Source organism: Cimex lectularius, unplaced genomic scaffold (genome assembly GCF_000648675.2).
Source record: "Cimex lectularius strain Harlan isolate CLEC.00 unplaced genomic scaffold, Clec_2.1 scaffold8, whole genome shotgun sequence".
In the NCBI taxonomy this organism is placed as follows: Eukaryota; Metazoa; Arthropoda; class Insecta; order Hemiptera; family Cimicidae; genus Cimex; species Cimex lectularius.
In genome coordinates this window covers 3,748,273-3,820,361 of record NW_019392656.1, presented here as the reverse complement: position 1 = coordinate 3,820,361, position 72,089 = coordinate 3,748,273, and the positions used below count along the sequence as shown (strand labels likewise).

Below are 72,089 nucleotides of genomic sequence, written 5' to 3'. Positions count from 1 at the left end.
GCAGATGCTAAGATCTTGCTTTCGTACCAGTCCTCACACGAGGAGGACTCAGGTGGTGCGTCCTGGGTCGACGAACCCTGCCAAAACATTCTCATAGAGCAGAGTTCTAAAAATAAACAAGGCTAGGCTCACTTTCTCCACCGGTCTGAACTAGTGTTGCGTAACGCCTTGAACACAACACGGCCCATGTTTAAAAAACCGGTTTTGGTTTTATATTTCGCGTATCCATTTTGACCAGATGCTCCAGGTAGAAGAGCAAATAAGAAACAAAAGACCAGATATTTTACATGGAATTGCACTGATCTCCAAATTATTTTGAGCAATTTATTCTAGATAATAGCCTTTTAAAAACATTATAATAGATCAGCATGATTTCACTAGTGAAAAATTACTAAAAACGTATTCTTTTCCAGGAATACATTTTAAGCGGGCCAAATTAATTAATCATTTCCATAGCACTTAATTTGGTCTTATCTTAGCAAATAGAAAATTATTTGTTAAATTAAAATCTCATCACTGTTTTCCTTTTATTGCCTGAGGTGCCCCCAAGGTTCACATTTTGGTCCCTTTCTATTCGACATGAACGACATTGCTTCTTTTCTTAAAGATACTTTCTTCTATTTGCTGATTATTCAAGGTGACTGGCGATAAGTGTCAAAAATGTCAGGTGATTCTACTCACCATATACAACAAAAAACTTCTTATAAACCCCTGTCCAAATCTCAAAGCTAAAAAAGTAATTTAAGGTTTTGGGTTTTTTTTTCGACTTAGGTCCACTAAATTACTTATAAACTTCAGAATTACTGACTGTAGAAAAATCTGGATTGTGCCACCTGAAATAACGTTAAATTTTCTGTAAGAAAACTTATTTCTTTTGGACAGGGGTTTATAGGAAGTTTTTTGTTGCATATGGTGAGTAGAAACACCTTCTGAAATTTTCGACATATATCGCCAGTCACCTTGAATAATCAGCAAATAGAAGAAAGTATCTTTAAGAAAAGAAGCAATGTCGTTCATGTCGAATAGAAAGGGACCAAAATGTGAACCTTGGAGGCACCTCAGGCAATAAAAGGAAAACAGTGATGAGATTTTAATTTAACAAATAATTTTCTATTTGCTAAGATAGGACCAAATTAAAAGACTACTATGGAAATGATTAATTAATTTATTATTAATCAAAATCTTCAAGCCTCAAGTATCCTTCTGTATGTGTCACAAAATAATCATATTTATTCTTTGGTTACAGCTTCATAGTTATGTATTTAAATAATTCCATCCGCGTATTTTTTTGCTATACAGTGTGTCCTGGAAACGGAAGACATCCAACATGTCAAGTTGTACTAAAAAGTCCAGTCTGTTTCTTAATTGTACTCGAGATATTTCAGTTTTCAGGTTATTTCAAACTTTCACAACTTTATTTCATAATGTCCCTCGTTAATCCTACTGTAAATTTGATTATATCAAAGGAAAGAGCATTAAAAAATCCTAAGAGGATTTATTTGTTGTTTTGTTATACCTTTTGTTGCTCTTTTTCCGCTTAGTTCTTGTCTAAAGTTGAAGTAAGATTGTATTTGTTACGTAAATACCGACAGATATGGCTCTTAGAAAAAAGTTGACCCTGCTAATGAGCTTTGAAAATTTACTTAAACTCTCAATCGTCTGTTTGTAAAATAAATAAATTTGATTTTCGGTTACAAATGGTTTAAAAAACTGAAGACATTAATATTTTGAAAAATAAGCAAAAAACACACTTTGGTACGAGGTTGAACATAAGAAAAATGAAACAGCTTCTAAAAATTAAACTAATTGTTGAGAATCAAGCCCAAGAAGTTGGACATTTTGAACATTTAATTTAATTTGTGTTTTTTAGTGACCAAATGTTCAATAATTTGTTGAAGTCGTGAGGAGCGACTTGCAAGCACGGTTGAACTTTTTCCAAATCGAATTGAGATTATTTTTTTCAAATCAAATGAAGCTTTTTCCAATTAAGATCTAGCTGTTTTCAAAATTGAACTTTTCCCATATTAAACTGGACCTTTTCCTTCCCGAACTTGTCTCAAATCAAATTGAAATTTTCTTTGGCGAAACTTAAGTTTTTCCTATCTAAACTGAAATTTTTAATAGCGAATTTAACTTTTTCTTCTCCAAACTGTACTTTTCCAAATAAATTGAAAAATTTTCAAATCGTATTTAATGTTTTCCTAATAAAATTTAACCTTTTCCTTACCAAACTGTACTCTTCCCAAATCAAATGAAACTTCTTCAAATCATATTTAATTTTTTGTTGATCAAATTGAACTTTTTCCTACCCAAACTGAACTTTTCTTAACTAGACTGAACCTTAACCGAATCAAATTGAGCTTTTTCTAAACCAAATTGTGTTTTTTTTTTTCAAATAAACTAGAGCGTTTCCCAAATCTGATTGACGTGTTTCCAAAATTGAATTTTTCCTAAATTAAATTGTACTTTTCCGATCCAAACGAAACTTTTTTCAAACGCTTTGAAATTTTTCGAAATCAAATTGTGCTTTTTTCAAATCGAATGGAGCTTTTTTTCAAATCAGATTGAGGTGTTTCCAAAATGGAATTTTTTCTAAATTAGATTGTACTTTTTCCTACCCAAAAGGAACTTTTTTCAAACGCATTGAACTTTATCGAAATCAAATTGTGCTTTTTTCAAATCAGATTGAGGTGTTTCCAAAATTGAATTTTTCCTAAATTAAATTGCACTTTTCCTGTCCAAACGGAACTTTTTTTTCAAACGCATTGAACTTCTTCGAAATCAAATGGAACTTTTTTAAATCAGATTGAGGTGTTTTCAAGATGGAATTTTTTCTAAATTAGATTGTACTTTTTCCTACCCAAATGGAACTTTTTCCAAACGCATTGAAATTTTTCGAAATCAAATGGAGCTTTTTTAAATCAGATTGTGGTGGTTCCAAGATGGAATTTTTTCTAAATTAGATTGTACTTTTTCCTACCCAAATGGAACTTTTTTTCAAACGCATTGAACTCTTTCGAAATCAAAGTGTGCTTTTTTCAAATCCAAAGGAGCTTTTTCCAAATCAGCTTCAGGTGTTTCCAAAATTGAATTTTTCCTCATTTAAATTGTACTTGTTCCTACGCAAATGGAACTTTTTTCAAACGCATTGAACTTTTTCGAAATCAAAGTGTGCTTTTTTCAAATCAAACTGAACTTTTTCCTAGCCAAATTGAACATTTTTCAAATTTGTTAAGTCATGAGGTGCGGTGAAGAATGCAGTAGTTTAGAAAAATCATGGTCATCTTCAGGGCCTGAATGATTTATAAAACTTATGCTGATTGGGGAAAAAAAATAAAACAGATGTAAATATAAATTTTGAACCAAGTATTTGAGTGTGTAATACGATTACTTTTTTATATAATATTTAGGAACAATTTTTCAACTAAATTCAATAACTTGAACTAAACAATATTAACAGCCTGATCCATGTCAAAAAGACGAGAAAGACCAATCTATCGAACCTATTTCGTGATTTACAGCATCGTAATTAGCTTTTCGATAATTATATAGGTCAGTAGTATCTAAATACTGATAACATTTACCATGATCTCTGAGGAAAAGTGAAACATTCAGCGCGGGATGTAATACATCAATGGTATATATTATGTAATGATTTAGTTGTCTAGAAATACAGTTAAAATTATTACTTACTAATTCCAGTATTACTACTCATACCGTTCTGGAGGAATTGTGCTGAGAAAATCCAAATAAAGAGGGTAAATTCATTTAGGCAACTGTCAGTGATTGAACCACCGGAATAGATATTAAAATCTCCACGACAACCAAAAATTAAATATGTTTATTTTTTGTTGTTGAAGTTTCAAAATTAAAAAAAGAGTATTAAAATAAATTCATCAGAACCTGGGGGTATGTAAAAAAACCCAAAAGTGATCCAAATTCCAATAATTTCTACCGAAATCAAAATATCCCCAATAAAGTCATTGTCAGAAAGAAACTGGAATATTTTAATATTATTTATTAGACAATAGTTGTATTCATATATAATTTTTTAATACATTTCAGCTTTTTATATTAATTTTAATTATTCAATTAATTATCCATCGGTATCATATGTAAAGGAGTTAACTCCCTGTAAATACATATTTATAATATTTGATATATTTTATTTTTATCGTTATTGTTGTCCATTTTTTTTCTTTTTATGGATGAAAATTTTGTTTAGGCTTTATTATTTGAAGGTGGTGTTTTAAAAAGAAAAATCACGATTTTTTTGCATTTCAGCGATGCTGTGCCATCAATCATATCTGGCTGAGAAAGGTTGTTTGTTTCAATAAAAAAATACTTACTGTACTTATTTATATTTATAAAACTGTATAAAAATTAAAATATTCCTCCACCACTACTACTATTTATGTATTATTCGACTTTTTCAAATCTATTAAATAAATTTTGTTAGATATCCATTAATCGAATATTGATTTACCTGGTCAATCATAATCAAAAATCACTTAAATTCAGCTGCTATTTCTTGTACATTGTGGGGCTTAAATGATGTAATCACTGATTTAAATGCATCTTTTACGACTTCAGAACTTTTACCTGAAGGTGGAAGAGTTCATCATGGTTTCTATAACTCATTCACAAATTCATTGCCTAGCACGTGCGTGGAAAGTCCAATCAAAATTTGGCGGTTGAGATTGAAATTATTGCAGATGTAAATGGTGAACCAATTTCAAATTTAGATATTGAAAAACGCGTTAATGTCCAAGTGAAGTCTGTGCATCACAAGAACGATGACTCCTTTTTTTCTATTGTTGAGCCTGCTTACTAAAGTCTTGATAATTAACTGACTTCTCAAAGCATATTCAACAATGATTAGTATTGCTACGCGTATAGTGGTAATTAATATCGTAAATACTACGGTTAGCTCTGGTAATAATTAATTTTCTTCATAAAAACAACAATAACTAATAGTGTTTCGATTTATAATTGTAGTTAATTTTTTTTTGTAAAATTATAGAAGATAGAAGTTAGTAGTTAGTTAGAAATGCTTTAATGTAATTTTGCCTAAAATCTTCTCTTAATTATTAAAGTAAAAACTTATTTTTAATAATGTGGTTAGTAATGACCGAGTTATCGTCGTACGGAAACGCCCTCAAGGTCGGAGCCAGGTATGTTTGTTTACATCCACGGACGGGAACGGTGCTGGTGGAGTGGCTTGGGAATTTGTGGGAGAGGGGACTATTATCTGTTTGGCTGAGAAACGTCAACGCGTCAGTCGAGTGGTGCCCCCCTGAGTATAAGTACGGAGAAAACGTGTCGTTTGGTCAGTGATGAACAACTACTTGAAAATCGCCGTCAGGTGTTATTCTTCGGCGCGTGCTCCCGTCGGTGCCGTGCCTACCATCCACGAGCACATCTGGGCCTCCTTGGGCGAGCACGGAGGCAGGACGGCCATCTCGTGCCCCGAGAGCGGTAAGAGTCTGACTTACGGGAGGTTGAGGCAGTTGTCGGGCAACATAGCAGCATGGTTATACGCCAATACGCCCAAAGGCCGGCAGTTCGTGACTATTTTGCCAAATTCGATCGAAATGGCCATATCGGCGTTAGGGGCGTTTGAAGCCGGGGTGCCCCTATCACCACTCAACCCGCAGAGCACAGCGACGGAGATTGCCGGTATGTTCGCGAAGATCGACCCGAGATGGCTTGTCACCACCTCTTCGAAGATCCACGAAGTTTTGGAAGCGATGAAAGCTGCCAACAGGACGACGAAAGACACGGGTATCATCGCTATCGACGAAGAGATCATTTTCAACGGAGTACGTTTTCTGGACGAAACCGTTTTGCAATCCGGCAACGGTGAACGTTACGAAGACCAGCCAGCTCTGATGATGGTCGGCGCAGGGAGAGTCGAGGTCGTGAGCGCGAGTAACATCTTGGCCAACTGTCACCAAGTCTCCGGTCCCGAATTGAACCCCCTAGAACCGGGTGACAAAATCGCCGCTTCTTTACCGATGTTCCACAATTACGGGCTTACTCAGACCCTCCTGAGAGGATTAGCGAGCGGGGCGGAAGTCGTCACACTAAATAGTAGCAGCCCCTCCGATCTAGTCTCTTCACTGAACAAGAGCAAAGTCCGCGTTTTGCCGACGATATCGCCCATGATGGACGCCCTGGCCGGTCTCGGACGAGATGCTCTTAACGAAGTAAAATATATAACAGTCGGTGGTCGGCCCGACGTCGCCTCCAACAAGTTGAAATCCGTTTTCAACGGCGAACTCCTGCATAATTACGGTCCGATCGAAGGGCCGATTCTGTTCCAGCAGAGGCGAGGGGTCGCCGGCAGGCCTGGCAGCGTAGGGGAACCCTTGCCGAACACCGAAGCCAAGGTGCTAGCACCCGGGGGCGCCCAGCTCCCCGAGATGACAGAAGGAGAGATATGGGTCAAAGGGCCCCAGATCGGAAAAAGCTTAGAATGGATCCGGACCGGCGATCTGGGATACATGGACCTCGACGGCTGGTTTTACGTGACGGTCGAAGGGAACGTTTCCGTCGACGGGCTCAAAGTCGTCCCCTCGGAGCTCGAAGAGGTCCTCATCAAGCACAGCTCCGTCAGAGAGACAGTCGTTTTCCAGAGCGATGGCAAGTTAATCGCCGCCATCGTACCGACAGACTACTACAACCCGCCTCCTCTCAAGGAGCTCTCAAACCATCTCGAATCCCACCTGGCTCCTCACAAACGCATCTCCGACGTCGTCATAATGTCCTCTCTTCCCAAAAACGAAAGCGGCTACTTCGACAGGATCAACTTAGAACAAAACTACAACGCACGCCACCACGAATTTGTCGCCGTTCAATCCCTCTAACTCTTCGACAAAATTATTTGTATATAATGTAAAAAGAAAATATGTACATAACTAATTGCACTGAAGACTGATTTTAGTAGTCTAATCACACAATAGCATTATATTTTTTATATTCATAATAAAATGATATGATACATGAAGGTTGTTAATAACTTTCCCTCATGAACCTACAAACTTTCTTTCATTTCCAATGGAGTGATTTAATGAGAACAATAAACCCGTTTTTGGTCGTATCGATGATCTCGTATAATTTACAATTCTCGTTCACGCCACTATGGGGTTATTATTAGCAGAATGGATAAACCCCCTGCAATCATATTTGCATTGCAATACCACATTGGACGGGGGGTGTCTTCAGCAACGATCGAGTGCACGTGATACATGGCAAATATCTAAAATTGCTTAATTTCTCCAGGATCCGCTTAACATCTGCATAGATTGACCGAACCGTAGATCCTTTTCTTCATTATTAAAGGCATTCACGAAGTGAAAACAGTATGGCATTTTAACTGCCCTTAAAATCATAACAAATCCCGTATAGTGCAATGTGCGCTGTGATTTCTGTAAAAACCAACAAGACCAGTAAATTTTTGAGATTTCAACTTGCCGCAGTGTGATGACTTGTTTTTCTACGTTATGCCATCTTCACTGGTTCGTCAGGGATATACGCAGAGTGAGACAGAACAACAACCCACCACTAAATATGGCCAAACGCCGAGATGCGTCTAAATTTGTGCATCATTTACTTTTACACACATTTGATGCATTTTTTTCATTTGTTCTATTAAAAAGTAATAAACCTTGATTTATTCCATGCGAGATATCTCCTTGATGTCTGCAGTACGATGAAAGTGTATTTTCTCTTTTCGATCATCCTGATATTCTTTATCACACTTCTAACGTTAAAATTCACACTGCAGACCTCAAGTAGAATCCCCCAAAAAATTAACATCCTTGATATTCGGTCAGGGTTACAAGCAGGGAGAGGCAACTAGAGAAACCTAGCACTGAAGATAGTAAAATGACGAAAATGTAGTTAAAAGTTCAAGATGCATAGTTTGTAAGGTTTATTAAGGCTTTTTGGCATTTTTAATTTTTGGTCTGGGCCAAAAGCAGAGTGAGGCATTTACCTAAAACTAGGAATAAAGATCGCGAAAGGCCGAAACGCGCCTGACAGACCGGAACAGCAAGGATAGTCAGAAGAAAACGCTCGGAAACCACATTACTACATGTCCGCCTAAAGGAAATTTCAGAAGAAATAAATGCTTAAACCGAAAATAGCTTGAACCGGTTTTCTTGGAGATTTCCTATAGTATCAGGGTAATAAGCAGGGTGAGTCAACTAGACAAACTCTATATTAAAGATAGTACAGGTAGAGGCGTGGGTGGCCGTAACAGTTTAAGCATTGACGCGGCGCTCACCGCTGTAAGGTAAAGATACCGGGTTCGAATCCAGCTGCTGTGCATTCGAACCCGATATTTACAAATGGGCTTTTTTTTCAAAAACACCGACACCCCGGGGGTTGATATGACCTTTGGAGTTGCGAACCCCCTTAAAAAATAAATTTCACATTGAAACGGGTTTTAAATGTCTAATCTCGTCCTCATAAGCAGGTGATTTAAATCATTGGGATTTTCACACGCTTAATTGAGACCTGGCGTAATATTTTTGGCCCAGTTTTCCGGGGTAATTTGGCCTGTAAGGAAAATTCCAAATGAGTTTCCATTCCGACCGTTAATTCTAGCACAACAACACAATTCAAACCGGTAGAAGGTGAGAGCAAACAGTCAAGACCAATTAAAACAAATTCGAATATATTTTCACTAGACATTTATTTCAAATTAAACATCTTCCATCAAAAGCTAATCATTCTTCAGAAATCCAGTACATCAACGAAAACCTTCCCAAAAAGAATGCTCCAGGATATATCCTTATAACCTCTGAAATCCTTTAATCACTCTCTAAAAATCTTTTTCCAAACATAATTATGCAATGCTGTCCTAAGAACTAAGCACTTTTTTTTACAATGGACATTTTCCATTGTAAAAATTATCTCAATTATCTCTTAATTATCTAAACCTAACCTAACCACCATCCCATCGCCCGTTAATCCTCTTACCTATACTAGGAAAAATCCTCGAGAAGCTCCTTCTTTAAAGAATCCTTCCTATCCTAGAAGAACAAAAAACTTCACTTCGCCTATTTCCTTCACATTCCGATCTACGGACTGATTAAGACTGACTGACTGACTGACGTCTTCAGCCAGCCAGGGAACATCTTTAACAGACTACTATCTTGTTAGGGCAGGAGTCTCACGGGTTAGTATTCTTGGTCTCTTCCTTTATTCAACATGTACTATCCTTCCCGACAGATCCATTTACAATTTTGCTGATGATACTGCTATTCTATCATCCAATGAAGATCCCGTTCTCTCGCATAGCTCTTACATGCTTGCCTAATCAAGGTAGAACCTTGGCTGAAAAAATAAACGTAGACAAAAGCCAAAACTTAACTTTTACCTACATTATACACCTCTTCATAGAATTGATCATGTCCACTACCTCTGGTAGACAGATCCGAGATCCATGTCCATAGGAATCACCCAATCCACAATGTCCTTAAAATTCCTTTTGTGAAGGATATCCTAAAATTCCCACATAAAATTCCACAACTTTCTTTCATTCCACCTCAATCCCTTTTAAATCTAAGTTGAGCTATCCCAATAATCTCCCAAGGAGATTAAGCGGCAGTGGCATCGCGACACGTGGGGCAGTCATAGCACATAGACCCTACCACTAGGAGATTCTTCTTCACATTTCGTTTTAGTTTATTTACAAATTTGTACGCGCCAAAAATTTTACTTGTTATAAAGTTATAAATCCGAACTTAAGCTAAACTTCAAACATTTTTACTTTATTTGTAGTTCGGTGGTTTTCGGCATGGTCCGTACCAACAAACAGTAGTACAACACTTTCTTGACCAATTGGTTCATGTACGGAATCGCATTTTTTCCACAAAAAACAATCATGCAGAAAAATGGACTTATAATCATGACTTGGCACGAATCGGCAAAACAGAGCGGAGGGGGTCCCAGGCGCGCATTCCAGTCAAGGACAGTGTCGTTCCGCTTCGCACATTAAGTTTCAAGGTTAAAGTTTCAAGCCAATTTTAGCTCCACGCAGCAAAAATAAAATCAGGACATTTCTTGCTTTCTTGGAGGTGCAAGGGTCGAAAAACGAATTTGTTCTCATTCATATTGTACAATAATTATACCGAGTGGTAAATGCATAAATAATTTTATTAAAATTACAAATTTAATAGGTTTCTTACAAAGGGAACAAAGTAAAAATTGGATTACAACATAGATTTTTTTTTTAATTGTAAAACATTTTAACCGAATAGACAGAGAAACATTGCGAAACGAAGACAATTCAGTTTCGATATAGGAAAACAACGATAAACAAAGATAAGTACTGGTAACTGAAATAGCGATGAATAACGCATGTCTAGATGGCAGGTGATTCAGCATTGAGTGAATTATGATACTTTCTAGTGTGTGTTTTTAGTTTAGTTGTTTCCGATCATTTGGACCGACAATTATCGCTGTTTCGGCTCGCCAGATGAGTTTAGTCCTTCGCCCGTCTTCAGTGCTAGGTTTGACTAAGTGCTTCACCCTGCTTATAACCCAGGCCCGCTATTGAAGATAATGGTCACAGGTACAGATTAAAGTATCGGAACCTGTAGTTTGGCCGTTTCCGATCATCCTCCTAACCCTGAACCACTAATGAATATAATGGTCCAAGGATAGATGTTAAATTAATGGGCCTGTATTTCGGTCGTTTCTAATTATACTTATCTTTCCTCGCCGTTTCGTTTTTCCATTCTTCGTTTTGTATGTGCTCACTCTGCTTATCCCCTTAACCCGTTGAAGATAATGACTAATGCAATTTAGCGGTTTCCAATCATCCTGTTCTGTCTTCCCTCAATACTTTGGTCTATCAGATTTTGGTTATCGGTGTGTGTTAGTATCAGTGCCTCAATTTGCTTATATACCAGTCTTACTGTTGAAGATATTGCTTTGGATACAGATTGAAGAGTTATGGACGGATTAAGCATTCATTGCTATGGTCCGTCCGTTTGTTTCTTCTCGCCATCTTCAATGCATTTTCCATACCACGCTTACATGTACCTCGGCCCACTGTTGAAATAATGTTTCAAGGTTAAAGTTATGACGCTGTTTAAACATTTCTTTATTTGTAGGATTTCTACTTGAAGTTTTGGCTTTTTCCGGTCATCCTAAAAGGTCAGGGTTATAAAACCTACACAAAATCACGACTAAGATGACATAATGCTGAAACAAGTCTGATAAATCAAAATTGTGAATATAAAACATCACAAATTCATTATTATCAAATTGAAAACCTCAAGAAGACGTCTCACAAGCTATCAATTGTAGTATGCTTCACCCAGCTTATACCTATGACCTTGAATTGATTATAATTCTTCCAGGACAAGTAATGGACGGTTGAAATGTTTATTTTTTATAGGATTTTTTCTTGAGGTCAGGAATGGGATGAAAGTATATTGTGGGCGTTTCCGATCATCCCAATGTATTAGGATTATAAGCAGGGAGAGGCACCGAGGCAAGACCACGACTGACGATTGCAAAATGCTGAAACAACTAACTGCATACATAATAAAAGTTCTAAAAAAGTTGAACAAACAAAGAGTGATTTTGTAAAATCAATTGATCGTTGATTTTAAATGCATATCGGAATTTGGATCTTCAAAGGTGCGTTTGTTGTCTTCTCTCACCCTGCATAAATCCCTGTCAAACCACTGAAGATGGCGAGACAGATAAGAGAACGGAAGTACAGGTTCATCACACCGTAGACCTCAAGGAGAAGCACCATTACTTTTGATCATTTTAACTTGTTTATAAAATAAGTATTTTAAAAAATTATCTTTTCGTTCGATTCCTTTTTAGATACAGATTTTTTTTTAAATTTTATGAAGTAACAACTTTCTCTTCCGTCAATACTAAGGTCTTTAATCCGGCCGACCTTCGTCTACCAGTTCTTTTCTTGTTTCAATTACCTATTGCCGGGACCTTATCTTCCTTGACTTCGTCTTATTCTTTTCACAACTACCGTTATAATTGATAATTGGCAAAATAATAAAAATAATTTTGACGCCAAGCTTGCGAGGTTGACCTGTATAGGTTACAAAAAAAACTGTCTGCTTGTAGGCATGTAAAACGGTGTCTTGTAGCTGAGAATTACAAGAAAATTATTGAAAACTTACAATTACAAAGAATATTAAATATTTTTTCCAATTTTTTTTATCCCTTTAGTTGACTTGTAATTCGAAGATGTATCCTAATTTTAATGATCGGCTTCTCCCTCGAGTTTTCCGTTAGCCCTAGACGGCATTTTTAGGATCTAATAAGAGAAAATTGAGATAGTCTAATCAATTGCAATTATCCTTATCGTCAGCCGGCTTTTACAAGAGTAATAGCCGATCCTTTTGGATGGTATCAAATCACGAACGATGTAGTGAATCACGGGTTTAGTATTTTCACCCGTGATAAAACCATATGCAACTGGAGGAAGAAAACGAAAGCCTATCTCGGAAAAAGAGACAATTATGGCTGAAGTGATTGAGCAGCGGCGTATTGAGCTGAAGGTCGTTGGTTCGAATCCCCCTCGTGACACTAACTTTTTCATTTCAACCAAAACCTTACATAAAAAAATTAATTAATTGAAAGAAATAATTTGGTCAATCAGACCACTAAATATAATGGGTAGGGTTTATCTTATGAAAAAAGGTAAAAATCTGAAAATTGCAATTTTTTCAAAATTGGTGCCGCTTTAGAATGGGTGTAGTCTCACCATCAAAATTATAACGCACTTCTCATATAATTAGAAATGAGTTACTTGGTACAAAGGTAGGTTCTTTATATTGAAAAAATGGTGAAAATCTGAAAATTGCAATTTTCTCAGAATTAGTGCCGCTTTTACCATCAAAATTATAAGGCACTTCCTGTATAAGTAGAAATATTTGGTACAAAGGTAGGTTTTATATTGACAAATGTTGAAAATCTGAAAATTGCAATTTTCTCTTCTTACAGGAGAAAATCTACTACATGCATAATCTATCTTGTGCCTCGACGGCAAGACGACACGTCCACGATGATGACGCGAAGAAAAAAGTATCATATCCCAACTAAAACCTAATCGCTAAAAAAGACCCGAGATTCAAAATAAATTATACTAGCAATGTAATGATATCTACATAGTGGCCAAGTCCGTCCTTTTTTGTTTTTTGTTCAAAACCTGATAGAACTCAAAAGGAAAGATATCAGTTCCAGGACTCTCAAAAAAGCCAGCCTATCAAATTATATCTACGTGACCAACCTCACTCCTACTTTTATGAACAACCCTTATTTTATTTTTATTGCTTAACACTTGACCAGTTTCTGAATGAGCAATGAGGGGGCGTTTTCCTTTTCTTATGAGTTTTTTACCTTCCGGTCACCTACCTCTCTCATGTCCAACGCATGGACCAGATGTTTTAACTCTCATTCAGAAAGCCAAGTGTTAAGCAATCTACTTGAACTCAGGTGATAATAAATGCTTAAAACGACTGACGTTTCACATGAAAATAATTTATTTTTTGATAAGCGAACAAATTAATTAAAAGACATCTTATCAAAAGACCAACATTTCTCTCAAATTGACGCGAATACAGAATGTCATTAAATGCGTTTTGATTTATAAGTGGAACAATATCAACGCTGACGTCACTAATCTATCATACCTTTTACTAAATATGCACTTAAAATATAAACTATGGTGTTGCAAAATTACTAATGTAAAAAAACATGTTTGAGATTCAACATAAAATTCCAGCGTAAAAGTGTATCTTATCTCTACCCATTTTTTGCTAGTAATTTTCAAAGTGGCATCCTTTCAAATGAATTACTATTAAGATAGAGGAGGCTAGGGATATAAGCAGGACGTGGTGAGACGCTGACGTCTTACATCTTTGCAACTTTTGACTGCGTCAAACGACAACTAGGAATACACGCATTCTTAAATTAAATTGTACTTTTTTCCTAACGGGATCGCACTTTTCCAATTCAAATAGGAGTTTTTACAAACAAAACTGAATATTTTCCACATCATTGGACATTTTCTAAAACAAACCAGATCGAACTTTCCCAAATTAAAAAAAACAAAAAACTTTTGTTTCCAAATTAAACTTTTCGTGAATTCGAGTGAATTTTTTCTAAATCTAATTGAATTTATCCAACCTAAATTTGACATTTTACAGACAGTATTGACCTTTTTTCAAATAAAATGATACTTTTTTTTTCTATACCAGATCGAATTTTTTTAAAATCAAATTTACTTTTTTCGATCGATACCAAACTCCCAAATGAAAAGCATATTTTTAAATTAAACATTTTCCCAATCAAATTGAGCTCTTCCTAATAAAATGAACTTTTTTCACATATCAGATTGAATTCTTTTTCCAAAGCAGATTTTTCAAATCATACTGGCCTTTTCCTAATAAAATATGTTGTTTTTTTTTCAAATCAACAAGATAAATTTCACAAATGAAATAGGACTATTTCAAATTGAACTTTCTCTAAGCAAAACTGTGCTTTTTCTAACGACACTGGGATTTTTCAAATCAAATTGAATTTTTTCCAAATCAAACTGAACATTTTCAAAACCAGATAGAACTTTGTCAAAACCAAATTGATTTTTTTAATACAATAAAACTTTCCTAATCAAATTAAGCTTTATCAAAATCAAGTTGAGCTTTTTCTAACCAAACTGAACTATTTCATACCAGATTGAACTTTCTTTTGTCAAAACAAATTGAACTTTTACCAAATCAAACTGAGCTTTTCCTAACCAAACTAAACTTTTTCAAACCAGTTTGAACATTCTTTTCTCAAATTAAGTTGAACGTTTTTCAAATCCAAACTGAATTTTTTCCAAATCAAGTTGAGCTTTTACTAACCAAACTGAACTTTTTCCTACCAGCTTGAACTTTCTTTTCTCAAATCAAATGGAACTTTTATCAAATCAGTTTACTTTTTTTAATCCAAATGAACTTTTTCCAAATAAAATTGAATTTTTCCAAATCAAATGGAGCATTTTCAAAACCAGGTACAAGTTTGCCCAAATCAAATTGATCTTCGTTTAATAAAAACAAAACTTTACTACGCTTTTTCTGACGAAACTGTAGTTCTTCAAAATCAAATTGAACTTTTACCAAATCAAGTTGAGCTTTTACTAACCAAACTGAACTTTTTCCTACCAGCTTGAACTTTTTTTTGTCAAATCAAATTGGGCTTTTATCAAATCAGTTTAAACTTTTTTCTAATCTAATTGAACAATGTAACTTACTTTTTCCAAATCCGGGTTCAACTAAGAACATTTTTTAAGCTAAAACGTGTAAAAATTCAAACTATACTAGACATTACTTTTTCCAAATAAAAGTTTTAACTTTGAAATTAACAAAAATAAATAAATAAAAGGTTCAATGTTGAAATATCAACATTTTGATAACAAAATTTCAATTTGATCGTGAAAATGTTGAATTAGACTTGTTATGAATTGCTTTCTAACTAAGCAAAAAACATTTGTAAAATTTATTTTTATTTGTGCATTTTGCGTCCAAGCGGAAAATGTTGAATTCGAAATGGAAAAAGTTGAATTAGAGAACGAAAACTAATTTCAATTAATTATTCTTTTTATGTAAGGTCTTGGTCATCTCTTAAAAATTCAAAAATCCAATTCAAAATTAAAAAGGTAACATCTTCCAGTTAACAGAGTAATTAAAGCCTGGCCAAATTTCTATATGATCAAGCCCGTAATAACTACTATAATATAAAACCTGTGTAATGATCAAAGCAATTTTTCATCTGATGGGAATAAAGCCGTTTCTTCTAAAAATAATTTCCGACTCCTTCCTCCAAGGACGTTGAAAAAGAAGGAATAATCGGCCAAACTTGTTTACAGTTTAGCAGAGAGTGACCTTCTGCACTTTTCAGATGTTTATATGCGTTAAATCTGTAAATATTGGTGTAATTTTAATATTGGCAGAATCATAAGGAGATGTGGAAAGTAAGAGCATAATAAAGTTTTTTTTTTAAAAGACATTTGATTTAGTTATTATCTCAAAAGGTGATCAATCATTCTCCCAATAGACTCAAAATTAAATTGTATGCTTAAAAAAAGATAATTTCTTTTGGTTTTATGCTAAACTGGGCTGGATTAAAAGCTCTCAGTGTTTCCCTGATTATAGTAATGTCAGGATTGTGATCTGCTATTATGGATGTGTAGCCATTCAAAAGAGATTACATGCTAATCGAATAATCCCTTGCATGTAGCCTCGCGGTGCAAACCGATTTTCGTCACGAAATTTGTTCAAAATATGGTAGAAAAAGTTCTTATTTTTTAACAAATTGCTAAACTTCAAATAAAATTATAGTCGAAAATCAACTGCGCGCAGTCAATTTCAGGCCTTAACCGTACGACTAGAGTTTTATTCTAAAAAAATCATATCAAGCTTGTATCTCCTAGATTCAAGACTTACTTTAGCATAAATAAATCTATTTTTCAGCCTATTTTATAGCTTTTCTGATGATTAATTCTTCGTGTCAGCAACGGTTTTTAAATGTAGAAATGCAGGCCGACAATTTTAGCGATAAATTTTGCATTTTTCTGAATAATCCTTAGGAAAAAACTCAATTTGTCTTCAAAATGACGCTATTCTTCGACAAGTGAACATATTTAAATATATTTGTTATTGAAAAATTAACGAGGAATTCGGCATATAAAAAAGAATGACAGCACTAATTCCAATCTTCGTAGAGGTCATTAGACAGGTGAAAAAAAGTAGACTAAATGCTGGATTCACTGAGCTTTCGGCAACTTATAGTGCCATCATCAGGGCCTATTTTATTACAAATTCACAATAAATACACAGTAACATACAATTAACAATTAATGTAATAAAATGATATACATACTTTCTCAAGAATGAAGAAAACAACATGGAAAAACTATTGTAAAAGCGTTTTGGGTTTAAGAGCACATGGCCAGCATACTACATTTTTGACGGCGAAAAGAGACATCTGCATAAAATTAAAAATAATTATTGACAGACAATATTTATATTTGACAATGAAAATAATTTATATTAAAGTAAAACACTACCTAACTAAAAATCAATGTGACTAGAGGTCCAACTTTTTTTTTCTGACTAGCAATTTCTAACATTTGTGATCACAGAGAATATATTTAAAACTAAAATTACAGCTACTTATAGAAACTATGTACAAAGGATTAAAATTAATGAGATCTTTCTATTTTTATTACAATCCCTCTCATTAAAAAAATCTGATTTTAGACTGAAATAACGAAAATGTTAATATCTCAGGAAAGAGTCAAGATAGAATCCTCGTTCTGGTGGCATTTTACTACGTTTTATTTATTGAATCCATCTTGGCATTATTGACATTTAACCCTGTAACAATCTGTATATACAATGTGGGAAGTCTATAGGCCGACGAACATCTGAGGTCATGGCCAGTTCTCTGCGTGTTTGTACTTTTTTCTTGGTCATTTATGCGTTTTGTACCAACCTGCTGCCATTTGAGCGTCTCGATCAGATACTGACTCTCTGCTTTTATATGAAAACTAAGTCTATATCCTAAAGCCTCTCATTTGTATATCAGGTTGTCAACTATAGTATAAACACAGAACAAAATATGTATATACATCACCACCATATACAAACATAAACGTCACATTCGCTCCCCTCTAGAGTACTCGATATTCCCCGGGGCGGTCGAACCCACTCCATTCACGATAATAACTTACTTTTACCCTGACGTCACACATTCCTCGTGGCGGGGTTGAACATCCCCCTCCCTTTCACGCTAATAAATTACATTCAGTTCAATAAATTAACGTAAACTGAGATACAACATATAATAATATGTTGAGATGGATTTTCATAAAAGGAAAAGTTTCGATAGTATTTAATATATTTTAATTTACACAAAACAGATCTTTTCGTTTTCGATATTCTCTAATACCTAGGCATTTGTTGAAATTAAAAATTCTCACGAATCTTGCAACTTTGGATTTATTATGGTCCTTTTCCCCTTCTGTTTATCTAATGCAAACACTTTAAATATTGATATAACACTTAAGACGTCATGTTGAAACCAATTGACCCTCTTAAATATTCTCTTTTCTCTTTAATATGTAGACTACTTTGCAACTATAATTTTTCATGTAAAAAAATTTTTGTTTAAACTACAAAAATTTGATAACACACTGATTTTAAATCTGACGATACATCGTCTCATTATTTTGTCAATGAATAATCGATAAATATATCAATACAGTTGTTTCAGTTGAGCAATTAATAATAAAGAAATATTATCAGAAGGCAAAACAGGTCAAGGAAATAGAAAATATTAAAAGTTATATTGTTAAAAGTATTTATTTGTACAATAAATTAACACTTTTATTGGTGCATTTTTATCTGTTGACCTAGGACCACTTCTAATTCTAAAAATATAAATCAACTGCGTTTCAATTCAACAACTCCGAAAACAAACAAAAATAGGTTGTATTTGTCAATTTGCCTGTTGATCTATGTTCTTATAAGAGATATATTTATCACATCTTCACCTCCCATGTCCTTTTGACGACGATAAAATTGAATCTTAATTACGTTTTGCATCGATTGTCAAACAGCCCTGCATAAAACGGTGGTTCGATGTAGAATTATGATGATACTCTTGCCGTTTGGTTTTTTTTTTATTACAATCTGAAATTTTGAAATTTTTAATTACAACGTGTAATTTGCCGATACATAGACGTATGTACAATTATCTAAATAATAATCAATATTTCACCCACTTGAATGAAACTTCACTACGTACTCTTTTTTTTTCTCATGAAGTTTTCTATTTTCATTTTACTGTCGAGCGTGATCGGCCGACCAGGGCCAGGTCCCCGCCGCGCGCCCGCACCACTCATTCAGCTCCATCATCTTCTCATCTTCTAAATTTTCATGGTTGAAGATAATCAAAAAGAAACGTTTATCGACTTTAGATGTCCATAGATTATGTTGAAAGCTGATGGATTGTTGCTTATTAGGACAGATTCTAAGTTTATTAGTTTGGAAATGTTTGGGACTTTGCTCAGATTTTTTTAGCAGTTTGTCTCTTTCATTTTCATATTCTGGACATTCAAAAATTATGTGGGAAGGATTTGAAGGGCAATCGCAAGTGGGACAGTTCGGAGACGATGCCAAACCGATTCTCTTCTTGTAGCTACCCCATAGGCCATGATTTGTCTTTAGTCTAAAAATAGTAGAATAAAACTCCTTTGACATTCCTTCTGGGCTATCGCCTTCCGAAAACCATGGTTTTTTTCTTGAGCTCAGGGAACAGTGGTGATGGGGAGTTTATTGTGGCAATTAGACAATTTTTGAGGAATTAATTTTTGAAAGGAATGGAATTTTAAAGTCATTGACTAGAGTAGCATTTCAGACATAATGTTGAGCTTTGATCTGAGGACTTTTGATCAAAAGGATTGGAAAAGTTGAAAATGGGAAGTTTTACCAGTTTCCCAGTTCTATTCCTAATCGGCTGTAGTAGAGTTTTGCAGATTGTAAGGTTGTTTATCCTCGATATCTTGAATTATCGCCTTGTAAGTTTGTACAGACTGTTCAGGTTTTGTCGTTTCAGCCTTGTACCCTGATACCAAGGGTGAGTCTAGGTGGAACTCAAGGTAACAGAAAGCAGTGGGATTTGAGAATAGGAACATTTTTGTAGTATATTGTTAGAAGAGATTTGCTTCGTAGTCGAAATATTACATGGATGCACTTGCTTTCATTTTCCATTATCTGGAAACTGTCTTCACTAGTCTGCTATAAAATGATATGTCTCTGAAAATCCTCCTAAGCAACCCGGATCGGGGTCAGAGGACAGTATATATGTCATCGGCAAGCAATAATATTACATACATATTCTTTTTATGTAAGGTCTTGGTTGAGATGAAAAGATAGTGTCACGAGTGGGATTCGAACCCACGACCTTCGGCTCAATACGTCGGTGATCTAACCACTTGAGCTAACATGACTTCAACACACTTCTACCAACAACCTTTCGCAATTTTATTCTTTTTGCCATTTTTCAAATGTCGTGTAATCAAGATTCGATTCTCAGCGACTTATGAAAATGGCCACGGTGAGCTGTTGGTGAAGTGTTTACTTCTTTAACATATTACATTAATCCATTTATGTTTAGTGGTGTAATTGACCATATTAATTATTTCAATTAATTATTCTTATGTAAGGTGTTGGTTAAGAAGTAAAATCTAGTGTCACGAGCGGGATTCGAACCCACGCTTTCGGCTCAATACGCCGCTGCTCTAATCACTTGAGCCATCTCGACTTCGATCCACTCGGACATCAACTCTCCAACTCGTGACATTAGCTTTTTCATTCCAACCAAGAGGTTACGTAAAAAGAAAAATTAATTGAAATAATTAATATGGTCAATTACACCACTAAACATAAATGGAATATTATGTACATAATAAAACATTAAAAATAGTCTATTAAGTTTCGTGGTTCGATTGACCAAATAAATTCTTTTCAGTTAAATAATTTTTAATTAGGGTTTTAGTTGAGATTTTAAAAAAGTGGTAGAGCAGCGGCGTATTTAGCCGAAGGTCGTGGGTTCGAATCGCGCTGGTGACAATGACTTTTTTATCTCAACCAAAACCTTAATTAAAGATTAATTAATTGAAATTAAAAATCACTTATACATTTTTGTTTTTAAAAATTGTTTATACCAACATTTTATTATTTACTAAATTGTGTGAGAGAAAGTCGTGGGTTCGAATCCCGCTCGTGACACTAGCTTTTCCATTTCAACCAAGACCTTGCATAAAAAGAATAATTAATTGAAATACTTAATATGGTCAATTAGACCACTAAACATAAATCGATTATCATGTTGTGCATAATAAAACATTAAAAATAATTTATACATTTTTGTTTTAAAAAAAGTGGAAATTGTTCCAATTTTCGTTTTTAAAAAGTGTTTTTACCAAAATTTTAGTATTTAGTAAATTGTGTGAGAGAAACACTAGCTTTTTCATCTCAACCAAGACCTTACATAAAAAGAATAGTTAATTGAAAGAAGTCACTTGGTCAATTAGACCACTAAACATAAATCGATTATCATGTTGTGCATAATAAAACATTAAAAATAATTTATACATTTTGGTATTGAAAAAGTGGAAATTGTCCCAATTTTCGTTTTTAAAAAGTGTTTACCAATATTTTAGTATTTTAATTAAATTGTTTATATGAAATAAATTGTGTGAAAGAAACATTTTTGTCGCTAAATATGAAAAAATTTTCTTCCACGTTAAATCAAGTTATTAAAGACGTTCTAAGTACAAGTAAATAACAATTTATAACATAATTATGAGATGTGGTTATGAAATAAACTTTTAATCCTATTAGCTCCTTCATTCTTTTCTAATCTAACGTACGATATAAACCGAACCTTGTAGGAATTATTTTAAAAAACCTTAGACTATCTGCACGTTGCCTGCAGTGAAATTGGACGTTCGGGGGACAAATTGGCAATAAATTGGACCGTGTTTTCCTGTTGTGCAACGGCAGAGATCGATATTTATCGGCAGAGACTTCGTGCGAACACTTAATTGCCTCGGACCATGGCCGAAGTCTTACAAAACGTCAGGCAACAGCTTAGGACGCATATCAAAAGCTTTGTCAAACTGAATTGGTTTCCTGGGGGAAATTAATTTCCTTTTGTCCAGTGTAAAATGGGGCGCTTTATCACTTCAAAGACATGTTGAAAATTCCTATGGTCAATTTTTTGATAATGGATTGACTCCTATCGATAATTTCCTTCTGATGGTATCACAAACTAATATCACAACAGAAAACACAATATATCATACAATTCCTCATTGAAAAGATCAGGAAGTCAAAACATCTGAATACAAAAGTTAAAAAAGCGAGAATACACGGATCCAAGTGGTCAATCAGTGCAGCATTCTTAAGAGTCTAAAAAATTTGAATTTGACAAAAATTTGCAGGTTTTGTTCATTTGGCATTTGTAAAGAATCTTGCACCATGAAAGATCTAAAATTTCATTGTTTAAAATTCCGAATTTACCTAAGTTAAACATAAAACATTTTTGTGTGGCGTTTAGTGAACGTTAGTTAATGATTATTTGGAAATCGTGAGACCAGACCGCATCTCACGATTTCCAAATAATCAAAAACATTTTTTTAAGCTACTTATTGATCGGCCTTAATTGAAGCTTCAAAAGCTCCACACAAGCCTCCACCTAGCAAAACTTTGTGCCGGATATCCGACCAGAAGTTGATTCTTGTGGTCTGTTAAAAGTTGGTCCGAAATCCGAAAGATAACTTATATTAACTTTCTAGAGTTTTACCAAAAACCAATTGTAACTTTATTAATTAATTAATCTTTATGTAAGGTATTGGTTGAGATAAAAATGTCAGTGTCACGAGCGGGGTTCGAATCCCGCTCGTGACACTGACTTTTTTATCTCAACCAATACCTTACATAAAGATTAATTAATTGAAAAAAGTTAATTGGTCAATCGGACCACGGACCCTAATGGATTTATTAATTAAGCTCGTTTTAATCATTTCATGGCGTATTAATCGCCCTGTTTATATCCCTGACGTGGGAGGTTTCCATCTATGGAGTTGTGACAAAAAAATAGGGTTTTATAATATCATGTTTGTAAGGTAGGAAAGTGTTTTTTTTGCCCCAAAATCAATTTTTTATTTTTTTATTTTCTCGCCTCGATCAGCTTCCTTTTCTTGTGAGGAGGTATGTAACCTTGTAATAAGAAGGATACATTTTTATTAGTTAAAAAAAATTGGTGAAAATCAGCAATGAGTGTTGTTATTACGAGCGTGTATTTAGTGCCGGGGATTAAGCGATAACGCGATCGCTTGGACCGTGCCAGAGGTCGCCGAAGAGAACAGTGCGGTAAACACCTACGAGTGGGCAAAACGAATAGAGATCCTTCGGAAAACGGCTCGTCCGGATTTTTTTTTCCTTCGTGGATATTTCCATTTTTGGAGTTTCCACCGGGCGCCTTCCTCACCAGACCACGGCGACGAGCGAGGACTGTCTGTTCGCGGTTTTCGGACAGGATATAGAGGCGGCCCCAATTCTCCGGAGATTCTCTCTTTATTTGGAGCGGGTTTCGGCAGGACTGGTGCCCAGGAGGACTCGGCGGATGGTTGTGGCTGGACCTATGATTCCCAAGTAAAATTGTTGGTTTACGGGAAAGACCGCATGAAGAAGTGATTTTTGTTTGTTTTAATTTTAGCGATTTTCTATTGTTAATTTAGATGATTAAGTTTTAATTCTTTTAAGTTAGTCCAGATCTGGTTTATTGTTTATTTTATAGCTGGTTAAGGAAACAAAGTACTTATTTTAATTTCACTCTGCTTAGAAATAATAAATCGCCCCATTGTTAAGAGGATTCTCATTTCTTTTTTTTTGTGTTTTATTTCCCTCCTTATATACTATAATCATATATAATTATTATAACCTCCTTTTCTTTGTTTGGCTTGATTACTTTGCATGACCAGGTACCTCGTAAATATATGAATAATCATTTAAGCAGAGGTGCGAGAGAATGCGATAAGGAGAAGGTAAGGTTGCTGATCAGGACCCGCCGTGTTAGGCTGGCTTTATCCTGGTCCAAGCTTAGTGGCCTTGCCTGGAGTGCACCCCCCCAACCATGGCGAGTGTCCGCCATGGAATAAAGTAAATCATTTATTTTTTTTTTAGAAAATACTACTTTCCTCTCATATATTGATAGTTTTGTTTATTTATTTATTTTTCTCAAATTTATTTAGTGTACAAACAAGAATATATTTTTTAGTTAAAGGAGTTCCCCATTTCTCTGGACGCATAAAATGGGGTGGCGCCCAACTCACCAATATTTCTTTGGTTTTTAATATTTTTTTATTTTTTTTTTATTTTTTTAATATATTTTGTTTATTGCCCCTCCACTCTTACCCCCCCGCACTCCCGACGAGCTACCGGGATAAATTTTGCTCTGACCCGAAACAACTTTTGGGTGTAACAGAGTTTCTCACCAATTTTGAATAATCTTAGGAAAATCAGGATGTGATTAATTAAAATCATTAAGTATAAAACCTTTTTTTAGGACAAGGATATTTGTTTCCAATCATTTTGGTCTGCCTATCTTCGCAGTTTTGATCTGTCGGGCTCATTTCGCCTTTTATTTTGGCATTTATAAACGAACTTTCCCCAATAAACTTGTTTTGCGTCAAAGTTATTTTCCTCGGGATATTAATAACAAATTAACCAATCTCGGCTATCTGTCTAACAAGAAGATTAAATTTTAGGGCTTAAGTTGAAATTCGTCAGACCTTCACTTCGAAGATTAGCGGACCCAATCAATTTTTTTTCTCAATGGTTAATTTTTTTAACGGACTTATAATTTTAAAAAAATTTAAAAATAATTAAAAGTCATTAAATTCACTAATTTCGTGGTTCGCTTGACCAATTAATATATTACAATTAATTATGATTTTTAGTTGAGATAAAAAAGTCGATGGCACGAGCGGGATTCGAACCCACGATCTTCGGCTTGATACGCCGCTGCTCTACCACTTGAGCTATCGTGACCTCGATCCACTCGGGTTCGAATCCCGCTCGTGCCATTGACTTTTTTATCTCAATTAAAAACCTTAATTAATTGAAATAATTAAAACTTTAATGTCCTCACACAGATATGGAAAGATATTAATGTTAAGGTTTTTGCATGGTTTAATCGTGAAAAATGTAATGATTGATGCATTAGAAAAAATTTGGGTAGATGAGCAAGTTAATCAAATAATTTTTTATCTTTACTGGAACCAAACAATATGAATTAAAATTGAAGAAATATTCAGAAAGTCAATCCAGTCTGTAACTTCTAACAGGAGGTCAGAAGTTTTCTTTTCTTTTTTTATTTTGTTCGCTATTTTCAATTCCATCCACATCCTCATGGGACTTAATCCATACCAGACTCTTGTTCTACCATTAAACAGGTCAGTGATGAAGTCAGTATTATCACCTTACAATGATCATGACTGAACTTTTATTATATTTGCACACAACCGAATGCTTTATTTGCTTTTCTCTTGCATATTTAAGGACTTTGAATTTCCGCTGTGTATATTGAAAACTTATCTGCCTACAGCTATTTGGAATCATCTTCTCGGTTTCAATCGACTAAAAATAACATTTTAATCGTTCAAAAATAAAAAGTAAATAAAAACTGAACATAAATCTTACATAACAAAGAACTAAAGAAATAGATAGAAGTGTTTGACCTCTTTGAATATACGTAAAGGAAAGGGAGATAAGATAATATGACCCTACACGTAGAACTTTTGATTTTTTTTTTTTTTGAATAGGCATTTTTTTCTGGGAGATTATTTACTTTTTATAGTCCGTTGGTAACCTTTCTTTTGTTAAATTTATTATTGTCTTGGAGCAAAACAAATTATTTTAATTTTTACAAGGATAAAAGGATTTTTCTTGATTATTTTTAATTTATGCTGTAAATAATTATTTTTAAAAATATTAAAAAAAGAAGAAAACCATTGCCATTCGACCATTTTATTTATAACCCATGACTTTTCTCTTAAGAAAATGAAGCGCAAATCTTTTAATGTTTTTGTAAATTTTAATTTTCCATGCAAGACATTTTATGGATATTTATTTAGAAATCGTGAGATGCTGTCTGGTGTGATGTAGGTTTCAGAAAAACATTTTCTTTATCGTGCCAACGTTTCGATCTTTATTGAGATCATCTTCAGGGCCTGGGATTTACAAACATTGTTTACATATAACAATTACATTTTGGATGTGGAAAAGTGAATTTATACAATGTAAAATCCCAGGCCCTGAAGATGATCTCAATAAAGATCGAAACGTTGACACGATAAAGAAAATGTTTTTCTGAAACCTACATCACACTAGACCGCATCTCACGATTTCTAAATAAATATCGATTAACGGTCACTAATCACCACACATTTTATGGATAATTTACCATCGTTTTAAAAATAATTACTTTAATCATTTACATACAGACTTCATGATCAGTATATACAAAAACTACCACTTCTAATTTTAAATTATCAGTATTACGAACGAAATCTTGTATAATATTTATCAACCTGGATGCACTTTTGTAAAAGAATAATTCTGTTCTTGCAATTATTTCCTTTTTTAGATCAAATTTTGTTGATAAATCGACAAAACTACCCGGAAAATTGCTAACAACAATGAGTTTGTTTTGTATCTACTCGGCCTGGTTTTGATTTAGCACAAATTAAAAAAATTTCGCGGAGTTCATCGGTCATGAGACGATATTATAAAGATTATTTTTTTTATTATTAATTTAATTTCTTTTATGGGGGAGAGAAATGTTTTTGTAATGATCACGCAGCTAAAAGACTGGTGAATTGTTTACCAACTCGTTTAACTACATATTTGACAGCTATATCATTTATTTTTATAAACAGGAAGCAAATAAGTCTAGTTGAATAAGATTAAAATAAAAAAATAACTACTGAAAATAATCGCATTTTAGATAACTCCATCAGAAGAAAATAATGCCTTTTCTTTTAAATCTTTCAATTAATTTTGACCAAACTTTTCACGTTTGATCGATGAATTGCGTTACTGATTACCGATTCATTTTACATTTATTACATACACATACATGAGCACAGTGTTAAACCTACCACTTCCCGCAGTCCATAGACAATTCCAGCTTTTGTACTTAACTTACCGGCAGGCTTTGAAAATCACCACCAGATCTGGTCTTATCGTCGAGCCGTCGAGGTTGGGCTCTTGGAGCGTCCAACACCTAGGTCATTTCAGCACCCAAAGCAATCAGCAATCAAGAGCATAGCTCGGTAAGATGTAAGTAGAACAAGGCAGTCGACCGGTTTCCCAGCTCGAGTACTGTTCCTACTGTCATCCCTGCCTTCCCTAAGACTTCCCCGAAGCGTATTCCTATGGGTCGCTTCCGGATCTGAAGTTTTTGTATATACTACTGTCTGGGGAAACACAACAACTTGATGATTCCTTGGGTGCCAGGAACAGGAATTTTGGGTAACGAAAAAGCAGACACGCTGACCAGAGGATCCTTCATCACGGAATGGATCCAAATAAAACAAAAGGAGAAGTGTATAAACTCTATGGGCGCTAGACACAGTAAATTTAAGCTAAAACAACCCTCACCAAGACTGGCAAACTCACTGCTGAAGTTGGAAAGGGCCAGACTCAGAGGAGTGATAGAACTATTAACCGGTCACTGGCATCTGAGAAAACATCTACATAACCCGGGCATATAACGATGATCCCATTTGCACATCTTTAGCCATATCATCCACCCAAATCCATGAAGTGCAAATTGACTGTTGCTGCTACAATTTCATTCCCTATGTTTTATCTGTATGCTAGGTTATGTTTCCATTGTGCCGTTGCTTCGCATTCGCTGTTGGTTGTAGAAGAAACAACCACCCATATCATCTTCGAATGCGAAGCAATGGCACAATGGAAACATAACCTAGCATACAGATAAAACCTAGGGAATGAAATTGTAGCAACAGTCAATTGCCTAAGGAGAAGTGGATAAACTCTAGGGACGCTAGACACAGTAAATTTAAGCTAAAACAATCCTCACCAAGACTGTCAAACTCACTCAGCAAAAGTCAATGGCCTAACACTTCTGAGAAGAAGGATTGAGTCACTTGTACTGAACTTGGGAACTAGGAAGGTACAATAAGCCGGGAGGATGCAGTGCCTGGGGAGCACAAACCCCGCTTCCTACTATCTCCATCACCATCACCATCACCACCATATACTACTGTACTTACACCTAAGGATTGCACCCAAAAGCGGATGCCCCGGTTTGGCAAGGAACCCCACTGAAGTTTGGGCGGCTGCACTCCCAGTCTTATTCTAAACGCGCAGACCGTTGGCAGTAAAGATTATCGAGCTTCTGCAGGCGCGTTTTTGGCCGAAGAATAGGCCAGGCAACCATAAAGCAAGGTTAAGCACAGCAGCTAGTCAAATACTTTCAGGATGGGTCTCCCTGTCCGCTTCCCACCTGAAGAGATTGAGAACTTTAATCGTGTGCTTTTCTTCCCTTCACCTGACGTCTCTACATACTCATCGCAGTGCTCCTGGGCCCTCTTCAGCCTGCAAAAGCGAACGAACACGATTTTCGAAGCAGAGAAGGCGAATCCGGTTGCCTAGGCTCTTCCAGCCAAATAATTCGTCGCTAACTGCATCAAACCTCCGACCTCTGCTAGGCCTTTACCCAAAAGGAAAAAGCAGATGTCAACGTACAATAATCAGTCGGGGGCTCGGTCAGCAAGACAGTTCACTGCTATCGAAAAAAAGAATGATCATAACTGACTCCATTCTCTTGAACAAAGTCCCTGGAGAGCTCGGACCCCAGGAAGCCTCGTGGAAGCGAGGTAATGTATCTCTGAATCCGTTGTCCCGACATTTCCGAAGTATCTCAGATCTCCACCACATTCTCAGGGTCAAAAAACACGGCCATATAAATTGCGCTGATTTAAAATTTCTATTGATTTTATCATCCAATACTTGATTTTGAACTATTTAATTTTAATGGTAATTCGAAGGAATTTTGTAGAACGAATCTGATATCCAACTGTAACAACTTTTTTTTCTATGAACTAAGAAATTAGAGCTACATTTTTATTCAATAAGTAGTTAATGAATTAAATTAATTATTGTCTTATTGTTTTAATATTTTTTTATTTATAAAATAAATAAATATTTTACGTTATGATTCAAACAGACTCACGTACATTTACTTAATATATTCTACAACTTACTCGATTCATGTAAGCAGTTCCATTTGGCTTCAAAATCTACGACAAAATTATATTTTATAGATATTCTTTGAAACTTTAAATTTCCTGACAGACTCTATGTCCGATAAGGTTAACCTTCATGAAACAGTGTAAAGTTCGATCAAGAGGTTTAGCATAAAACCATCAACAACGTTCTAAAAAGTACTCCTTTAAATATGATCTTCCCCGATAAAATATTTTTTGAAAAAATCTACTTTAAAATTACCGACGTTTTGATAATCAAAAATTGATCGATGATGACATTCAATGGTTTTGTCTGAAGAAGAGATATTACGAACTTGAATAAGACAAACCTCATCCATCGTGTGTTTGTTTGAGTTTTTTATTTCTTTAAATTGTGTATTACGTTGGGAAAAAAACTCGTAAGATACATTACACAATGTCAAGTAATAGACTACTGAATATTGAACGAAAAATTTGAAATTTTTTGGCGGTCGTTTAATCTCTGGCAACTTTCTCTTGCCCTTAATCTCTTAAAGAACGAACGGTTGGTTATCTTAAGACAAATAAAACATTGTGTGGTATCTTGAATTTATATCAACGGAACTGCTCAAAAACAACAAGGATTGTTTTCAATTATAATTTTATTATTATGCCTTTCTTATTATTATGTACTTCCGGAAATTTTTCCCTCCAGAGTATTAATTTTGCGAAGAAAAAAAATCAAGTAGAAAAACAGAAAGAGAAGAATGGATCAACTAGCGTTATCCTGAACCCACCACAACCGACAATTTTCGAAAGTGTCATTTTTATCGATTTTTGGACTTTTTGTATGTTAATGATAAAATTTCGCTTCCACTCAATGTCTTCTGGTGTTCAGAGGGGATAGAACTGGTGCCTCCCCCAGTTTATAACCCTAACTTACTATTGAGGATAATGCTTCAAATAAACAGGTTAAAGTTATACAAGGTTTTAGCTTTTAGTCTTTTTTTTTAGCTTTCTCTGTGAAGTGGGATGATGATGTAAGTTGGCCGTTTTCGATAATTTTGGTCTACCGGTGCCTCCGTGTTTAACCTGGATGCGCTTTTTCGAATTTGTTGTTATTATATATTTTTGGACTTGAGAATATTAATAATTTACGTAGGTCGTTTCCAACCAATTTGTTTTGCCTATCTTCATCGTTTTGGTCTGTCAGTCATATATCGGTATTTTGCCACATTTTAAGGTCGGATTTTAAGTAGTGTGAGACACAGACTCAAACTACAAGACACCAAAGTTGGCCAAATTTGCTCTTTAGCTCCAATTGAAAAGATTCAATATCCAGGCGCATGCTCATAAATAAACTGTTGACTCTTGGAGTGACACCATCCACATTTTGTAAATACAACCAGTTTGGATCGTTTAGATCAGTGGTCGGCAAACGCGTCATCCAAAAGAGCCAAATATAAACAAAAATACAAAATTGAAGTTTATTCAGAGCCATTTTTTAAACTTGAGCTTTGCTTTAGTAGACATTTTTATGGAAATAATTGGAATTAAAAGAACACTCTCGAGCTTGCCTTTGCTGAATATGTCTTAGTTTAATTAACGGTACATTAAATAAAACTTGGTATCATTCTTATATAAAGATAATATTTATTTAAAAATATAACAAGTTAAATAATATAAAACGTATCCTTACAAAAACTACAAATATTCCACTAATGAGAACAATGGCCTTGCATTTCCCTGGAAAGTAGGGTTAATTCAGGTTTGTATGTTGTTTTTAATTTTAAGCACGATTCCAAGTTCTCATCGATAAGCCGATTTCTTAATCAACTCTTGATAAAGTTCATGCTTGAAAATGATTGTTCGCATAAATATGTAAACCCAAATAAGGAAAGAACAGCAAACGCTAGTTTCTTCAGTTGATCATCATCATCCAGGTGTTAAAAATCAACATATCTTCCCTCGTCAGATCTTTCAAAGCAGACCATTTGTGCTGTAAACTTAATTCACATTTATTTTTCACCAATAGCTGTAAATCTGTATAAAGACGCTCGAATTTTGAGCTCCAAAATTCTTTATTTTTTAAATTCAGCATTTCAAAGCTGCCAATATCAATATTAAAGGGCAAAAAATTAATTTATATTACCGTGGCATTCAGAGGTTTTTTTTAAACAAAGGCTAGCGTCGCTTTGTTGTTCCTAAAGTCTTTGAACCTGATGAGCAAATTCTTCAGGAAATGTCTGAGCACATAGTGCTTCCTGATGAATAATGCAATGGTAAGTAAGTATCTCGTGATTAATTTTTCCTTTAAAAATAGCGACAATCCCATTTTTTGCACCTGTAATACTTTTCGCTCCATGTCTGCACTAAACATTTAGTGAAAGAGCCGCAGCCAAGAAGTCAAAGAGCCGCGGTTTGCCGACCACTGGTTTAGATCATTTCATCTTAATCTGTCTATCCTCGATATAGTTGGTGCGCGTGCCTCACCCTGCTTATAACCCTAACCCTGATGATAGCAAAATACCGAAACTATATGTTACTTCTTTGATGATTTTATGTACTGAAAATTAAAATACGTAAATCAAAATGTAACTATGCCCATATTATTCCAAACAATATATATATATATATATATATATATATTTTTTTTTTTTTTTTTTTTNACAAAATATACACATACTTTTAAATACAGGGTGTTCGGCTACTCGTGTTACAAACTTAACCAGTAGATTCTACACTCCAAAAGTAACCAAAAGGTCGTAATTAATTATGGTCCGAATCTCAACAGTTCGGAGTAATTTCACTTTTTCTGATTTTTTAAGATTTCACGGCCTTGCTTCAAATAAACAATGATAACTCCAAAACTAAAAGGTTTTGGACAAATTCGTTGATACCATTGAAAACTACGTTAAATTCCCAATAAAATGAGATCAATACTAAAGATGTCAACTTTCGTGAAATAAGTGTTTTAGAAGCAAGAATGTTGGGAAAAAACTTTTTTTTTTCAAAGTTGAAAAACTCACTATGGTCCTCCAACCTTCCTTCAGCCACGGGTTTTTTCTTTTCCTTCATCAATTTCTTCATCTTTGAAAAAAAGTAATTAAAAAAGCGATTGCACCACTAAAAAGGATATTAAATGGAGTACGTTTTCTGAAAATGATTGTTTGGAAATAGTCGTTTAGAATCACCATAGTAAGTTTTTTAACTTAGAAAAAAAATTTTTTTCCAAGATTCTCGCTACTAAAACACTTATTTCACGAAGGTTGACAACTTTAGTATTGATCACATCTTATTGGAAATTTAACGTAATTTTCAATGGTATCAACGGATTTGTCCAAAACCTTTTAGTTTTGGAGTTATCATTGTTTATTTGAAGCAAGGCCGTGAAATCTTAAAAAATCAGAAAAAGTGAAATTACTCCGAAACTGTTGAGATTCGGACCATAATTAATTACGACCTTTTGGTTACTTTTGGAGTGTAGAATCTACTGGGAAAGTTTGTAACTCGAGTAGCCGAACACTTTGTATATATTTATGTATACATAGGTGAATATAACAATACTGCTTGTAAATTTGTTTGATAATTGATAAAAATCAATCCTGAAATACTGTACAGTACAATTATCTAACTATTTTGATTTTGAAGGAAACAAAGGAAAATGTTAATTAATAAAATGTTAATTATATAAGATATANATATATATATAAGTAGTTGTCTTATCTTATTTTATCAACAGCTTTATCTTTGAGGTTTAACCGAAATGAAATTATGAGTTCAAATCTGACTTTCTTTTCTTCACTTGACATGGAGTGAGTGATAAATCCGACGTTTGAAAGACTTTTTAATCGACTAAAAAACAATCAAAAGGCGAAATTAAATTAAAAACACCAGTTCAGGTCAGGTGTTAGTCAATTATTCGGTAACTTGTATATTTCTTTTGTGTAGCACTGAATTTCTATTTTTAGGCGTTTTTTTAACGAGCGATTTTCTTATCTGACACAAGTTCGCAATTTAACATTTTTAATATCAGACGGACACCTAATCAATCATATTATCATAAAGTTGATCTTATGGCTCCAGTAAAATTTACATAGCTCCAAGGTAGCGATCTTAATAAAAAATTATTTCCGCTTTATAATTTATCGTGAGATAAAACGAGATTCGGAACAAAATTAAAACAATTTTTACCTATGCATTGTTTTAATAAACAATAAATTAATATTTTGAGATTTATTGTGGCTCTGCGAGATGATAAAAGTGTAGTTTAGTCCTTTCAGATAATACTGGTCCGTCTATCCTCGCAGGCTCAACATCAAAAACACAAATATATTAACGCAAAGCCTTCCTTTTTTTTCAGAGTTCAATAGCTATAAGCAGAAGGCGGTACACAAACCACAAGGATAGGCAGATCAGGACCAAACTACTAAAAATATTTTCAGAACATACAAGATGAATTAAAAAACGATTAATATATTTATACAAACCGTTGTGTTGAAACTTTACCTACCATCAGTGGTGGGTCAGTCGATGCCTCTCCCTGCTTATATCCCTGACCCAATTTGGGGGAAACGCTTAGGAAAGGTCAGAACGAATGAACGAAAACTTCGGATTCAACAGAAATAAATGCATAACTTTCCATAACTTTAATATGTATTCTTGAAGCACCATCTTCAAGAGTAAGTCAGGGTTGTAAGCAGGGTGAGGCACCAGTGAACTAAAACGATCAGACACTACCAAACAAAGCTTCATTATCTACTGATGGCCATAGATTATAAGTATAAATTTTAATATACTGCCGACCAAAAATTATTAAGAAAGAAGGTTTTGAAAAACATAGAGTGAGTTAGGGATATGAGCAGGATGAACTAAAATTATCGGAAACGACCTAACTACAGGTTTATTACTACGCAGACCCCCAAGAAGAAATAAATGCTAACACCATCCATAACTTCAATCTGTACTCTCGAAGCATTATCTTTAATTGTCAGTCGGAGATTTAAGCAGGGTGATGCACCGAAATAACATCTCTTCTAAAGATGGCGGATTGTTAAGCGAACTGTTATTTTAAGGTCCAAAAATCGTTAAGATTTTGACACGTTTAGGGCGTCGGGGATAAAAACTGGGTGAAGTACAGGTAGATCAAAATGATTGGAAACGATCTTCTTACAGGTTCATCAAATAGCATCAGAATCAATGTCTTCTAGTATACGTTAATAGTAAATCAGGGTTAAAAGCAATATGAAGCGACAGCATAAACCCCCTTCTGAAGATGTCTAAGCGATTGGAAGCATTTTTGTGAATACACTAAGGTCCAAAAATTAATAAAAAACGACGATTTCGAAAAAGAATAGGAGTTGTTTGTTAGGGATATAAGCAGGTTGTGTATCAATTATTTTCCCTCTTTTTAAAAATGGTGACGTAAATAACATATCCAACTATACAGGATATCATGTATAGACTCGATAGCTAAAGTATTTTCTTCCATGTTACACCGGCGTTTAGGAAAGTATGTCGAAGATCTGCTTGGCGAATTTCAGGCTGGGTTCGGGAAAGGTTATTCTGCTATCGATAACATCTTTGTTCTGTCTAACCTAATACAACTGAAGCTGTCAGAAAAGCGAAGGAAAGTGTATTGCTTTTTCCTAGACTTAAAGGCAGTTTTTGACTCAGTCATTCATCATTATTCCTAAAGCTCTTAAACATGGGTATTTCGTCTAAGTTTGGGGGTTTATTTAAATGCTTTTATGCCTCGGAAGCTTCAGCGGTTCGGGCCTCACAAGGAATTTCTAAATTAATACTTCAGAATAGGTACTGGACACAAGGGTGTGTGCTTAGCCCCATGTTATTTGCCCTTTTTGTAGATGATATTGTTAATCTACTAGAAGGAGGAATTCTTGTTGGTAATACCAAAATAAAAATATTATTATATGCGGATGATACAGTCCTAATTGCTGAGAGTCCGGCTAGTTTGCGAAATAATATTCGAATTTTTGAGTCCTTTTGTGATCTTTGGAACTTATCTGTAAATTTAAAAAAGTCAAAAATTATGATCTTCCGCAATGGGGGTAAACCGGCAGCCTCTGAAAAATGGTTTTATAAGGGTAACAAAATCCAAGTGGTGAATATAACATATAGATAGATAGATTAATACTGTATTTCAGCAATAGCTATTACAGGGGGGAGCCAAATGGCAAAATAAAGATATATACATCATTAAAGATATCTTCCAATTTAAATTAACATGACACTATTTACAAAAGGAACTATAATAATAATAATATTACATGGCACTTTAAAATTAAATTACATTAAATTACATGGCAATTTAAAATCAATAATTACACGACGCAACAATGAAACATCATTCATTCACAATAAAAGCTCTCAATTTAAGTGATTTATAAACAAAATTGATCACATCAATTGCCTGGTTTCTTGCTTCAAATTTTAGCAAGAACTCAAGTTTTTCTAGATTGTTAATATTTACACATGTATCTATGTACTTCTTTAAATAAAAGGATCTTTGCGGTTGGTAAATTGGACAATTTAAAAATATATGTTCCAAGTTTTCCTCATCCAACAATTTACACAAAGAGAACATTGATTGTGTCGATTACATATTTGAGCCCATTTATAAAAAAATTGAATTCCTTAGCACTTAGCAGCCTTAGTTCTATAAGTAACCTTTGTTTATTTATCCTTTTTTAAAAGATAGTTCCTACTCACAGTAAGTTGTTTTGCAACGATCCGAATTTCGAGCGTTTTAGCTCATCATCAGGTTGAAGGACTTCTACAACCACGTCTCTCGACATGAATTGCCAAAGTAAACCCTCTGATACCTCCGCCAACGCGACGTTCCAATTAGCAGCTGATTTTTTTAATGGCGCTCAATTTGAACGTGCGAAACGCGGAAATTATAACACAAATAAATATTATACTAGTAAATACTTAATATTATTAAATTACTATAAAAATAATAACAATTAAAATAATTAGTTACATTTTAAATATGTACATAAATAATATCAAACATCATTTTAAGCCGAATCAGCGAATACTACGATATCGTCGGCAAAAAGTAAACATATAATGTAAATTCTATTATCTAGTCTCATTCCACTGATGCCACGGTTTTTAAAGAATTGAACGAAATCAGATAACAACATTGAACACATCAGTGGAGACAATGATTCACCCTGTAAAACCCTCCTCGTCACAGAAATTTTCTCGAGCATCAATTCGCCATTTAGCTTTAACGTGGTGAATATAGCATATTACATTCATATAGAATATCAACAGAGAGCCACTGATTAGAAGAAAAATTTTAATATATCACGGACCGTTTCGAAAAACGTTGGTGCCATTGGGTCAGGGTGAGCGGTGGCTGGTATATCAAAATTATCGGAATCACCCGCAGACCCCAGAAGCAAATGCCACAAAGAAATAAATGCTTAAACGTCCAATAACTTTCATCTGCATTTCTTCAAGAGTAAGTCAGGGTTATAAATCGGGAGAGGCACAGATAATCCCTTTTGAAATTGAAAGAAACTACATGTTCGTCTATCTGGAGCTACCTTCTAACTCACAAAAAATACTTCAAGTGTAAATTTTCCCAAACTTTCAGTAGAAAAGGAAGAAGGAAAATTTATCTTTTAATATTTCATTTTTTTATCCTATTCGCCGTTTCTGTGTTTTGTGTTAAACATAATTATTTTCTATAGCATTTTTATAGTAGTCTTTGTATGTATTTATTTATTTAAAATAAACATATGATTACAAAATATCTGCTAAAATATTAGGTTAGTTTTAAAAAGGTGATGACATTTCTTAATTTTTTACTTTAATTACATTGCTGGTCGTAAGAAGTTACATTTGGTAGATAATCATAGACATTATTCGGTTTTTCCACATTGTAGCGTCCAGGTGGCCATACTTGATAAGCACAACTTACTCCATAGAAAAAAAATGACGCTAAGTTGAAATAAGGAAAGCCGGTTCGAACCGATTGGCCGATGTACAAAATCTCATCCCTGATGCTCCATCGCGGTGATAGTTCTCAAAAGGTGTAAACCGAGTGGGGTTGTTTTCATCCCGGTGTCTAGGCGACCCGTCGCCCACCCACCTCAGCAATTCCAGCAGCAAGCAGATGAGCCCCACAGTCGTGTTCCGAAGTGGATCCAATTTGGAGCACGCCTACTACGTCTCACCTAGGACGAAGAAGACCGGGAAAGTCTTCTCGAGGCGTTTTACAATCAAGATCGAAATCATGGGCGCATTCATGATCAAAATCTTGAAATCGATCAATTTCGCCTTTATCGCACTCCTGTTCGTAAGTTGAAACTTCCTCTAAAATTTTGTAATTTAAAAAAAAAGTTTTTTTTTTCTCGGAGAATGGAAAATGTGCACTATCAAACCTAAATTTTGACAACTGATAAGATTGTGTTTTTCATTTGTTTACTAAATTAAATTTCTTCTATTAAAAATTAAATTCTAAATTCTAAATTTAATTACTAAATTTCTAATGCAGATCATGTTAAGTATATTTATTAAAAAAATTTGATAAATCAAGACAAAAATCTGTCAAACACATTAAAAAAATTCCAATTTTGAGTTCAAATTTGCAAATTTACCGCTCCATTGTCTGGAAGTTTGTTGCCACGAGAGATATTAAACGACAAGCACAAAGTATAAATAACAAGTGAAAAAATAAATGATAAATATTTATCTATGGCTATTTAGGCTGCCAAAAAAATTTTTTGACATATTATACTTAGTGTGTATATACATTTTACATTAAGGCATATAAACATTTTCAAACCTACTAAATTGACGTTTTATATGACAATTGTTTTAACCAAAACTATTTGTTCTATTGAAAGGTATATACATACACATGTATATTTATACACAATGAGGAGTAATACAAAATGAATTTACTTCTATTACGCCAAACATTCAGGAAGCGAGCATTTTAAATAAATATTTGTAAGAAATGTTTACAATTAAATTACGGTTTCGCTATAAACCAAAATTTTTTTTAAATTTATTGTCTATGACAATTCAGCGGTATTTGATTTAAAGCAAAGTGATTTCTACAATAATGATTAATCAAAACAAAAAAAATTCAATTTTCTTACATCAACATATGTTCATAAATCCTTTTACAATTTTATGCACAAACTTTTTAAAAAATTATTTTAAAAAAAACACTACCCATACTTTTTTTGGAAAATTTAAGCTCGAAAGGATTTTTAAGTCGTACTTTATTTTTGAACAAAGAAAATAAATTTTCATCAAGCGCACTATTATTATCGTCTTAGGAAACTTCATTTTGAAAGAAGTAACATATCAAAACTTTCTAAAAACATAATTGAAATTAAGATTTCGCCATAAAGCAAAGGTTTTTATTTTTTTAATTTATTGCTTAATATATCATTTTTGCTTTTGGACATAAAACAAAGTGATTTTTGCCTAATTTTGTTTAATTCAATTTTGTTGCATCAAATGTGAACATTCAACCAATTCTTTCTAAATTTTCTTCAACTCTACCAAATATTTGTCGTCTAAGAAACAAGCGTTTTAAAGAAAAAAATGTTTACAAAAACTTTCTTAAAACATAATTAATTTAAATTAAGAATTTATTTAAAAGATTGTTATGTTTAAAATTTCAAAATACTAGCTGAATTAATGCATATTTCATATGTCACCTTTTAAAACCAAAAATTAAAAAAAAATAATAATTAAAAACATAAGTAATTGAAATTAAGGTTTCGTCATGAACCAAAAGTTTTACTTTTTATTTATTGCTGGTAAATGATAAATAATAATGAAACAAGAATTCATTTTGCTTGCAACTAATGTGGAAATTCGCATCGCCAAATTTCAAAAATCCTTTCACAATTTTGTGCACAAGTTTTTAAAAACCAAGATTCATTCGAAAGAAAGATTTTTCGTTAAATGTTATTGAATTTTCTAAAAAATACTAAAAAGACAAAAGCTCTTTCTACCAACATTTTTGGATAATCTAAGCTAGAAAGGATTTTTACGAAATACTTTCTTTTTAAACGAAGGAAATCATTTTCCACGACCTCACCAAATAATATTGTCTAAAAAATAAGCATTTTAAAAGAAGGAATATTTATTTAAAAAAATCTAAATAGACAATTAATCGAAATTAAAGTTTCGCCATAAACCAATGGTTTTTTTGTTTTTTTAATTTGTTGCTTATGAGTTATGACAATTGATAGCTTTTAGGAATAAGACGATGTGATTTCTGCCTTTAATGACTAATAATAATAAAACTATAACACAATGAACACTCATATTTCTTTTATCTAATAGGAAAATTCTAATCGACAAATTTTCGCAAATCATTTCACAATATTGTAAAAAGATTGTTCGTTACATGCAATTAAATTTTACTAAAATACTAAAAAGAAAAAACACTTTCAATCAAACATATTGACTGTCACATCTCAGTCATATCTCATATCCCATCTTTTAAAACAAAGAAAATAAATTTTCCTCACCTTCGCCAAATATTGTTGTTGAAAACAACAACAACATCCAGCAATTTAAATGAAGGAATATTTATAAAACCTATCTAAAATTATAATTTATTTAAATTAATATTTAGCCATAAACCAAAGTTTTTATTTTTTAAATTGTTGATATTAAACAGCTTTTGGACCTAGTAAAAGTGATTTCTACCCACAATGATAAATAATAATAAAACTATTATACAAAAAATATTGGTTTTGCTTGCATCTAATATAAAAATTCATACCATCAAATATTCCAAAACCCTTTCATAACTTTGTGCATAAACGTTTTACAAAAGGAGATTTATTCGAAAGAAATATTTATTCATTGCATACAAAACAATTTACTAAAAATACTAAGAAGACAAAAGAATATTTATCGCTCCATTTTTCGGAAAATCAAAGCTCGAAAGGATTTTTAAGTCATGCTTTCTTTTTAAACAAAGAAAATAAATTTTCTTTAATGGTACCAAATATTGTCATCTGAAAACTAGCATTTTAAAGGAAGGAATATTTATAAAAACTATCAAAAAATATAATTAATTAAAATCAAAGTTTCGTCATAAACCAAAGATATTTTTAAATCTATTGCTGATAAATTAAATAATAGCAAAACTATTAGTCAATTTTGTTGCATCAGATTTGGACATTCTGTCTACCAAATGTGCAAAAATATTTTCCCAATTTTATGCACAAACGTTTTATTAAAAACTAGACATTCGAAAAAATTATTTATTCGTTGCGTGAAGTTTAATTTTCTAAAAATACTTAGAAGGCAAAGAAAAAACTTTTTACCAACTTTTTGGGGGAAAAATCTAACCTCGAAATGATTTTAAGTTAAACAGAGGAAATAAATTTTCTCCGGCTGCGCCAAATAATATTGTTTAAGAAACAAGCATTTTAAAGGAAAGAATATTTATTTTAAAAATATATAAAACAATTAATTGCAATTAAGGTTTCGCCATAAACTGTAGGTTTTTTCTAATTTTACGGCTTATAAGTCATGATAATGGATGCCTTTTTGTTATAAGACGAAGTGATTTCTATCTAGAAGGTTAATAATAATAAAACTATTACACAATAAACATTCATATTTCGTTTATCTAATAGGAAAATTCTAATCAACAAATTTTCACAATTTTGATCATAAATGTTTTAAAAAAGAAAATATTGTAAAAAGGTATTTCATTACAAGTAATAGAATTTACTTTAGACCCCCCTCCCAAAAAAAAAAAAACACTTTCAACCAACATTTCTGGAAAATCGCATACTCTTTTTCCATCCATCAAAAAGTCAAAAGGATTTGTTTAAGTCATGCTCGAAATTTCGAACTTTTTCTTTTTAACAAGGATTAGCAACAGCAATGTCGATCAACCCTCGGGGTGCCGGTGTTTTTGAAAAAAAAAAGCCCATTTGCAAGTATGTCAAGTTCGAGTTCAGGGCGGCTGGTTTCGATCCCTGGACTTTTACCTTACAGCGATAAGCGTCTAGTCAATGGCAGCCGTTGGGGCCACCGACACCCCTAAAATACCCATTATTAAATTATGTTAAAATGAGAGGGAACTTCGCGAAGCGCGGGCAAGTACAGGAGGTGGCCGAGAGAGGAGATTACTTTGTACCGACGTAACAAAAGCCAATGATCAGAAACGAAAGTATTAATACACTAAGAAAAGTTGATAAAAACGACTGTCGAAAAGCTCAGATTGTTAGGGTTATAAGTAGGGAGAAGCAGGGTAATGAGAGGACACTTCCGAGCTACAGCTGTAACGTTACCAACGTTAATTTAAAGTTTTAAACAAAAAACAAAACGGTATTGTTGTTTGTGTTTTATCAGAGACATTAAACCAGGACATATATAAAGCAAGGAAGTAACTGGTCATAGGTCAACCTTGTATGAATAAACAATTTCGGTCCCGTCATCGGTGGTCGGCACGTGAAATCACGATCAAAAGTCTCCGATTGACCATTGGACTTGTGGACGAAAAACGTGATTTGTCAATTATGACCTTTGCAATTTACCTTTGATCGAAGTTGAAACATTTACACCGCGATATGTGTATCGATTTAATATTTTCTCCGGTAGAATTGTAATTTATTTCTAGTGAAAATGGGTGATTTATTTCGTTTTAACAGTTACTGGGATAGATTAATATCCAAGGTTAATTGAACTGCAAATTTAAGACCTGTGTTGACGAAAGAATAAAAGAGATGGGGAGGGTAGAGAAAGAAAGATAATTTCGCAGGATGGAGGCAAGGAAGAGGTCCTGTGTTTAGGAAGATAGAGGTTCCAAAGGTCATGAGTGGTCACGGATAGAGGAAAGAGCTAAGGAAGTACTGCCCCCGCTTAAAAGTGGTTACACTGACAAAAAATCCTCATAAGATCAGATAGTCAAGCAGCTATTAAAGCATTAGCATATAAAAAAATCACATCAAAATTAGTCAGTGAATGCATCCAAAATCTCCAAAACCTGGGGAAACACAACAACCTGATGATATCTTGGGTGCCAGGGCACAGGGAAATTTTGGGTAACGAGAAAGCAGACAGACTGGCCAGAGGAGGATCTGCAAGACCATACATAGGCCCCGAACCTATTCTTTGGATAACAAAAACAAATATAGAATCCTCCATCGCAGAATGGATCCAAGCAAAAAAAAAAGGAGAAGTGGATAAACTCTAGCGGTGCTAGACATAGTAAACTTATGATGAAACAACCCTCACCGAGACTGGCAAAAACACTGCTGCAATTGAAGAGGGCCAAACTCAGAGGAGTGGTAGGACTACTAACCAGTCACTGGTATCTGAGAAAATATCTACACAACATGGGTATATACAGCGATGATCCCATTTGCAGATTATGTATTGAGGAGGAGGAAACGGCCATTCATATCATCGAATGCGAAGCAACAGCTCAATGGAGGTACAACCTAACGTGCGGAAAAGACTTAGGGATCAAATTGCAGCAGCAACAGTCAATGACCTGATACTTATAAGAAGAAGGATTGAGTCTATTGACTGAACTAAGGAACTAGGAAGGTACAATAAGCCAGAAGGCTGCAGTGCGTGGGGGAATACAAACCCCGCTTCCTAGTATTCTTTTCCACCATACCCATACCATACTTCCCCCGCTAGGAAGGGTACATCCACTTCAAGTCGGGCTGTCAAGCTGTACAGGAGTCACGGAACTGGATTGACCAAGTTCCTAGCTTAGACCTCTTCTCATATGCCTTAATTAATGGCGTCAAGTTAGCCACAATAAAGTTTTCATTCAATATAAGCAATGGAAGCCGCTTCTTTTCTCTTGAACAATTCCAAGCTTCTAGTACCATGGGCTATGGGACGTTGGGATCAAATTCTCCTGACCTTGAAACTTCTTGCACCCTAGATATATCGGTGTACAAACAGATTTATCATAGGGGGTTCTTACCAATTCCCTATAATTTTTGGAACTTAGGTCTGGTCGCTTTCATTCCATTCATGAGCAACGGTAGCCGCTTGTCTTGTAATGGCAACGTCTTGGAATTCCGAACTATCGAGCTAATGACTACTTGAATATCTGCCATACTTATTTTTGTACTTCAGTGAGTTGTTTGAACTAACTCTCAACTTGTCATGAACTTAAGCTAGAAAAATATTGGTATTCGATTTTAGGTCATATACTCTAATGTTCTTGGGCATGGTACTAGAACCTTCTTTGGTACTAGAATCTGTACAACTGACAGTTTTTCCCCATTTTTTTTTTTTTTTCAGCTCACGAAGCCATGGGTGTGATAAGGCTATTGTTATTTCCATATCATAATGATCTCGGTATCCATTAAGTTTTAATACCTCTAAAACTTCTTTGCTAATAGCTTGGCTTTCTTTGCAATCCTTATTTGAATCCAAACAGATTTTCAAATTCACAGAGGATGTAGGAAATGACATCGTACTCGTGATACACGCCAAGTTACTTATGATAGTTGCGTTTACGATGGCATTTTTATACTTTCTCCATGCTAGAATAAAACAACAATTTTTAAAAACAAAACTTTGAGATTTATCGACTGTTTTAACTTCAATCGACCTGGTCTGTCAGATGAATTTCCTCATTTCGATCAATTATCGTCGGTTGTGTCTGGGCGTCATTTCGTGATTTTGTCCTGTTTAAGCTTCGCCAAAACTTTAACGAAAGGGGATTGAAGTTTTTCTGTAGGTTTTCTTGTCTCGGGCTTTTTTTTGTATATTTTTGTGCAGAACAACAATTGATATAGGGGCGTTCGTGGCCGCAACGGTTTAGGCGTTGACACGGCGCTAATCTCTGTAAGGTGAAGGTCCCGGGTTCGAATCCAGCGGCCCTGCATTCGAACCCGTCATACTTACAAATGGGCTTTTTTTTCAAAAACACCTGCACCCCGAGGGTTGATATTACCTGTGCTGTTGAGAACCTCGTTTAAAAAAGAAAAACAATGATCTTGCACAAGTTGTCCAAAACAAAATCCATTTTTTTTTTTTTTTATGGAAGATGATTAGTGATGTCATTAGAACATAAATATTCATTATGTCGTGTTTAATGAAGTGTACAAAGAACACCTGGTTTTTTGTGTCTTTTTAAAAAAGAAATGTTTTATTTTTAGTTGTCAATCGAACAAATAGACTCTTTCGGCGCCCGTTTAGGCTTAAACGGTGCAAAAGCTCGTTTTAGAAGAAAACTTGGAAGAATTCCTAGAATTTTCAAATCGACCCGAGTTACTTGAAGTGTCAGTAAACCTTCGGCAAAACGATTTGCATATTCAAAGCATATTATTCTATGCATCTACGCCTTCTGCTGATTAAATCGTGCCTGAATAAATTTACACGTTTAAAACATTCCCATAATAATTAGTACAGTATGCGATATTTGACAAAAGTCTACTTAAAGGGGGAAAAAATCCATTAGGATGAAGGAAAATATATTTTTCAAACAGTCCAATATAGGTTACAAAGGCTGCGCTTCGTGAAAAATTATATATTTCAAAATACGATGCAGTGGTTTTCTCGATGACCCCCCTGTAGATAATTAAGCGAGAAAAATTAGACTCGAGGATAGTACTAGACTATGGCGTGACTGAGTGAAAATCAGCAAATAACTGTTATTCAGGTGCAAAGAGATCCGTTAACCCCGCCGGTATATGTAAACAACTCATGCTCCCAAATTGCACATCGAGCTCGATATTACGATTAGATTTTGAAGAGAAAAAAATTCTCTAGATTGAACTGACAGGGTTATTTTGTCCTGAGTTAACTCGGTATTTTCTTTTTCTTTCCAAAATGGTCAATTTTTCATAATGAGCGTTCTTTTCCTAAACATTTGTTGGGTCCGACGTTGCCACGGTAGGAGGATTGCGGAAGAGTTAAAAAAAAAATAACAGATCCAGCAACTTGGACCTTTATTTCAGTAAAATTTAAAAGGAAATGCATACGATTTCTGGAAATCTGTGGGTTGCACTGTGACTGGGCCAGGGTGAGACACAAACACAAACCCACCACGAGATGGAGAAAAATCTCAGGCGCGTCTGACAAACGTCGGTGATAGAAAAATCGAAATTATCAGAAACAACCAAGCTCAAAAACTAATTATTAAGTTTCAAAAATGCATTAAAACAACTATTATTTCGAAAAACGTGGGTCACGCTGTGTCAGGGTTATAAGCAGGGTGAAGCACTGAAAGACCCAAATGGTCGGTAACGAGAAACGTTCGTCACCCCTCAAACCTCAAGGGGAATCTCCCAAAGAAATAAATGCTAAAACCATAAATCCACATCTTCACCTTTATACTCGAACTATTATCTTCAATAGTGAGTCGGGGAATAAGCGGGGTGAGGCACTGACATGGGGACTGAGCAAAATTATTATTACACTAAGGTCCAGAAATCAATAAAGGTTTCGAAAAGCGAAGGTCGCAGTGAGACAGGCCAGGCACTATAAGCTGAATGAGGCACCAGTAGACCAAAAGGATCAGAAACAACAAAACTAATAGATTTATCTCCCCACAAACCTCGAGGAGTAATTACACAAAGAAATAACTGCTAAACTATAACATTAACATGTGTACTTGAAGTATTATCTTCAATAGTAGATCAGGGTTATAAGCAGGGAACGGCATCCAAATAAAATCCCGTCGAAAGATGGCGAAAAGCCAGTTATTGGAAGCAAAATTATTTCTAAACCCGAAATTGATAATTTCGAAAATCGTAGGTCACAGTGGAGATATAAGGAAAGTGAGGCACCGGTAGGAAGACAAAATTTATTAGAAATGACCAAACTACACACGCATTGCCCCGCAGGCCTCAATAAAAAAATCTTTCGTAGAAATAAATGCTCAAATTTTCAGTAACTTTAATCTTATTTTCAATAGTAAGTCGGCGTATAAGGAAGGTCACGTTAGACCTAAAACGATCGAAAAAGATCACCCTACAGGTTCATCACCCTCACAATGTAATAAATGCTAAAAACGACAAAAGATTTTCTTAATTTTCTGTCTCTGAGGGCCAGGGTATAAACAGGGTGAGGCACTCTGGGTACGGTAAAGCATAATCTCTTCTGATCGACAGCCCAAATTGGTTGTAAACGACAGAACTAAAATTGTTAATAACGTGGGTCGCACTTGGTCAGGAATATAAGCAGGTTGAGGCACCGAACAACCACCGCCGATGCTGGCGAAAAACCACAATGCTTCTTACAAAGATATTAGGGCAAAAATTATACAAACAAAAAATTATATAGCTAGCCATATTCAATAAACATTGACAAACGATAAAATCTTGTCCTGATTGTTTTATGCCTGTTTTTTTTTTCATAATCTCTTAACAGGCGATCAAACTGGCTTATCGTCCTTTAAATAGTATTGTAGACGTAACAACGATTAAATTATTTACCCATCAGTGTTTTTATTCTAAGATAAAATTTCTTTACATCTTTATAAATAATAAATCAAAAATAAATAAGAAGTGATTTATTTGTTATTCCATTTCTCGTTGACAGTTGTTTGTGTCATTGATCGTTTCGTTTTCCAGGCTCAATTTCCCTTGAAATGAAAATTAATTATTTCATATGGTAGAAGATAAAAACACCCCCACTTACCCCATAACTTATTGTTGATGACATCTCCAAAATAACAGAAAACAATATTAGTGGAATAACAGCCGGCTAAAAGTAGGATCCTTTTATATCCTTTGAGAATCCCGATAATTGGGTACGACCAGGTACCTTTAGTGTGATAAAAGTAAAGCATGCTAAAACAAAAACTGTCTTATTCTTCTGATTAAAATAAATAAAAAAACAAAAAAGACTCCCTACCATGCAAAGAACAAAAACTGTATTATGCTACAAGCTGCGATGCATACGGTCGTTGACGTTTTGATCTTTTTCGTCGTGATTAATTCCAAGATTTGCAAAGGAAGGATGTTGGTGTGTATCATCTGGTTGAGGAGGAACGTGCTTCTCGGGCCGGTCTCCGTGTGGACGAAACTGGGGTTGATTGAAACCAGAAACCAGTAAGACACCGATATAAACTGAAACGATAAAGACAAAAATACGTAATAGTTGGAATATCCATTTTTAAACCGGGTGAACTACCAAAGTAAAAGGAAAAGCCGCAGACATCTGTACGTAGTCCAAAAAATTGTCATAACGTGACCGACATCTACGCTCTTGAAATATTCTCTTCATGTCCATGACCGTTCTGGATAAGAAATATATCCATTGAAGGTACTAAAACCAAAAAAAAAAAAAAAAAAAAAAAAAAAAAAAAAAAAAAAAAAAAAAAAAAAAAAAAAAAAAAAAAAAAAATTTAATATGTGATAAAGACCACCATTTTTTCCATTCAGACTATGGATGTCAAAATAATTGCCCATAAAATCATAACAAATAGTAATTTCTGTTGTAATATTTCAAAACTTGTTGACTTGCTTGGCCAAAAAAAGAAGTTAAAAATTAATTAATTTTCAATAGGTTTCCACTGATGATGGCAGTGCGAGGGCGAAAATATTCAGACTGGAGGTGATGAATTTTAACAGGTCTTCAACGTTATTTGGCAATTTTGAATCATTTTTCTCTGTCATTTTTAAACGAAATGCACATTACTGTGAGATTTCATCCATTGGGCTGAAGGGTGATGAACCTTTATTTCGGTTCGATTTTGGTCTGTAGGATATTTCAGCATTTTAATATATTTAATGATCAAGGTTATAAGCAGGTTGAGGTACAGGCCACAGGCACAAGTCTCAAGGCGCCATATTGATTGAATACAGTACTGAAGGCGTTTCAAATAAATGGACATTGCAAGGATAGTGGATTTAGCTGTCTAAATTGTGCCTCAACCTGCTTATACCACTAATCCAACAAGACCTACGATTGTCGAAATTATCGTTATCATCGATTTTTGAACCTTAGAATATTTTAATGATGTACTTTCGTCTCCAATCGATATTGGATGGCTATCTTCACTGATTTAGCCTATCAGACATGTTTCGGCATTTCGCGATCTTTAAAGATCAGGGTTATAAGCATGGTGATGTGACGCAATCCACAAAGCACAGTTATGTTGAATTCAGTAAAGAAAAGCGTTTCAAATAAATTGACATTGCATAAAGCAAAAAGTGGTTTTAGATATCTAAATTCTGCCTCACTCTGCTTACAAACCTGACCTTTACAAATGTCAAAATGCAAAAACACATCTGACAGTCAAAAGCCGTGAATGTGGGTAGACCCAATGGATTGGAAATTACCTACTTACGATTATTAACATTCTAATGTCCAAAAATCGTTAAAAACAACAATTCTAGAAGCGTAGATTCCACTGGGTCAGGGTTATAAGCAGGGTGAGGCAGAATTTAGATGTCTAAAACCACTTGTTGCTTTATGCAATGTCAATTTATTTGAAACGTTTTTCTTTACTAAATTCAACATAATATAGTGCTTTGCAGTTTGTATCTGTGCCTCACCCACCCTTCTTATAACCCTGATCCAGTGAACCTTTTCAAAGTTGTCATTTTCATTGATTTTGGAACATTAGAACATTAATAATTGAATTGGCGTTTCGCCATCTTTAAATGTCAGGATATAAGGATTTTAAAGCATCAACAGCAAAACGCAACGAACCATCTTGATTGAATACAGTAAAAAAAGTTTCAAATAATAAGACATTGCAGAAACAAAAAGTGGATTTAGCTGTCCAAATTGTACCTTACCTCAGACTCAGTGAGCCTACGCTTTTCAAAGTTGTTTTTATCGATTTTGAAATATTAGAATATTAATAATCGTATTGACGTTTCGCCATATATATTCAGAGATTTCATAGAGGTCTGAAGGATGATAAACCTGGTTTGGACCGTTTCGATTTTAGTCTGCCTAGTCTCGCTGGTTTGGACTGTCAACATTTCAAAATCCACCTAAACAGAACACCGTACTTTTGCTCAGTTAACCAAGCAAGTTGGAGAACTTTCTTCCAAGCTTTCTTAAGCGGGATGAATGTGATGATGGAATACTATGAAGTGGGATTAGTTATTCCCCAAACACTGCGGCCTTTTGGATCATTACATTTTTCCTAGTTACTTAGTTTAATTGGCTAGATCTTCCTTTTGAGAATAAATAAGTCATTTATGATCATTGGTCGATGGGACCAAACCACTTCTTATATTTGCTGTCATTGTCATATGTCATATGTACCATTCTGCTGTGATAAGTTATGTAACTCTAGTCTATAATGTTTGTCGAGAAAGTTCAATCAGAGATATGTACAGTAAACGTTTGAAGTAACTGAATTTGACAAAGGAGTAGGAGTTCTAATTTTTTTTGTAGCCCGGACGACACAATCCCACCGCTAAAGATGGCAAGAGCCCGTCTGTCAGACTAAAATTATCAGAAACGCCCAAGCTATTGTATTATTGATTATAGTTTGAACAATGTTATCTGTTTTTAGTTAATTTAATTGTCAAATCATCCTTCACTTAAATCTTATGGTAGTTTTTCGCGTTCCCATTGGGGTTGCAGCGTGCGCACCTAGCCATCAGGCCTTATCACACGTTTAGATTCTCAAGTTAGGAGCGACTCACCTCCGCGCACGGAAAATCTGCTTCTTCCGTGAGGTTCAGTGTAGAAGCCCGCAAATCTACAGACTAATTGACAGACATGCTTACTTCTCCCGCTTGCCCCTTCCGACGGGGTGGGTTTACGTTGTGCACTTATCCGGTCCGCGCGTAAAGGGGTACCCAAAAGTGGTCGAAATGCATCGGCCAAGCCTCCCACGCACTCCCTACATAGAGACGACAACTATATCCCTGGGTGTAGGGGCTTCGCTAGCGGCGTAACCTCCGGATGCGCTCCGTCCGCGGTTCCGATTTTAGTGGAATCTCTAACCACCTTGAGGCGACCATGCTTACTGTAAAGGCAGCCCAGACGACCACCACTGAAAAGCATCCACCCCCGTCCACCATTCCTCACGAATTCGAGGGATGTCGTCAGCGCAGTCATAGCTCCTCGCTGGCTATACGCCGATTCCCACGAGGTCTGGAGGTAATTCGGAGGTCATACGCAAGTACTACGGTCCACGGCCATGAATTAAACACAGCCTCTTCTCTAGGTACCCACCACGGGTCTCACCACTTAGCCACTGCGAGTCCTTACCCCAGCTGGGCTTGAACTTGTAATGAAAATATGCTGCCCCGCAGTTCAGATGATTATTATCAAATATATTTAAACAGGATCTGATACCCTAACCCGCGTTGCATCTGATGCAACACCCGCCGTTCGCGGTCAGCTCTCAAGCCAGCAACTCTCTTAACGCATCTCGAGGGACTGCGTTAAGGGAGTGAGATGATCTAGGTGACCAATAATGGGCCCAATAGAAATCGGATCTTCCTTGGACCGGGATAGCCCGGAAAAAAAGATCGTGTTTATAAAAGAAGCACCTGTGATCAATTAACACGCCACATGATTTATGCCAAATGTTTCATGAATTACTTACAAGGTTCCAGTGCGTTAAAAACCTCAGCCTGTAAAAGTAATACTGCTTGACCCCTTGGAGGACGTATGTTTTTGAAATGTAATCGTACAGGATGGCCGTTGTGAAGTGGGCGACGCCTAAGACGTGGGTGGCGATGCTGGCCCATTTGAACGACTCACTGTGCCTGTTGTAGTATTCGACTTCCATTCTGGAGCTTTCTTGTCCTCTCTGAGAGGCCGAACGTCATTTACACCTCTTCTACCAGGGCTTTACACCTTTCGACCGATTAGTATCTGACATTCTGATTTAGGAGAGCTGCCCGCAGCCGAATGAGATCAGCACTTCCTCTTCGGGATGTCGTGTCGCCTGCAGTGAGCTTTCTCGACCTGGTCAATTTCCATTTGCAAGCTGAAGCTTAAAATATGTGATTATGGGGAAATATATCGTTCTGTGCTGAATTAATTTGCTATGTGGTTATGTGTCTAGTTATGATTTGTCCATTTATTTATATCATGTGTTAAAATTAAAATGTTTCACTTTTTGGATAAGCGCCTTATATTAAATCCCACCATAGAGAAAAGTAAATGGAATATATGGAACAAAAAATATTTGGAACAAAATTTGGATTGATTTATCCAAGAACTAGTAGTTTAACCATTCTGGTCGTCCTCTCCTCACTGTTTTCAACTATCATTTTAAACATTTCGCCAATTTAAGTGGTGCCTTTGCATCAATGCCTCACCCTGTTAATAACCTTGATCCTCTATTAATAATGTTTCAAAGATAAATGTTAATAATACGGACAATTAAGCAAGATTGATCGGGGTTATATGTAGGATGAGGCACCGGCACAAAACACATCGAAGATGAAACAATCCATACCTTGCTTAAGACTGCTTGGAAGAAAGCATCACTCAACATGCAAGTTTCACTGGGAAAAAGTATGGCGTACAATAAGCCAAAAGTGGTAGGAGTGCTTGGGGATTCCACATCTCTGTTCCTATTATCCTTCTCATCATCATCTCATCATTCGCTACCCTACTTAATAAGGCTTGGAAAAAGCATCACTCTAACTTGCATGCTTAATTGGAAAAAAAATAAGGTGTACTGCTTAGGTGGGTTTTGATATTGCGAAACGTGTCTGACAGTCCAAACAAGCAAAACGCGAGGAATGAACCGACCAAACTACAGACAGGTCCATCACCACTCAGACCTCTGAGTGAAATCTCACAATAAAATATGAGCAGCCAAATCAACTTTACCATGTCTAATTTTCTGAAAACATATTCTTTACCTTTTTCAATTGATACAGTGCGTTGTGGTTTGGTGTCAGTGTCTCACCTTGCTTATAACCCTGACCGTTAAAATACCAAAACGTCTGACAGACCAAAGCAGTGAGGATAGGCAAACCAAACTGATAGGAAAAGGCCAATGTATAATTATTAATATTTTAAGATCCAAAAATCAATAAAACGATTTTAAAAAGTGAATGTTGTAGTTGATTAGGGTTTTAAGCAGGGTGAGGCACAGAGTAAAGTAAAATGATCGGAAGCAACCAAACAACAAGTTCATCACCGTGGAAACCTTATATAAAAATCTATCAAAGAAAAAACGTCTATAAATTTAACAAATGTACTAGACTTATCTTTAACAGTGGGTCAAGGAAGCAGGGAACCCACATAAAACCCGTTCAGAAGAGGATGAAAAGACATTAATTTAAAGCAAAATGTTTAATACACTAATATATAAAAATCGATAAAAACTATTCTGAAACAGTAGGTCGTAGTGGGTCAGGGTTTTAATCAGGAATGATCAGAAACAACAAATCCGCTAGGTTCATCAACCTGCAAACCTCAAAGAGAAATCTCACAAAGAAATAAATGCTAAAACTGTCTATAAATTTACCATGTATTCTTGAAGCATTACCTTCAATTGCAGGTCAGGGTTATAAGCAGGGAAAGGCTCCGACATAACCCTCTGGAAGATAACAATGTTTCATTGATTGGATCTAAAATTATCAATACACTAATGCCCAAAATGATAAAAATTATGATTCCACAAAGCATAAGTTGTAGCAGATTAGGGTTATAAGCAAAGGTGAGGCACCAAAATTATCGAAAATGACCAAACTACACGATTCATCACACCGCAAACCTCAAGAGAAAATCTCACAATGGAATTTAACTCCATCCTCTCAAAATTTTCGAACATGTAGGTTTTTTTATTTGTAAATTATCTTGGAAAATCTTTGAAATTGAATATCCCTTTTCATTAGAAAAAGCATAAAACTGACATAGCTAATTCATCATAACCTGACTTCACAATTTTACACTAATGTTCAACAGTTGAACAACATGATTCATTTATGCACTGTCTCTATGTACAACTTGTATTAATTTTTATTCCTTTTTTGTTAGGTGGGTGGTATGACAATGCTAATCGTATCGAGTCTTGCCATGAAAGAGTTCAGCGACTCTCCTTGGATCGACCACGATCAACTTTTACCGCCCATCACTCTACTTACTCTCGCAATAACTATCATTATCATCTCTGCATTTGGCGTGTATGCAAACTTCAGAGAGAATCATCATTTACTCATAGCCGTAAGGTCACAAACAACTCTGGAATATCACCCAACTTTTTTTTTTTTTTTTTTTTAATATGTTTTAGTTTATGGTGTTTCTTGTGATTGCCATCGTAGTAGAGATAGTAATTGGAATTATGGCAATACGAGCACTACACAGTTACCCAGAATATTGCTTGGAACAGCTAAGATCTGCGACAAAGGTGTATACTGTTAGCAAAATTGACAGAAAGAAATTAGATGATCTCCAGCGTGATGTAAAGCTTAGTTGATAAACTTATTTAAAAAAACTTCACTTTTATCTTTTGTTCTAGTTAAAGTGTTGTGGAATTGATGACCCTAGTTCATGGTCTGTGTTGTTCATCCCTCCAACTCTTCCAATCTCGTGTTGTATCAATTTGAAAACGGATACATTAGACGGTGATATACCGATTTGCTATGCCAGACCCAACTTAGAGAATGTTTATAGTACCTCGTGCTTGATGAAACTTAACTTTATTGTAGAGAACAGCCAAAGGAATATAATGGCCATTTCAATACTAACTGCACTATTACAGGTGATGCTTCATAGACAAGAAGTTAATTTACTACATATATTAATAAAAATTTCTTTTCCAGGTTGTCATAATCATAGTGAACATTTGCTTAACATTAGCAGTCAAGAGACAACAGAAATGGTTAGTAATAATACTCTAATACAAATTAATTGGAACATCTGATTTTTGCTCAGCGATCCCTTGGAATTTTCTAAAATTGAGTACTGAGTACAGACCAAGTACTTTAAAGAACATCACCCATCAAAACAAATTGTATTTTTTGTAGGTTAGCCTCCTGACAGGCAAAACTAAGTTAATTTTGTTAAGATTCATTTTCTTATGATGTGGTAGGGGTCTGTGGGGTGATGAATCCGTAATTGAAACAATACCAATCATTCTGGTCTGCCTATTTCAGACTGAAAATGGCCAAATGCCGAAAACTGTCTAACAGACCAACACAAGATAGGCAGACCAGAATTGATCAGTAATGACTAAATATTAAATTGTGTTTTGATTTTCTTTCTTTACTAGATTTGACTAAAATTATGTCTGGTTACAGGAAAACTGTCATAGTAAGTGCTTTTAAGGAGGCTACCGACCCAAATTCCAATAATCATGAACACCAAGAAGGGACAGAATTACAAAAACAGGGACATTTATTGTCAAGAAAAATCAGCCCAGGCAGGTTTTAACTACTCTGCTACATTCCTTTCTTGTTTTGTTTTTTATTTTATTTTATGTCAGTTCATAAAGGATAAATTAAAGCATTTCTGTGTGTCTAGTTCCTGATCCGGATGCTGAAAGTAACTTGGCTGATGGCTGATTCAGAGTAGAAACTTGAATTTTTTTACAATGCAACTGATATTAGTGAACATTTGTTAACTTCTTGGCCAATTGATGTTAGGCATGTTGACAATTAGAATTCACGGACATTTTCTTGCAATTCGCCCAACCACAGATTGATGGTTTTAATCTAAATGTTTTTCTTGAAAGACATTAAATTGGGCGAAATAAATACAAGCATGCAGAAATGACATTAGACTCCGAAAAATTGCTTCTTTATTTAAAAATGTGTTAATTTTTCTTTACATTTGTAAAAAATTAATTCAGAGAAAGTTGATGAGCTTGTCTAACATTTCTTGGACCATGTTAAAAACATGAACTTATTTCAAAACTCTTGTTTTGCTTCTCTCTTCTGTGATATTGATATCCATGTTCTAAGATTGGACTGAAAAAAGAGATTGTGTAATACATGAGATTTTATATCAAAATGGAAAATGTTCATGTAAATTTGAAAAATAAAAACTGATAGGATACCTTCTTTGAAAAAAATCTACACCCAGTAGAGAGAAAAAATTTAAAACGTTGCTGTACCCAAAAATCAACATCCTTTTCCTTATAACTTATAACCAAAAGTTAAATTTTACTCCCAGTTGTACTATGATGTATTATAAATTGTCATTGTATTGTAGTTTAGTTATGTTTATGTATTGCGGAACATTGTCGTTTTATCACCGAATATCAATATTTTTCAAAAATATATAAATAAAAAATTGTATCACTCTTTTAGTAATATCCGACAAATGTATTTTTTTTATGAAATATAGAATTTTACAATTATGTTTTTGAACTGTTCTAACCTGTGACCAAAAATCCAAGCTTAGCCCACTGAGTCATTGTCGACTTAATTTAGTTATAATATAAATTCTCATGCTAATAAAGTTTTTATTCTCCAGTGTGCGGTATTTTGAAAAAAAAATTGCATCGCACTGCCCAAATTATAATGAAAGATTGAATTAAATCACCTCCTGCTTCCAGGATTTCCTGCATTTCTTGAACATTTGGTTTATTTTCAGATCCGAATGATAAAATTGAAGAAAGAAGAATTTCTGATTCAACAAAACATATTAAATTCAAAGACCTTGAAATATTCAAGACTAACTTGCACTTAGTAAATCCTCAGAATACACCCAAGAAAAGAACTTCCAAAGAGGCGAAACCACAAATTCAGGAAGCTACGCTCTCAGAAACTCCTCACGTTCCAATCACTTTGAGTTCTCTATTTCAAGGTAAATATTTTTTATTAGATGATTGTCTGTATAAACAGTAAACAAACTTAGCCAACTAACATATATTTATTGCAAAAATCAAAGACAGAATGCGAAAACATCCTTCCAATAATGGCCAATTACTAATTCTCCACTGCTTATACTCTTATATTTGCTTTGTCACCTTTATCCTCCATCCCCCCCAATATGGCACTTCAAATGGCCTATAATAAAAATAATTATGTAGAAAAACATTACTTGGAGTTAAAAGAACCACTCTAAAGAGACGGCAGGGAGGAAGAAGTCCCCACCTGTGCTCTAATTAGATATATACAGACTTACTGATTACAGATTTATACAAGCTCAAATCTACATATGTACATTCATACACACTTGTACAGATTTAAGCATTTCGCAGCCCACCAATAAATCCAGCTTTTGTTTTACATTAAAATACCAGCAGGACTTGAAAACCAGGGTTTGACCTCTATCTTATCCATCCAGACGGTGATGATGGACTCCAGAGGTTACCAGCTAGATCATTTTAACTTCCAGCGTTATCAGTCTGCCATTCACACCCTCACCCATTCTTAAATATCTTCTTTCCAATTTGCATGCTATTCACTCAAGTTACATACATTCAATGTTATGTACTTTACATGCAGTAAAAAAGCCCTATTTCCTGAAAGAAATCAGAACAGGGGACCCAGATACCAGCCTTGCTCAATTCCCATATCGGGTGGCATTCCTACACACTGTATAAAGAGTCAAAGAATTCCACCCTTCAATTTGGAGGGAAATATCGAGCAATCTTTCTCTATTTACTGGACATATACACCTTTGGCGCAAAAGTAGGTGTCCTTGTGTCAACCTCATATGCCTATCCTTAATCAGGTGAGGATGCCTTTCTATGTGTCAGATCTTCCGTTGGCCACATATCGACAGTGCTCTTGATATGTGAGTGCTTCTCTGCCAATCCGCCTCACTGACGCTGCCACATTCCTTTAAACATATTTTTAATACATTTTTAGCATCAGAGAGCCAGATCATGATTGTTACCCAAACAGACTTAGTTTCTATGAATTATGATTATTGATATTTCATACCACATAGCACCCTTTATTAATTGGCTAAATAAAAAAATTCATAAAATTAAAATGTGTTAATTGCCATAGAATTTCTTTTTCGTTTCTTTTATTTTTACTTGCATTTTATTGAAATTTAGTTCGGTTTCAGAAATAGATGATTATGAAAAAAACAGAAATTCAAATATTTCCAAATTTAGTCAAATCTTGAAAGAAATTGAATTGCAAAGGCCATCGCTCAATCTTCTGTTGACTTCAAATGAGCCTGTACATCAACCGGAAAGACCACAAGATCATCAGCCGTCAATGCAACGGAACTCTTTTCAAACCAAATTGGACACTATAAATTCTGAAATTGCTGAAAGTCAATCAAAACTGGACACTATAAATTCCGAAATTACCAGACGTCAATCCAAATTGGACGCCATCAATTCTGAAATTATCGAAGTCCAATCGAAATTGGACATTAACAATCCTGAGATTGCTAAAAGTCAACAGAAATTGCACACTGTCGATCCAGAAATTACTGAGCTTCAATCCAAATTGGAAATTATCAATTCTGAAATTACTAGACGTCAATCCCAATTGGACACTATCAATTCTGAAATTGCTGAACGTCAATCAAAATTGGACACTATCAATCCTGGTATTAGTGAAAGTCAACAAAAATTGGAAACTACCAATCCTGAAACTGAAAATCAAAAGAAAATGGACACTATCAATTCTAAAGTTATTGAAAGTCAACCAAAACTGGACACTATCACCCCTCAAGTTCCTATAAGCCCACCAAAATCGAACATTGTCACACCTGAATTGACTGGAAATCGGCCAAAATTTTACACTATTCCTCATGAAATGTTTGAGAATCAACCAAAATTGAAAACTATCATTCCTGAAATTACAGAAAGTCAGCCAAAATGGGACCCTATCAATTCGGAATTGTCTAGGACTCAACCAAAAAGGAATACTAGCACTCCTCGAATGTCTAAAAGTCGGTCAAAATTGGACACTGGAAATCGACAAAAATCGAGGGCTACCTCTCCTAAAATGAATAAAAGTCCTCCAAAATTGGGCATTGTCACTCCTGAAATTACTGAAAGCCAATTGTCAATGGAAACCATCAATTATGAAGGTACCGAAAGTCAGCCCAAATTGTACACTATCAATCCTGAATTGTCTAAAAGTCGATCGAAAAAGAACACTAGCACTCCTCGGATGTCTAAAAGTCGGTCAAAATTGGACACTGGAAGCCAACCAAAGTCGAGGGCTGCCTCTCCTAAAATGACTAAAAGTCCTCCAAAATTGGACATTGTCACTCCTGAAATTACTGAAAGCCAATTGACAATGGAAACCATCAATTATGAAGTTACTGAAAGTCAGCCCAAATTGGACACTATCAATCCTGAATTGTCTAAAAGTCGAGCGAAAAAGAACACAAGCACTCCTTGGATGTCTAAAAGTCGGTCAAAATTGGACACTGGAAGCCAACCAAAGTCGAGGGCTGCCTCTCCTAAAATGAATAAAAGTCCTCCAAAATTGGGCAATGTCACTCCTGAAATTACTGAAAGCAAATTGAGATTGGAAACTATCAGTTATGAAGTTACTGAAAGTCAGCCAAAATGGGACCCTATCAATTCGGAATTGTCTAGGACTCAACCAAAACAGAACACTAGCACTCCTCGAATGTCTAAAAGTCGGTCAAAATTGGACACTGGAAGCCGACCAAAGTTGAGAACTTCCTCTCCTAAAATGGCTGAAAGTCCTCCAAAATTGGACAATGTCACTCCTGAAATTACTGGAAGCCAATTAACAATGGAAACCATCAATTATGAAGTTACTGAAAGTCAGCCCAAATTGGACAATATCAATCCTGAATTGTCTAGAAGTCGACCAAAATGGAACACTAGCACCCCTCAAAAGTCTAGAAGTCAGTCAAAATTGAACACCGGAAGCCGACAAAAGTTGGGGACAACCACTTCTAAAATGGCCGAAAGTCGACCAGCACTGAATGCTGCCACTTCCGAAATTTCTAAAGGTCGATCGGAAAAAGCCATTTTGAAAAGACAAAAAAGTTCTTCTTCGGATCCAAAGGGTTCTAAAAATAATCAACCTTTCAATAAAAACCATTAACCTTTTAAAAATGAGTCCTAGGAAGGATGATGTAAACAGAAACAAATACACAATGAAAAATACAAAATAAAATTGTTTTTTTAAAACAGTTTATTTGATAAATATAAATTAATTTCTTTATATTGTAACAAAATACAAGGAACAAAATTGTTTAATTTTCAGTATTATGATAAATATTAACTGCATGTCATATATTTGCATGCAAATTACAAATACAATAAATTACAATATTCATTATTTACATATGCGTATATCAACTATAAACATTATTTTATAACAAACCCCTGCTGCCAGTTTAAAGAAAAGTTTTTTCATAGAGTAATACACAATTATTTTTATAATGAAATAATTCTAGATGACAAGTATAACTTTTTTAAGGGTAACTACCTAAAAGTATAAGTGTTTTAAATAAATGAATACCACAGATTGCTTTTTCAAAAGTAAAAATTTATAAATAAAGCATTAAACAAGTTGAATAACTTTTATGAAGTCTTATGTATAAAGTTAATTTTCTGTCAGATGGAACTTGGGTTACATAAACTAATATTTACAAAAAAGGCTAGGTGTAATTTGGAATGAACTGACTTCATGGGTAAAGTCTATTCTTTGAAACACTCTGTACACTTGGAAATAGATGGAGGTAGACACTCAATATGAAATCCGTGACCACATCTGTCAAAAAAAAAAAAATCCAAATAGTTTTGTAACATATCGTTAATCATTTAAATCTTACCTAAATAAACAGAATTTATCCGTGAAAGGATCCTTGCAAATGTTGCAGCAACTAGGCGATCTGCAACCTACTTTAGCCTCCGTAAAAACATCAACAAGCTCGCCATGAAGGCCCGACATATGGAGGCGTTTAGTCGCTTCAAGCATTCTCCTTTGATCGCGGCATTTTGTAAAAAGGCCTGCAGCAGATGACCAACGATTAAAAAATAAAAAATCCTATAGAATATGAATTACAAAACATTTACCCATAATCAAGCCTCTAAGTTCCCCCAAAGTACCCTGTGTGTGTTGCATGAGCAGGTGGAGCTCAGAGACCAAGTTGAGATCTGCGTTGTTCAGCACTCGCTGCAGGAGTTCTGTTTACAAGAAAAAAATCTAATAGCACACTAGTTAAAATGTAATGTGATATTGTTTTTATGAAAATACCGTGAGAATTGAGTTTCAAAAGGCACATTAGTAGCGGCAGCCATGAAGTTTTTGAGTCCAGGACAGTATTTCCTCTTTGAGCCAGGCTTACAAGTTCTTCAGTCATTCTCTCCGCATCTTCCTCGCCCTATTCAAAAAATTGTGCGATTAAAGATAAATTTGAACTTAAATCGAACGATAAATTATGAAATTCAATATAAAAATGAGTCTTATGATTCAGTAAAAAAAAGTAAAAATTACGTTTTCTATCGCTCTTTCCAATCTTGCCAGCAGTACGTTGAATGCTGCTTGAAGATCACCGCTTCTTTCCAATAGGATTGCAGTCACCTCGTCGAGTCCTTTTTCATGGGCTACCTGTCCATGACAAATAATCGGATATATTGAAATTGCCGCTTTAATAGTTTTTAATGAAAATTTAGCACCTTTATGGCTGGATCGAGCTCGATGTTTGTTTTCGCTTTAACAGTCTGATAAACTTTGTCAGGTTCGAATGTACACATTAAACACACGTAATTAGTCATTAGTTCTGTATCCAGATCACTTTCTTCTCTGAAATAAAATAAAAAACTTAAAAATATTTATATAATTTGGTTGAATTAAAACTTACAGCATTCCTTGAAGAAAGTAGAATAATTGTTCATTGGACAGCTGAGGTAGAATGTTTGGTATAGCTTGAGGAATGTATCTAACAAGAAGTTGCCCTGTTTGTTTAGCATCAATTTGTAAAAGTTCCTAGTTGTAAAAAAAAACATGGATGAATTTAGCCACCAAGTATCAGGTCGGAAAAGAAGACTGCAGCATTTTTTAATAATAAATTCACTGAAAATTTAAGGCGCTTATAAACAAAATTAACCAACAATATAATGAACCATTTTGTTCCACTCTCTGTACATAATTTTGAAATTACGTCCTCCTAGAACTTCTCATGTTTTTAAGTAATGAACTCGATGTATTTTGTGCCATCTTCAAGCATAGTAGTTTTTCCCATTAATAAAATTTCGCTAAGCTTAGAATAAGAGACCTAAAGGGGCGATGTCAAGCGGATGGGGTGGATAGAGTAGCAGATGCAAGCCAAGCTCCAGTAATTTCTGCGAGTCTGCAAAGATGGGGTGGAAAATCACCTTGTGATTAGCCAATGCCAGCCGTTTTTTACTGTTAGCTCTAAAGGGGCAAAATCAGGCAAATGTGCATGCCTGGGGTAGCTTTCCAGCTAAGCTACAGCAATTTTTGTTGCATCTCAAAAGATGTCCAGGCATGATAAAGAAAATGTTTTTCTAAACCTACGCCACACCAGACCACATCTCACGATCTCCAAATAATCTACTAAATACCACACACACGATAATAGTACTTAAAAAACAAGTGCATAAAAAATATCAAAATTTCAAAATGAGCCACATTTTTGTGGAGTGTATATTCTTTTAAATAGATGTTTTAGTATTAAAATCTGGCTAGAACTCAATTTTGTTTTTAATTTACTTTTTTTAAATTATATATTTTTGCTCCTTTGTTCATTTACATTTTTTGTTAATATAATAAATTAGTAGAGAAATTGATTATTCTTCATCAAGTTTAAACCCTTTGTTCAACAACCGGCACTTATTCTCTTGTAGCGCCCAGATTTGGAGTATAAAAATATAATTATTCTCCCACTTCCTCCTAAAGTGTTATCACCGTACACACAACAAATCTTCCAAGCAGTCAGAGCAGTGGTTTTACCTTTGCAGTATTAAATAAAAATAACAAAATGAAAAAGTGCATTATTTTTTCCATAACACCGTATAAACATGCAATATCTTGAACGAAACTGACTCTTTTCAGAGTTTGTAAACTTAATGACAAACTAAATAAACATTGCTTCAAAACATAAAAGTGGATCAAATTGAATAATTCAAAAATGCTACGGACTTATTTTTGAATTCAACATTGCGATAAAATATACCTTCAGAGTGTCTTCTTCAGTGATTCCCATCGACAGCCTGTGCTCAGACTGTTCAATAAACAAAAACACGTGTTCACGCCTCGTCGGGTCTTCCAAGTGGTACTTCAAAACCTGAGAGTACTCCCCTCGAATTTCGTGAAGAATGGCACACACCTGATGGCTAACGGGCGTACAAAAAATGAAAATAAAATTAAAATTTATAATCCAACTATAATTAATGATGAGACTTTAAAATAGTACCTAATTAACTGTACATTAAAAAACAGAGATGAGTCCAATCAGGAAGAAAATTGATTTTTCCTATATAACTCACCAGCATATTTGCTCTGGTGCTAGTTTTTTTTTACTGACAAATTAACACCTTTTAACTTCAAATTAAACTTTTGAAAACTTAAACAACAAATCAACCCTTTTTAATTTCAAATTAATCTTTTTTTTAACATAAATTATTCCTTTTTTAACTTCAAATTAACCCTTTTTAATTTCATATTAACCATTTTAATTTCAAATTATCCTTTTTTTATTTCCAAACTAACCCTTTTTAACTTCAAATTAACCCTTTTTAATTCAAAATATCTCGTTTTATCTCCAGGTTAACCCTTTTTATCTATGAATTATACCTTTTTTATCTCAAATTAACCCTTTTTAATTTAAAATTAATCCTTTTTTACTTCAAATTAATCCTTTCTTTAAGATAAAAAAATTGTGGAGATGGTATGAAGTATAAGCTTGTACAGTAAAATGTGTGTATATTTGCAATTGTTGCGTAAGTATAAAATAATAAGAAATAAGACCTTTATTATTATTATTATTATTAATTACAACTAAAATTAAAAATTATTTGTTGAAGTCATGAGGAGTAGTCAAGAATGAGACAGTTTAGAAAAACGACATTTCAACCTTTATTCAGATCATACTCAAGGCTTAAAGTGTGGTGCTATTCTTGTTGTGTCATATAGGTTTTGTGTGAAACTGTTGTCATTCACACAATTAAAAATTACACATAATTAAATGTAAAAATGATGGCTGCTTTTATTATTAATTAGAGATTTTTTTAAATATGAAATAATTGTACTTAAAAATCATATAAAAAATTAAATTTGAAGTTAAAAAAGGTTAATTTGAAATTAAAAAAAGACAATTTGAAATTAAAAAAAGGATTTATTTGAAACTAAAAAGGGTTAATTTGAAGTTAAAAAGGGTTCATTTGAAATTAAAAAAGGATAATATGAAAATAAAAATGGTTAATATAAAATTACAAATTGGTATATAAAATTAAAAAAGATAATTTAAAATTAAAAATGGTTTATAAGAAATTAACTAATTTGAAGTTAAAAATGGTTAATTTGAAAATAAAACTGGTTAATATGAAATTCTAAGTGGTATATAAATTAAAAAAGGTTAATTTGAAATTAAAAATGGTTAATATGAAATTACTAAGTGGTATATAAATTAAAAAAGGTTAATTTGAAATTAAAAGTGGTTAATATGAAATTACTAAGTGGTATATAAATTAAAAGGTTTATTTGAAATTAAAAATGGTTTATATGAAATTAAAAAGTGTTAATTTGAAGTTAAAAATGGTTAATTTGAAATTTAAAAAAAAGACAATTTGAAATTTAAAAAAGGGTTTATTTGAAACTAAAATGGGTTCGTTTGAAGGTAAAAAGGGTTCATTTGAAATTAAAAAAGGATAATATGAAAATAAAAATGGTTAATATAAACTTACAAATTCGTATATTAAATTAAAAAAGATAATTTGAAATTAAAAATAGTTTATAACAAATTAAATAATTTGGAGTTAAACATGGTTAATTTGAAAATAAAAATGGTTAATATGAAATTACTAAGTGGTATATAAATTAAAAATGGTTAATTTGAAATTAAAAATGGTTTATACAAAATTAAAAATGGTTAATTTGAAGTTAAAAATAGTTAATTTGAAAATAAAAATGGTTAATACGAAATTACTAAGTGGTATATAAATTAAAAAAGGTTAATTTGAAATTAAAAATGGTTTATATGAAATTAAAAAGGGTTAATTTGAAGATAAAAATGGCTAATTTGAAAATAAAAATGGTTAATACGAAATTACTAAGTGGTATATAAATTAAAAAAGGTTGATTTGAAATTAGAAAGGGTTAATTTGAAGTTAAAAATGATTAATTTGAAAATAAAAATGGTTAATATGAAATTACCAAGTGGTATATAAATTAAAAAAGGTTAATTTGAAATTAAAAATGGTTTATATGAAATTAAAAAGGGTTAATTTGAAGTTAAAAATGGTTAATTTGAAAATAAAAATAGTTAATATAAAATTAAAAATAGTTCATTTGAAATTAAAAAGGCTAATTTCATGGAAAAGGCTATATATAAACTCAAATTTATATGTCATTATACTTGAAACTGCCCATAGTCTTATCTAGGGAATGGGCAACAAATAAATGCCTCCCTCCAGGATAACCAGTGGGAGAAAAAAATACTTGAAACTGTAGTTTTCATAATTATGAATACTTGTTCATATGTCTTAACCCTTTAAATTATTAATTAAAGTTTCAAAGTCCTGATGAGTGTTTTCTTTCCAATTTGTCTCAACCCTAATGAAATTTTAAAAAATGTGGTTTTTTACTATTTTGATTGAAAACTTACAAATCAGCGGATTTCGCCAGTTCCAACAATGTTTCATGATCGAGGTCGGCCAGAGCTCCAGAAGTGACTAGTTGGAGGAAAGCCTGCTGACGGTCTGCACTCGGGCAGCTGTTGTCAGTCACAAGGCTTGAAATTGTATCAGTGTACAAACTGCTGTCCACTCTGAGGCCTCGTCCAACTGCTGAATTGTTTAGCACGCACAGGACCCAACTTATCTCGACACACTAGAATAAACCGAATTTAAAATTACCAACTTATCTCTCGAATCCTAGACCTTCACCTTAAACGATGGGCTGTCACTCATAACTTGGATTATTATATCTACAAGCCTTTGCTTTATCTGTGTAGAAAGTGAAGCATCAGAGAAAGAAATAACTAGAGAATTTAAAAATTCTCTTGTATCGAACTCCAAAAGACCCCTGAAATAAATATATTTTTAAAACTATCAATTCAATAGTAACAGATAAAACAGATTCAATATTATTCTACCTTATATAAGGAAAACATGTCTCGCAATCATCGGCATTTTGGCTATGTTGACTACAAAGAGCTCTAACAACTTGTTGCCGAGCGTGTTCAGCTCTATCAGGACCAACAGCTCCGCTCAAGCAACTAGCAATATAAACGAGAAGCAAGTTTCCGAGTTTTCTTCTTTCTTTGACAACGTTAGGTTCTTCTAAAAAGACATTAAATAGTACAATATATGAGGGTAAGTAGATCATTAATTACCTGACGCCATTAATCTTAATTTTGGGACTAGTTCGTGGATTGGACTAGTATAGTCGTTCATAGCCCTATTCCATACTGAAATCAGGGCGCTGTAAAGATTCTCTCGTTTACATATAAGAATAACTTGTTCTATGTCTAAGCAAGGGACATCCACTCTCTGGATGCAACTCTCAAGTTGCTGAAAAATCCGTTACGGTTTTAAAACATCAGAAAGTGAAAATATTTCAAAACGGTTACCTCCCAACGTAACATGCTCTGCTGGTACGACACGAGCCTCTGCAAGATTTCTGGAGGGATGTCAGTTATTTTCCCGTCGATTAAAGACGATTCTATGGCTTCTAAGTAAATATTTTTTCCATCAGTCATGCCATTCCAAAGTTTGTCATATACCAAATCCCTAGATATGATAATATATATAATTTTTGTTTTTGTTGTATATTTTTGTGGCATGACTTACATTCTATCAAGATCGATGCAATGTTCAATAACTGTTGGAATTGCTTCGGAATAATTGATAAAAGGGGAACCGTCTACAATATGGTCAACAAATTTTTCTAAAGTCTCTATAACCTGTAAAACCAATTTTTTTAAGCACCATTTTTATTACATGTGAGTTTTTTACGGCTACCTTTTCTTTGACGAGTTTTTGTCTGACTTCTCTCGCCCCTCTTAAACCGAGGACGGCTTTCCCTCTTTCTTCATAAAAATCCATAGCGAGTTTAAGGGCGTCTTCAAATTTTTGCTGAAAGCGATCGTTTTTGTGACAAATATAAAGTAAATGCAGAAAACAAATTTTTGAAGTACATACAGCTCTCACAAGACCGTCAATCCTTTCAACCCAAATACGAATTGATATAACATGAAGGGTTTTAACACCAAGAAGTAAGAGTTGGTTTCCAAAACTGAAAATTGAATTGTACACCGCTCTCTGCCCAGCAAGAGCCTAAAAAAAGAAACTTTATAATAATTACCTTTCAAACTTGCAAAATAATAACCTCTTTTATACCATGGCTTTGCTGACATTTCCACCAGTCGCTAAGCCTTTGAATGCAACAGAATTGTACACTAATTCAACAATGGACAAGTCTAAATTTTCAAGTTCCTGCTTTGTCCTGACATCAAACAGGTGGAGGGTCTCGTTGGTGTCGATCAAAGCCACAGTCCGTGGCGTGAGCCAGTGGCAGGAAATAAGAGAATAAGGCAGGCTGACTGATTGTAAGCCTTGGCAAACGATTTTTCCGCTTCTCTCCAAGCTCACCTAATAAAAGTTATGTTAACCGTTGGTAAAAAAAAAATTCAAATATTATTGTGTACCTGGTAAAAATAAATTGTGTCATTTCTGGCCACCGCTAGAACGGGATCCATTACTCTAGAAGTATCGGCAACCTGAATTACGACAAACTGCCATGACAAAAGGGGAAGAGATGTGCTAGCACCTTTAATATTTTGAGTGTACAACAGTCTTGTTTGAGGCCGTAAACTGACCAATAGAATCTAAAAACCACCAAAGAACAAAAGTAAATTTTCCTTTTTAACAAAAATAAATAAAATTGCATTACTTTTGAAAGAGTGGCCATGGCAACAATAACAAAGCCGGAAAGTGGATGCTGGTAAGCTAGATTCTGTAGTAAAAGAGGTTCCATAGCTACAACTTCGCCCCTGCTACCAGAAAATATACACTTGCATTCCCATGATCTTACGCCCAGTACTCTTTTAAGGCCGATTTCAAATACAGATCCTCCACTGTCAGACAGTAATGCTAAAGATGGACTATCTGTAAACTAAACAGAAATTAAGTATAAAGCAGTTTAATAATTTTAATCGGATCCTTACTTTGATATGTACGACAGCTGTATTGTAAGTATGAGCTTCGGGAGGAATTGTACGTAATACTTTAGCGTCTTGCACATCGAGCATGAGGACCATTCCGCGTGCAAAACCAACAAGTAGACGGGTTGATTCCGTGTTGAGGGCCATCGCTGTCACAGGGCCCTGGTCGCGAACTGCCTCATGTCGCCATCTGAGCCTTTGGCTGCAGTCAAAGCACATAATGACCCCATGAGTTGTACCCACTGCTATGAGGTTACTGACGCACATAGCTGAAGGGGTGCCGATGATAAGTTCATCCTAAAAATAGTGAATACAATGTCAATCAAAAACTCAGTTGAAAAATTCCTAGTTAATCTGTTTGCCTAGAAAATCTTAAAAATCTGACAGTTTTCGATCCTAACCAATCTTAGTCTGCCTGTCTTCAAAGGGTTGGTCTGTCACATTTTGACATCTTCAGTGTGTCTGTGCCAGTCAAATGAGGGTAAGCAGACTAGGATGTTCCATTAGGATTTAATTACAGTTAGATGCAGACTAAAGGAGGAAATCACAAGTTTTCAAAATTGTTTTACAACGCGAGAAAACGCCTGCTGGCTCGGGAAGACAGGCATGGCTGGTTTCTTTATTTTCTAAAACCCTGGGTGAAAGGGGTTTAGCTGCTCATATACTTACACCCCTCTAAAATTTGATATATTAAAATATGAACGAAAGACCTAAAGGTCGCCTTCTGCCTGGCTCTTATCCTCGTCTGGTTCGCCTGCGCTGCTTAAATGAATTACAAACAAATACAAGTACGAATTAACCTGTACCTTGATTTTTGATCTGGTGGATATAAATCAACAATTATAGAAAGACTGTTCAAGAAGAGTAGCTCTAACAATAAATTATTTTGTAACAAATTTACTAAATTAATGGAATAGATTTTAAAGAACACATTCCAAAATGTGAAAAAAATAGTAATAAAGAAAATAATCCTAATGGAGTTAATATCAAACTACCCATTGGGTGTAACAGACAAGTCAAACCTCTTTACAATACATTTTTCATACTACAAACAATCAAAATGGCCAACACAGTCTCCTTAATTAAAAAATATAATCAATTTATTTTTTTATTTTTTACTCTTTTATTCGGTTGTTGATTTTTATATTTCTTGCATCTCTTTTCAGGAACTAAACCAACAAACACATATTCTTTTTATTGATGCCCCCAAAATCGTTATCAATAAAAAAAATGAGTTCGATGGTTGTCTAGTTCCTGAAAAGAAACCCAAGGAATTTATTTTTAGGTCTTCTGATGAGGTCTGTGAGGGTGGGTGATCAACCTTTAATTTTGTTGTTTCAATTTTTTTTCCTGCCTATCCTCACTGTTCTGGGCCAATTCATTCAGAAAGTAAACCCCAACATGATAACACTGTAATTTGGTTACTGATCATTTTGGTCTACCTATCCTAGCTGGATTGATCTATTATGGACGTTTCGGCATTTCACCATCTTCAGCCGTCTCATGTGTGACTAATTTTAAATGGCAGCAACACATACAGGATAAGGTCACCACATGAGTATCACCCATGGCTACCTTCTGGAGGACGGTTAACAGAGACAATGTCCACAGGGTGATAAGCCAATGACAGTACGTCACATACTGGTGGAATGTGAGAAAATAAAATATTATAAATTGATGTCTAGCCTACCCCCAGATGAAAAGAACATCGCATAACAGTTATATATATTACGCAGGGCGGGCGACGAGGACCCGAGGGGTTAAAAGCCTGGGCGCATAACAGTGACTAACAGCAGAATTTATTGGAGTATTACAAGTAGTGAAAGCGTATGACTTACTACAATCTGCCCCTTTGCAATATGAATGAATGTATTTATTAGCGAGAATGCTGGATTAATGGGTATGAATGAGAAAAGGCCGTTTGAAGTATATCCAAGTACTTTGACGGTCTGTCATATCATCTAGGTTTAGTCGTTTTTGGAATAGATGAGAGGAGTGGTCAACAGCAGAATATTAAGTACCTTGGTGTCCCCCCTATTTATCTCACATTTGTACATAGTATAGCATGTGTGCCAACAAATGAGAGTATTTATTAGCGTGATTGATGTGGATGCAAGGGGTTTTATTATATATTATTTATATTATAGTCTTATAATATAAATGAGAGGAGTGGTCATCGCCAGAATATCAAGTACCCCTTGATTTATTATTAATTGTATAGCGTGTAAGTAGATGAATGAGTGTATTTATTAGCATGTTGTAACTAGTTATTGGTGAATACCAAATGTTGGTATGTGAAGGATGCAGGTGTGTCCCAGGTCATTGCAACCATAAAATAAGCATTGAATACATAGACTAATGCAGAAATATTAAAACTGCAGAAAGCAAAAATGTTGTGTGCCAGCTATGACCTGCCAGCAAACAAAAAATAAATATTTTTTTTTTTTTTAAACCAGACACATTAAAGATGGCAAAAAGCCAAAACATATCAGACCAATTCAGTGGGGATAGACAGACCATAAGGATCAGTTTCTACCAAATTCCAGGTTCATCACCCTGCAATCCACAGGAGGAAATCTCACAATAACAATATACTGATTATTTTATTTAATCAATATGTAAAAGTACACGGACTGACTGAGTTTGTGTTGTCTCTGATTCACCTTGCTTATAACCCTGACCAATTAGTGAGATTAAATGAACACATTAACAGAACTGCTAAAACTAAAAATAAAATTTTAAAAAATCAATGTTTTTACAAGCATATTCATCAGATTTCAAATTTTAATTACTACACAACAACTAGAAAAAATATAATTTTAATCAAGTGGATTCATTCTGAAAAGTGTTTTTTTTTAAACTTCACTTGAACATTTATGAAATTTTCATTTGTTTTTGTGAGTTAAACAATTGAACTGTTTGCCTTCAATAACCAAAATGACCAAACTTCTGGCACATCTAATTTTTAAAGATTCAATAAAACAACCTAGGACAACGAGGAGCTGGACATTTTGTGATATTTCTTCATGGGGTCTGATGAACATGTAATTTGGTCATTTCTGGTCATTTTCGTCTGCCTTTTATTTCTAGTAGCCTTTAATGGCCAAAATGACCCAACTTCAGGCTCTTCTACTTTTTACAAGTTCAATAAAATAACCAAAGACAATAAGGAACTGTCATTGTGTGATATTTCTTCATGGAGTCTAATGAACCCGTAATTTGGTCATTTCTGATCATTTTGGTCTGCCTTTTCTTGCTGGTCTTCTTTTTTCTGTACCCAATCCGTTACTGGGCATTGGTCATCATGATCGCATTTTTTGCTAGTAACTTCTGATAACCAAAATGACCAAACTTCAGGTATTTGTGCTTTTTACAAATTCAATAAAAACAACTACTATAACACAAAATGTGTAGTATGTTTTATGACCAAAACAAACCCTCACAATTAGATATTGAATATGGTTCGGCATCATTCCAAAGAACACTTTCTATCAAAGCATGTTCTACAGTCATCATAATACTCCTTAAGATAAATAACAACATACGTATATACAAATGTTTATTGTAATTGGAATGAAGTGAATACTGTACAATGTTCGGATGCAGCTGGGATGAGACAGCCCTGAGAATGACATGACGGAGTATGCTTGCAGCCTGGATGACCTTCTTCTGTTGCGCACTGCTTGTATGTTGGCCGCTTTTGCTGCCAACGCTGCTAACTGAGCTGCAGTCGCCCTTGTCATCGTAGCTTGTAGGCACGAGCTGTAAACACACGAGTGAATATTTTTACAGGAAAAGCATCAATGTAACTTACATCAGGCGGCAAGTAGTTCGGAAGGTCTTCTTCGCTGATCAGAGAAGACTCATCGTCGTTCAAAAGGTTCCCGGCTAATTTCCGCTTTGTTTTCGCAGCAGACGGTACGTTGAATTCCTTGTCTTCAGCCTGTAAATTAAAATCCGGTCAAAGATAAATCACGGGCTAAGAGGAAACCGTCTCACCTCGGACAAATCGAGGTCCAGCAGATCCGGCACCAAAAGCCCGGTATCCACTTCCCCGTTGGTAGTCATTTTCCTTTCAAATGATCAGCATCGTTTCGACTTTATTCGACGTCCCGACTCGGCAAAAAAAGTCAAAAGCCCACCGCTTTTAGTCCATCGATAAATTCTTTACTCCTGTTTCTTGTTATCGCTGATAACAGACTTATAGACTTCACACTATCAGCAGGGGGAGATTAAAGTGTCAACAAATAACAGAAATCAACTTTAACCGATGTTTCTCGACTTCCTGACAAAAGTCCTGCATGGGAGCTTTAGTCAAAATTTTGAATTTTTCAAATTGAAACAAATTTTTGCCCAATCTAGCTATGTTTATAAACTCAAAACCCCCGACCCTGATGGGAGGGGCGCACTACAGATAAATTAAAAATAACCCTTTTAGGATCCATTCATTCAAACAATAAATTAATTTATTCAATTCAAACATTATTTACATACATATACACTAAGATAAAAAAAACTCTGATCAAATTATGAAATTTCCCAATGATAATAACAACATATTTAGTATGGTATCTGTAGTGCATAACAATAAATAGCCATAATCCTTTTTAAAAAGATGGATTTCGAGCCCTTTAGCTCATCATCAGATTGAAGGGTTTCAGGATTCAGGAAGGAAACCTTGATGATGAGCTAAAGGGCTCGAAATCCGGATTGTTGCAAAACAACTTACTGTGAGTAGGAACCATCTTTTTAAAAAGGATTGAACTCCACACCCACTCCATCATTCATAATTTCTATAAATAGCCATATGTAAAACATTATGCCAGAGCAGTTTGATTTCAGACTATCTACAACTGCACAATTAGCCAAGATAGTGGTAAGAGGATAGTAGGTAGTGTATGTATTCTTCCGAACTCCGCCTACCCTGGAATCTGCTCTCAATTTCAACTTTTCGAACTGGCACTAAGAAGGGATTACTTTGATATTGTTTTTGTACTTAAATTATTAAACAATTTCAGTGATAGAC

The 72,089-nt window shown here is 34.5% G+C and overlaps 4 protein-coding genes across 7 annotated transcripts; 2 read left to right on the top strand and 2 right to left on the bottom strand.

The window, feature by feature from the left end:
* Positions 1–5,265: 5,265 nt before the first annotated feature.
* LOC106664646 (4-coumarate--CoA ligase-like 4) lies at positions 5,266–6,954 on the top strand. Its single transcript, XM_014390564.2, has one exon. It carries the CDS (start codon positions 5,337–5,339, stop codon positions 6,867–6,869), a length of 1,533 nt encoding a protein of 510 aa, XP_014246050.1. The 5' UTR covers positions 5,266–5,336; the 3' UTR covers positions 6,870–6,954.
* A 29,665-nt stretch (positions 6,955–36,619) lies between these two features.
* LOC106664568 (serine/arginine repetitive matrix protein 2-like) lies at positions 36,620–59,036 on the top strand. Of its 4 annotated transcripts, XM_024224729.1 has the most exons (9): positions 36,620–37,202; positions 47,381–47,428; positions 52,790–52,975; positions 53,043–53,213; positions 53,271–53,513; positions 53,575–53,633; positions 54,052–54,173; positions 55,349–55,561; positions 56,777–59,036. In XM_024224729.1, exons 1-9 carry the CDS (start codon positions 37,020–37,022, stop codon positions 58,753–58,755), a joined length of 3,204 nt encoding a protein of 1,067 aa, XP_024080497.1. In that variant the 5' UTR covers positions 36,620–37,019; the 3' UTR covers positions 58,756–59,036. The 4 variants fall into 4 exon arrangements, with proteins under 4 accessions (XP_024080497.1, XP_024080498.1, XP_024080499.1 ...); XM_024224730.1 differs by lacking the exon at positions 47,381–47,428; XM_024224731.1 differs by lacking the exons at positions 36,620–37,202; positions 47,381–47,428 and adding an exon at positions 52,311–52,469.
* On the bottom strand, positions 46,368–51,735 carry LOC106664569. Its single transcript, XM_014390415.2, has 5 exons — positions 50,394–51,735; positions 47,006–47,140; positions 46,727–46,941; positions 46,511–46,662; positions 46,368–46,454 (listed from the first exon to the last, which is right to left on the bottom strand). Exons 1-5 carry the CDS (start codon positions 50,577–50,579, stop codon positions 46,390–46,392), a joined length of 753 nt encoding a protein of 250 aa, XP_014245901.1. The 5' UTR covers positions 50,580–51,735; the 3' UTR covers positions 46,368–46,389.
* Positions 59,032–71,521, bottom strand: LOC106664573 (vacuolar protein sorting-associated protein 8 homolog). Its single transcript, XM_014390422.2, has 23 exons — positions 71,063–71,521; positions 70,878–71,006; positions 70,655–70,825; positions 67,067–67,360; positions 66,793–67,014; positions 66,548–66,727; positions 66,240–66,491; positions 66,042–66,176; positions 65,862–65,975; positions 65,691–65,803; positions 65,471–65,630; positions 65,234–65,411; positions 64,994–65,180; positions 64,785–64,923; positions 64,505–64,728; positions 61,856–62,015; positions 60,521–60,645; positions 60,336–60,462; positions 60,154–60,267; positions 59,914–60,040; positions 59,733–59,843; positions 59,489–59,666; positions 59,032–59,427 (listed from the first exon to the last, which is right to left on the bottom strand). Exons 1-23 carry the CDS (start codon positions 71,129–71,131, stop codon positions 59,355–59,357), a joined length of 3,582 nt encoding a protein of 1,193 aa, XP_014245908.1. The 5' UTR covers positions 71,132–71,521; the 3' UTR covers positions 59,032–59,354.
* Between the last annotated feature and the right edge of the window lie 568 nt (positions 71,522–72,089).

What these genes read in the sequence shown, in the direction of transcription:
- LOC106664646 (XM_014390564.2), top strand. Translation starts at nt 5,337, where the DNA reads ATGAACAACTACTTGAAAATCGCCGTCAGGTGTTATTCTTCGGCGCGT.
- LOC106664568 (XM_024224729.1), top strand. Translation starts at nt 37,020, where the DNA reads ATGAGCCCCACAGTCGTGTTCCGAAGTGGATCCAATTTGGAGCACGCC. An exon ending in GTCAAGAGACAACAGAAATG is followed by an intron (nt 53,634 to 54,051) that starts GTTAGTAATAAT and finishes GTCTGGTTACAG; the next exon opens with GAAAACTGTCATAGTAAGTG. An exon ending in GTCAAGAAAAATCAGCCCAG is followed by an intron (nt 54,174 to 55,348) that starts GCAGGTTTTAAC and finishes GTTTATTTTCAG; the next exon opens with ATCCGAATGATAAAATTGAA.
- LOC106664569 (XM_014390415.2), bottom strand. Translation starts at nt 50,579, where the DNA reads ATGGAAGTCGAATACTACAACAGGCACAGTGAGTCGTTCAAATGGGCC. An exon ending in CGGCTTTTCCTTTTACTTTG is followed by an intron (nt 46,942 to 47,005) that starts GTAGTTCACCCG and finishes TTATCGTTTCAG; the next exon opens with TTTATATCGGTGTCTTACTG. An exon ending in CAGTTTTTGTTCTTTGCATG is followed by an intron (nt 46,663 to 46,726) that starts GTAGGGAGTCTT and finishes TTTTTGTTTTAG; the next exon opens with CATGCTTTACTTTTATCACA.
- LOC106664573 (XM_014390422.2), bottom strand. Translation starts at nt 71,131, where the DNA reads ATGACTACCAACGGGGAAGTGGATACCGGGCTTTTGGTGCCGGATCTG. An exon ending in CGAACTACTTGCCGCCTGAT is followed by an intron (nt 70,826 to 70,877) that starts GTAAGTTACATT and finishes GTGTGTTTACAG; the next exon opens with CTCGTGCCTACAAGCTACGA. An exon ending in CCATGGCCACTCTTTCAAAA is followed by an intron (nt 66,728 to 66,792) that starts GTAATGCAATTT and finishes GGTGGTTTTTAG; the next exon opens with ATTCTATTGGTCAGTTTACG.